The sequence below is a fragment of the Archocentrus centrarchus genome, chromosome 10 (genome assembly GCF_007364275.1).
Source record: "Archocentrus centrarchus isolate MPI-CPG fArcCen1 chromosome 10, fArcCen1, whole genome shotgun sequence".
In the NCBI taxonomy this organism is placed as follows: Eukaryota; Metazoa; Chordata; class Actinopteri; order Cichliformes; family Cichlidae; genus Archocentrus; species Archocentrus centrarchus.
Window position 1 is genome coordinate 29,950,819 of NC_044355.1, and position 72,089 is coordinate 30,022,907.

Sequence of the window (72,089 nt, forward strand, 5' to 3'; positions counted from 1 at the left end):
GAGTGGAGAGACCCAAGCCTCAGGTCTTGTTCTCTGAAAAAACTGGTTCTTTTGAACAAAAACATGATAAAAGTGTATTTTTAAGTGCTTGTTTCATAATTACTTTATATCTGAATTAATCATACTAACTCTCAACAACCATAATAATGTGTAAGAATGTAGCAACATGCAAACCGTGTAAGAAAACAACTGCTCATGTTTCAATGTTCTAAAGGCTGCAGTGCCCCATGTTAAGTCCATTAACTTCATGCTGGAATACATTTTTATCAAATATCCAGAAACGGATATTGTAATTACAATATACTGTTAATTACAGATCTTATCAAGTACTAATTAATAGATGAGATGTGACTCCACATAAAAATCATCCCTGAAAGCTGATTCTGTTCATGTGGATGCTGCGTTTTCAGTGGGAGAAATGTTCCATCACTCATCCAAGTGACTTCTTCAGTCTCAGCTGACTGCAGGTTTCCCCATGTATAATTTATGACAATCCTCTTGGCACTTAACCCCTTACACTATATCACTCTGTGTGTGCCAGGTGAACCAGTTTTTGGCGTGGTGCATTTAAAAAGCCACAGAAGCAAGCTATTTTGAGAAAATGCACCTCAGCGATTCTAATATTTCTGACACATATGGGATCACACACACACACACAAACACACACACACACACACACACACACACACACACACACACACACACATTAAAATAGTGATGATTTGCATGTTTGTGGTGGGAGTCCACATGTTCTTCCTATATTACAGTAACTTTAAATTATTACATTTTCAATGTTTAAAAATGAGTCATCTATACTGATGCATTTTTTGTCAAATAGTTTTTTGCAGTTGCAAAATAAATGCCAAAATCCAAACTTGTTCAGACAACAGGGCACACATAAGGAGAGGATTATAGATGATCCGAAAAAGACTAAAGAAAAAAAGGCTATAAATACACAGAAAGGAAACAGGCAAAGTGGACACAGCTAGGAAACAAGGCACTGGATTGAGCAACAATTATTTGAAAGAGAGAGATGCAGACACAAGAACTTTACTGATCCTTGCAGATATTATGTAATAATAAAAATATATAATTTTTTTCACCAATTTTTGCATTGAAAACATCCATAATTGTACAACATATCTGTCAATTAACAAACAAATCTATGTAAACTTAGAGAAAATAAACTTTTTTAAAAGTATATTTTTAGTGTCATTTTCACTCATTACATCAAATTGTAGAAATTTACAGCATTAAACCAGAATTTTTAATTTATTAAACACTGTATATTAGTAAAATCATGTTGACTTTGCAACTGCACTTTTACAGTTTTTATATGTGCCCTCCCCCTTAATTTTGCATTAAAAAAATCAATTTTTTATATTTATTCACAAGTACAGCTTTTCTCAGCTCTCCCTCTCAATTATGTGTGTTTTTGTTTCAGGGGCAGGCCTAACCTGTGTCCCGCCTTTCTAGTTACTCACCTGGTGGCCATCAGCTAATTATGGAAGCAGTATTTATTTTAGGACGAGAACTTCAGTTGATGTCGGGTTGTTGCATCTACAACAGTTGTGGTTTTCTCTTCAGTAACGTTCACCTGCTCCTGTGTTGGTTTTCCCTCATCCACTGTTCTCATCTGTGCAGGAAAACCCGAGAGAGCCGTGGAGAGTTCAGAGAAGAAGTGCTTTTGTTGGCAGAGTAGATTTCATTTAGAGCGTGGTCCAACCAGCACCCGAGCCTCTACTGCCTCTACGGCTGGATTTATTTTTGGCATTTGCTTACCTTGGTGTAAATAAAGTTGTGAACTTTTCCCTCAGTCTGCGCCTGAGTCTCCTCCACACCACTAGCCATGACCATATCACACTTTACTGAACGGAATGAATTGTAAGTTGTAGAAAAGCCAGAATGTAATGCCCCATATGATGGTCTCGTAGGGTACCAGGAAGTTAAGCATCTCAATATCATAATACCATAAGCCTCTCTTATAAGTGGAAATTATGAGATGACCTCAGAAGTGAAAGTATTCTTGTATTGCTATTGGCATACACAGTGTGATTTAATTCATCATCACTACAACGTTCAAGGAAACTGTGGGCACTTCAGTTTGCATAATGCAGTCAAGTATGTGAATATACATGTAAACTCTGCCCATCTACTTTACAGTCATCTCATGAGTTTTATAACAGATGTAACAGATACTTATTAAGTGTGTGGTGTATTTTGAGGACACAGCAGGGTGTTCTTACATGCTTAAATTATTTATATAGTTTGCAGAATAAAGGAAGTTCTCTGCTCTCAATTTGTGTAGCTGGCATAACGCAGAAGCTCCACCGAGTTATACTAACAAAACTTTCTTATGCTAATGGTACTTGTGTGTGCTGTGAAATGCTAGCATTAGAAGAGTACACAATGACTCAAATACAGTGTGTCATTGTTATACTAGTGTAAACCACTTTAAAATACCAAAACATCCTTTACTTTTTCAAATGGTGCAAATACAACAAATCTGCTCATTCAGTGGTTTTCCTTTGTTTCTACTGTTTTTCTTGTTGTTGTTGTCGATGACATAAAAGACATGGAAAACAACATGGAAACAACAACAAAATAATACTCACAAAATACCCACAATATTCACTAACAACTCGAGACATGAATGAAAGAAGGCAGAATACATATTTCCTACAAACACTAGCTCATCAGAATCGTAGCTGCCAGTTATTTCTAAAACAACTGGCAGAGAGTCCCAGATAATTAACACCTAGTGGGTTGTCCTCACTGGAAGTGGCCTTGAGGGGCCATTGACCCACTATTGATCTTGTGAGTCGTCACATAAGTCAGTGTCTCAAAGAAGTTTCTGTTGTTGACCCCACTGACGGTTGCGCTTGGTGATGTTAGGCTTGGATGCAGCTGCTCAGCTATGGAAATCCATTCCACCAAGGTCTCTAGGCACTGTTCTTGAGCTCATCTGAAGGCCACATGAAGTTCGAAGCTCTGTAGCGATGAATAGAAAGTTTGTTAACCTCTGCGTTAACCTCAGCCTCAGCATCCATTGGCCTTCCACTTTGTGGCTGAGTTGCTGTCGCTCCCAATCATTTCCACTTTTTTATAATACCACAAACAGTTGACTGTTGAACGTTTAGTAGTAAGGAAATTTCATTACTGGACTTATTTTGCAGATGGCATCCTATCACTGTACTATGCTGGAATTCATTGAAGTCCTGACCCATTTGTTCACGAATGTTTGTAGAAGCAGTCCTCATACCTAGGTGCTTGGTTTATACACCTGTGGCCATGGAAGTGATTGGAACACCTGAATTCAGTGATTTGGATCGGTGAGTGAATACTTTTGGCAATATAATGTATTTAAACTTACTTTTTGTGGCCTACTTTTCATGCCACCTTACATAACTTAATTGGACCCTTAATTCAAAAAATTCAGCCTCACAGATTCATACAGTATTTTACATCTTAATTCAGAGCAGGAAATCGCATTGCAAGCTTTATTACTATTACTTTTTTAATTTAAAAACCAAAGCCCCTATCAGCTCCCTGCAGTGGTTCTTATTATGTGTGTGCTGCAACTGAATACATAAGCAGCATCCGTTCTTTTTGCACTCGGTGTGACCACCGTGTCTGCTTCTCCTGCTAAATGCAAAAACCTTCAATCTCTCTGTTCGATTCACATCTTGCAGCTCTGGGTAGAAACTTTGTACTTGCCGGGGGAAGCTGGACACATCATCATTTAGAGCCCGAGGTTGCTGACCCATGCAGTTCAGCCTGCATGCGTAAACAACACAGCGCTTCCAAATGTTTAATTCACTATCAGGATCTATTAAAGCAGTGAACCCTGTTGTTCAGTGCACACACATACACACTTCTAAGTGTCTATGTTTTTCATGACATCTCTCACTGCACCCTCCACTCTCATTACCTTTCCTTACACACTCTCCTTCCCTCTCATTCACAAACAACAACACACATTTTTCTCCTCGGCTCCCTGCAAGTGTGGCTTGGGTTAGATAGGACTTAATTTGTCCTGCCTCTAGATGAAAACATATGCTACACCTCCTCTTTGTAAACAGACTGGGCAATAGAGTAGAAAGAGGAACTTAAGCTCTCAGAGAGACAGACTACAGAGACAAGTATAGAATACCAACTCAGATTACAGAGCTGCAATACAAGAACTGAATATAAAATATTACTGTATACAGCAGCTCTGAAACAGAGCAGCTCTTTAGAGGAAGGGGGCATACATCAACAAGAAAGAGTGAAGTTTCAGACAAGGTGAATAAATTGATGCAGGGGTAGTGGAGATTACAGAATTTCCATTTATTATTCCAGAGACAGAGAAGTGGATCATTTGGACATGGTTATGCCTTGTTTATCTCAAGATTTTGTCAAAATACCAAGAGAAACTGTGATAAAGTGGAAGGAAAAACGCATGAAGTCACTCATTGGAAACTTAAGAGTGAAAGTTTTACTGACTCAGTATATAATAAGATTTGTAGGTTAGCAGCAATGTACTGAAAGAGATCAAAACCAAGTACTTAAATAGTACTTAAAGTCTTTATTTTTTAACCACTATTCAATGTAGGTTTGCTGGGGGGCTGAAATCTATCTCAGCTGTCATTGGGCAAGAGGCGAGATACACTCTGTCTGTCCATAACAGGACAAACTCAGAAACACACAAACATACTCTCACATCCACACCAAGGCCATCTTAGAATCACCAACTGACCTGACATGCATGTCTTTGGACTATGGGAGGAAAGCAGTTATTTTGATGATGCTATGAGGCATCATCACAATAACTTGAGTTACAGCCGTATATACATTAAAAAAAAGTGCTTGACTTATTAAGGGTGCACCACATCTAAAAATGAGACCTACAAAGATGGATGACATTGTATCTAACTCTGAGTATCATTATGATGGAGCATTATAAGTTGACTTTAAAGGGTCAAATGACCATGTGGCATATGTTGCTGGTCAAAACAACATTTTGAAAGGTTTCACATTTACCTATATTTTGATACCAAGCTCATCTTCTGTGTGAAAATAATTTTCTAATCTAGTCAGATTAGCTTATGGCTGTGAAATGAGGAAACAACACAGGTGATCACACGTTTGGTTTCTTTGGTTTGAGGCTGCTCTGCTGCTTCAGGACCTGGCCGACTTGCCATAATTGATGGTATCATGAATTCTGTTCTCTACCAGAAAATCATGAAGGAGAATGTCTGACTATCAATTTGTGCCCCGAAGCTCAAGCCCACTTGGGTTATGCAGCAGGAAAATAATCGGAAACACACCAGCAAGTCCAGCTTTGAAAGTTTTTTCTGCTATTCAGCTATCCCCATCTCTTCTGGTATCCTCTGGTTATCATTATTGGCAGGTTTACTGGCCAGGTTGCTTTTGTGATGGTCCTTGTACTTCCAACTTCTCCATCTTTGACTTAAGTTGGTGACATTAGTGCTTGTCCATTCAGGTCACAGTAGGTCTCCAGAGAAGAGCACTATTCTGCAGCCTTGGTGAGCCTGGTACAGCAGCACGTGAAGAGAAGATTACTATCAGCAGCTGTAGTCAAAAGCCTTGGATTTCTACCTCAGAATCTCTTACAGCAGTTTGTTCTGTTATTTGTTTGTCACAAATTACAGGGCAAACCATTTATGCAGGAAAAATTATTTTTTGATAATTCAGGAAGCATGTGTGTTTCTTTTAACAGCACACATCCACATGCATACATGCATCACCACCACAGAAAGAATATAAATGCTTTGAGAAACACTGACTTGTACTTGTGCACTCAAAAGAGAGAGTAAGTATGGAGGTACTCTGTATGAGACACAGCAAATGCTAACTTCTTTGTACAAGAGGCACGACTTGTTTGAGTTATATCCTTTCACTGGCACAATGTTCAGATGACGCTCAGATGGATCGACTCACCAGAGGCTGGTTCAGATGCATCAGCACTGACAGAAAGTATTTGAAGTCAAATCATGTTTTGACTGAAGGTTTTTAAAGGCGGAAGTGCATGGCACACTCAAACTGCATGTGTGGAACCGTGTTAGTTAAATCCACAGCTTGATCAGACAGACCAAAGGAAAGTATGCCATCTGAAGCTCGATAAATTAAGCTGAGAGATAGAAAGGCAACTTCATCAAAGACATCTTGGCAAAATAAGGCTGAAGGAGTGGATTCAGAGAATGAATGGTATCTTTAGAACACTTCTCAGGAAGGGAAATGAGGACAATGTGACAAAAGAGAACCAGAACTTCATTCTTCAGGAATGCGCACTATGCTCTCGCTGGTTTGCCTCATTGTGGAGAAGGAGTCATACTGTGACCTCAACCTCATCAAACATTTATGACTAATGAATAATCCTTGACATTACAAGAAGTGCTGTGAAACACATCATTAACATGGATTAATCACTCGTTGACCGTGCCTAAGAGGACCAAAGAAACTTATAGCATGTTGATGTATTGCAGTACCCTTAAACCAACATTTTAAATATACAATTAAATAAGTACAAAAAATGGTATTTGCAACATTTATATACACTTCAGAATTCTGACTTCCTTCATAGGATATGTGTTGATGCAATCATTAATAGCGAGAATGTGTCTGAAATATTTGTACATTAATAATGATAATATAAAACCATGCTGACACAGAGACAAATTATTTTTGACTCATTGATATGTGTTTTGGAGGCATTCATTAGAGACCACCAGTTTGCAAACACACACAATATGATAGCAGGAAGCTTGGCCTTGTGTATTTGACCAAAGATCAAAACGTAAGCGCTTCTTTCTGTTTGTTACAGCGTGTGAGTCTGTGTGAACTCAGGAAACAGAGGAATAGTCCTTAAAATGTCCCAATAAAAAATAGATTCAAACCCAGAACACGATTACTGTGTGTATCCAGCTTGCTTTCCTTCTCAGTGGGTGTAATGGGATTATATAATGTACTCTTGGATTAAGTAAAACTCCTTCTAAACTTATAAATTCAAGCTTCAAAATAGACATGTTTTTATAGCCACAGTCTACACTGTTTCAATAGCTCCTTTAATATTTATGATTTTATTAATTTTGTTTAAATGAATTCATATAAATTAGAGTTCAAAGCTATCCTTCCCCACTCACTGTATTCACACAAATTTGAACACTAATGGTTTTTGTAGGTCATATTAAGGTAGCTAGGCCTATATGATCATGGAATGAATTTGCATAAAGCCTCGGGATAGTTTTTGCAACTGAATTTGATTTTATGTTTTATAGCCATTTATCCATAATTGGGAAAAGTAATTTCAGCTCCAGAATACGTTGACATTTAAACACTTGTCCAAGAATATTCAGGCGATTGGATACATTTGAGTGCAGGCAGTGTCCTGTAGGGTACAAAAAAATATTAACCCCCACCTCTGATGGCCTGCAGGTCTGTAGCACTGTGAGTCAGAGCTTTTCCAAATGCCTCAGGGGTCTATCCTTAAAGCCTTGAGGGTGTGATTACCAAAGAAACACATCAAACCACTTCAGAGAGAGCAACTCTGGCAGTAACCAGCAGGAGAAGGAGCTGTAACAGTACTGATATCATAATGCAAGAAATAAACACCACCGCCTTGGTTGTTGTGAGCAAAGCAGTTCTCTTTGTATGCATTTCTTAAGTGCAAGAGTCAGAGGATCATGGTGGCATCCTTTATTTCTTACAAAGTTCTGAACATCAACATCACAATGATGTTTTTTAGGCTTTAGACCTGATTCATATCTCACCTGTTTTATTCAAATTTCTTTTGTAGAATTTTTGCTTGTTTTGACCTCATTGAGAAATTCTACCTCCAGTCTGAGTCACTGAGTCACAGACCAAAGAAGGAATATGCTCATACTACATAAACCCTGTTTCAAACGACAGCACTGAACACTGACAGTAATGTAATCACAGGTTATTTAAAGGTTACTGCTTCAAAATTAGTTGTGCACTTGCAGTTCCAGTGGGGCTCAATTCAACACTGGCATTAGACCTAATTTTGGAATTATCAACTGTTTATGTTGGCAATTAGGGATGCGGTGCTGTTTATTTATCTTTTAACAAAGTTGTGTTAGTGATATTATTATATCTTTACATTAGTGCCTCACTTTAATATATACATATATATATATATATATATATATATATATATATATATATATATATATTAGGGGTGGGATGCGATTAAAAAAATTAATCGAATTAATTACAAGCTTTGTAATTAATTAATCGAAATTAATCGCATTTTAATCGCATTTCAATATTTGACATGAGAAAAATTAATTTAAGTTTAGTTGAATGAATAAATCAAATATTGATGAATAAATCAATATACATAAGCTTAAACTTCAAACTGTTGTTTATTTTCCCACCAGTCTGCTACACAGACCAATGAAGGGTGGAAGTGCTCCTGTGATAAGCAAACTCCTGAAATTAAAGTTAAGCATCATAACTGGATAGTTTTATTCAACATTAATGTCTCACTTGTTATAGTTGGAAATTAATCATTAGCTCAGCTGTATTCCTTGATGTTGAAATGTGTCATGTGTCATGCTTGTTTTAACAGCTTATTTTGAATTAAAGACTTAAAATTAAACCACAAAAAGGAGAAAAAGTTCGTTCTCCATTTAACAGCTGCTTTTACACAGCTGTGCTTCGCACTCACGTTGCTAGGCGACATGAGCTACGCAGAGGTGACGGCAGCTGATATGAAGGCTAGCTGCTCACTTTCAGCCTTTGCGGTCTACGTGGGCTGCAAACGATGCGGCCCCTGAATTTGGACATTGTGCGTCGATATAATCTGTATGCCTGGAACTCGCGCACTGAGAAACGTTCACAGTGCAAAGTGCGATTAAAATGCGTTAAAATTTTTAACGCGTTATTTTCCCCATAATTAATTAATCGAAATTAACGCGTTAAAGTCCCACCCCTAATATATATATATATATATATATATATATATATATATATATATATATATATATATATATATATATATATATATATATATTCCTTTGTATGGAATTACCATTGCTAAAATGTACTTACCATCTTTAAGGTCTGTATTAAGTGCTAGGCCCATACTGGCACTAAAGGACTTTGTGATTGTTGACAAATCTAAAGGAGGGTGGGGTGTTCTAGGAAGGCTCTTTCCTTGTACTCTGTGATTGTGTTGGCTGCCAGCCATCCATGCTTAGCCTGAGTCATTGTTGGCAAACTGGCTCTTCACCCTGACAGCCCTGTTGAGCTGGGTTTTGACCAGGTAGCATTAAACTCTGTTTCCCTTCCCATGTGCCTGCATCTTGAATTTCCACAGGATTTTACCCTCCTCCATGGCTTAAAGTTCTTCAGCCCCACAGTTTTCTTTGTAAGGTGGGTAACACAGATAGACAGGTACCATAGGAACAGTAATAAGATGTAATAAGGAGGTATATAAAAAAATGCAGAGGTTAATTTCCAGTTTTTGCAGCTGTCCCAGGGTTTCACTTACAGATAGTGTGACTTTAAAAGATGCAGTTTTATAAAACCGATACATGATTGTTTATTTCATATTCTGTTTGTCCCAAGTTGTGCTTAGACAGACCCAGCATTTTGAAAACCGAGGCAAGGGCCTCAACTGTAGAAATAGATCTTACCAGACTCAATTTGATCTATTTTTATTTAGTTGAGAAATTAAAGATAAAGCTGTTAAACTTAGCTGTTTGGAGAATTACAGGCCCATAGCCTAGCCCAGCATTTTCTGCTGGAGATAATTTTAATTCATCTTTACCTCTGATAATCAGTTTGGCTTTAAATATCAATACCGCGTGGACATGTTTTTGTTGTCTTGTTTTTGCCTTATAAAGAATTTTATATGAATTATAATAGGCAAAATGTCATGATTTGATGAGGATTTATACATGTTATGGAGCCTTTGAAGGGTTTTATTCACATAAATTAAGGAAAATGGTTCATTAAATTGTTTCAAAGAGCACAACTTGGGACTATTCTTTTTTGCTCCCTTTTATGTGAGTAATGGAGTTCAACAGTGTGGCATTTTATCTTTTATGTAATATTCAGATGAGTGTTCTAGTGATCTGCTGATGTTTTGGACATCTAAATTATTTCTTAGTCTGTCTGCAATATGATATGAATTTAGAATTTTCCCCATCCATCCATCCATCCATCCATCCATCCATCCATCCATCCATCCATCCATCCATCCATCCATCCATCCATCCATCCATCCATTTCCACTTATCCAGGGCCAGGTCATGGTGGAAGCAGCCTAAGCAGAGAAACCCAGACCTCCCTCTCCCCGGCTGCCTCCTCCAGCTCACCCAGGGGAACTCTTAGGCATTCCCAGGCAAGCCAAGAGATATAATCTCTCCAGGGTGTCCTGGGTCAATCCCTGGGCCTCCTCCCAGTAGAACATGCCCGGAACACCTCACCCAGCAGGCATCCTAATCAGAAGCCCTCAACTAGCTCATTTTGATGTGGAGGAGTAGCGGCTCTACTTTGAGGCCCTCTCGAATGACTGCACTCTTCACCCTATCTGTAAAGGAGAGGCCAGGTGCCCTTTGGAGAAACTCATTTCCTCCACTTGTATCCACGATTACCCAAAGCTCGTGACCAAAGGTGGGGGATGTAGGTTTACCAGTAAATTGACAGCTTTACTTTTATGCTCGGCTCTCTAATGCCAGGTTTCCATTAGTATCTACTCAGCGCGGGTCGACTCAATTTGCCACGACTCTCCACGACTCGCCAAGGTCTTGGTTTGTTTCCATTGCATTGAGTACCAGCTCGATGTGGGTGGAGTCGATATTGTAGCACGGGCAGTAGTCTCTCGACGTAATTTGTATGCACCTCAAAACACAACACAACAATGGATGAGACAGAGGCAAGCTAACATAGCTAATGCCAGTTTAATATCATCACCATGCATAAGTCCCCTGTACAATGTTTTAATGGATGAAGGTTATCATTGTTAAGTACCTATACCACCAAACATGTCATAATCAACTCTGTGTACTTCAAAAGTGCATACTTCCGGCAACAATTACCATAATACCCCTATGTTGTTTGTGAAGTGCAGTTTCTCAGCTTTCAGAAACTGTTTGAATTTTTCCGATAGGACAAACGATTGCGGAATTACAGTAATCCAAAGTTTGTTTGATCAGCTGCCTCAGCGCTCGGTGTTAACCAGCTGTTCACAGCTATTAGGAGCAGGTAATGGGTGCTCGTCCGGCAGTATAGGGTTATAATATGTATGCTGTGTGCATGTTTCAGATGGATCTCTTGTTGCAAAACTACCGCTGCAAACTGTCGGTCTGGGCATTCAACCAGTGCTTTGCGTGCCTCCATTTTCTTGCTGTTGGGTTTTAATAATTGCACACTTGATTCTGGTGAAAGAGTGGCTCTCATGACTCCACTAGTGGCGACACTCCTTGGCCAATCAGTGGCATGTTGTTCTTCTGCATCACATTTTCAGATCTCCTCGGTTCGCTTGGAACCCGAGCTGAGTGAGTGCTAAAAAAGTACCTGGTACCTGGTAGCAGGTACTAATGGAAACACCTTCAAGCCACGCTGAGTCGAGACGAGTCGTGCTGAGTAGATACTAATGGAAATGTGGCATAATATGAATGTCTTAAGTAAGCAAGACAAAAAATAAAAGCAAAAACAAAAAAACTGTATTTCCTATTTTTTTCCTGTCTGATTCGACTGATAAGGTGTGTAATGACACTGAGAATATCTGGGCTATTACATAAGCAGTGTTCATTCAGATATTAATCATCTTTATAGAGTGTTAAAAGTTATACAGAAAAGACAGTGAAGCTCTTTCTTTTTAAAGCTTTCTGTGTCCCCCTACCTGTATGCTACTCACATGTAGTGTTGTTGCAAAATAGGCAGCTTTCAGAGACCCACACTGGCTTAAAATGACAGTAATATAGATACTGAGAGGTTTTAGAAGCAGCAGTGGAACTATGCCTCTGTGCCAATTTGAAAATTTCTAGGAACTATTAGTCTGGATGTTGTCTCTCTTATGGTTTGAAGGCTATTCCTTGTTTTTTTTTTGTTTTTTTTTTGTGCAACTTATTCTTGCCTTAAGTTTACAAGTAAAAGGCCTCCCCTTATCCATATTTCTCCATTACTGTCTATTATTATTTTTGCTGCATCTGTTTTGGTGTTTATAAAGTGTTTTTGCAGCTATCTTTCTTTCCTTCTCTTATCTGCTTCTTTTCCACAATATGGAGTTATTTCAGTGCCAGTCATTCAGTCTGAGGGGCAACAAAGGAGCCTCGAAACCTGAAATCGATTACTCTCTCAGGTGGAGGGTACAGATGCCTTCTCTGCTGGTATCACTCTTTTCCATTACTGACAATCCTCTTTCACTTTTTTCTGTCTCTAAACCTGTTAATCTATCCACATCTCTCCTTTTTTTTATCACTCCCCAAAATGTTCTAACCTCCTCTCCCCTTCTATTACTTTTTCTTTAAGAGAATACTTGAGCTTTATTGGATATGTGGCTATTTCTTGCCCTAGCAAGAACTTTGGAAGATCAATATGAATTTTCTGTCTTCAGTCCAGTAGTATCCAGTAGTATCTTTAGGAAGCCTTTAGCATAGCCCAGTGAATGGTGTGTAAAAGGTGCACTTAACTAGAAATATTTACCTCCAGTTACATCTTGGCTATTTCAGCAAGACCAAAAAGAGTAATATGAAATTCTTATGAAAGAAATATCTCAAATGAAAAGATAATATCACAAGCTTACATTGGCTAATGATAACAACCTAAAAGAAGCAATACTGTACTGCAACTATGTTGTAGTTGTCACAAACAGGGCCACACAGCCATGACAAAAATGGAGATGCACGGGACAGCCAAATAACCCTTTGACACCAAGCATATTGCCACTGACAGGTTTGCACAAGCGCACTTTGTATTACTGTAATTACACGAGTTTGTCTAAAGGAAAAGTCCACATAGTTTCTGAAAGTTGAGAAATTGTGCTTCACAGTCATTACGTGATATATAGTTATTTCACTTGCACTGTTGCAGGAAGTCTGCAAATGCCAACACGTTTGAAGCATGTCTCGGTGACAATGTGCTTGGGTTAAAAGATTATCTCCATGCTGACACTGCTGAGGCCATTACAAATAGCAGAAATGACAATAAAGGTGTTGACAAGTGGGGGGGGGGCTGTTTGCTGCAGTTGATTGCATCCTCACACTAGTCAGTTAAAGCAGATATGCCTTTAACTTTAAATCTTAACAAAAGTTTTTGCACTCCAGTGTAAACATGATTTACAATTATATTAAATGTTTAGCATTTTAATACGGGACTCAATGAGAGCTCACGTTTGGGGATTACCCCAGGTGGCAACTCCAGGCCACTGATTTTTGTTTTAATCACATCTACATTCATTTTTCAACCCTAGAAATTGCTGCTTGTGCAGAGGTTATGGGTCAAATGGGAACCTGAGGGTATGACTAGTGAGGGAAACACTAGTGTGGATGCCTAACAGACCGTTCAACATGCAGAAAAGTTAGGAAAAAATTGACTTGTGTCAGATGCGGTCCTTGAGTCAGCAATCTCAAGATGGCGCCGGTGAGGTCAGCAGCCGTCGTACCTGCTCCTACGCTTTGTTTGTATATATTAGGTTTAGCTCTAATTTTGGACTTTATAATTCCGCCTGCTCTGTGTCATATCACGTGTGACAGACAGACTCTTTTTAATATCAGAATACAGCACTCTGGCTGTATTCTGACACCTTTTTCTCCCGACCCGACTTGGCCTCGGGAGATACTGCGTTTCCAGTGGGCCAGCTCAAACAAAGGACCCAGGTCACGGACAAGGCCCCGAGGGAAAAGAGCCGGCGTAAGAGAGAGGCTGAGGCGCAGAGCGCACCAAACGCCACTGCCGAGCATCCTGTTGGCTAATGTCCAGTCACTGGATAACAAGCTGGACGAACTCAGGGCCAGGATACAGTTTCAGAGGGACATAAGGGACTGCAACATCATCTGTCTCACGGAGACATGGCTGACTCCCCTCATACCGGACCACGCCGTACAGCCGTCGGAGTTCTTCAGTGTTCATCGCACGGACAGAACGAGTGAGTCTGGAAAATCAAGAGGAGGAGGTGTGTGCCTAATGATTAATAACAACTGGTGTGACAGTAGGAATGTTGTCCTTCTGAAACAATCATGTTCACCTAACCTGGAGCTCCTAACCCTGAAATGCCGTCCCCACTACCTGCCCCGCGAGTTTACGTCGGTCATCTTCAGTGCCGTCTATATTCCACCTCAGGCGGACACAAACACTGCACTATCCGAGCTACATGAGGCGATTTCCACCTATCAGGCTAAGCAGCGTGATGCGGCTCTCATCGTAGCCGGGGACTTTAACAGTGCAAACTTGAAAAAGGTGATACCGGAGTTGATTCAACACATCGACTGCCCCACCAGAGGAGAGAGGACCCTAGACCACTGCTATTCTCCATTCAAAGATGGCTACAAAGCAAAGCCTCTTCCGCCTTTTGGGAAGTCTGACCACACCTCTGTACTTCTCATGCCGAAATACAAACAACGGCTCAGGCAGGAACCCCCTGCTGTGAGAGAAGTGACACGGTGGTCTGATCAAACAGAGGCCGCTCTGCAGGGTGCGTTGGATTCAACCGACTGGGACATGTTTCGCAGCAGCGCGGGCGGAGACATCGAGGAGTTTACGGAAACTGTTGTGGGATTTATTGGGAAAGTTGTTGAAGACACTTCACTTAGGAGGACCATCAGGACTTTTCCCAACCAGAAGCCGTGGGTGGATAAATCTGTCCGCGACGCCCTGAGGTCCCGCACCGTTGCCTACAACTCCGGCCTCGCCTCTGGGAACATGGAGGACTACAAGGTTGCATCATACAACGTCCGCAGAGCGGTGAAAGAGGCAAAACATCGCTACGGCCGCAGACTGGAACAGCAACTACAACAGTCTGACTCCAGGGGACTGTGGCAGGGACTACGCATCATCACGGACTACAAAGCACCACACACACACCCGGTGAGTGCCGACGCTTCTCTGGCTGATGAACTCAACATCTTCTTTGCGCGCTTTGAGTCGGGAAGCCGACAGCCCGCTGCGCTCCCGGCCGGAGGGGCGGAGACACTCACTGTGACGGAGCGCGACGTGAGGAGGGCGTTTAGACGTGTAAACACCAGGAAAGCGGCTGGACCAGACGGTATTAGTGGACGTGTCCTTAAGACCTGCGCTGACCAGCTGGCACCTGTGTTTACTCTGATATTCAACCTCTCACTGAAACTGTGTGTGATTCCCACCTGCTTTAAAAAGTCCATCATAGTCCCTGTCCCAAAGAAACCACACCCCAGCAGCCCCAATGACTTCAGGCCCATAGCACTCACCTCTGTGGTGATGAAGTGTTTTGAGAGACTCATCAAGACATTCATCACCTCCTCACTGCCCACCACCCTCGACCCACTACAGTTTGCATACCGGCCAGACAGATCCACAGACGACGCCATATCCTTCCTCCTCCACAAGACCCTTTCACACATAGACACTGGTAAGGGGAACTATGTGAGAGTGCTGTTTGTAGATTACAGCTCAGCATTCAACACCATAGTTCCCTCCAGGCTGGTCTCTAAGCTGCTGGACCTGGGCCTGGGCCCATCCCTGTGCAGGTGGGTTCACAGCTTCCTGACCAGCAGACCACAGGTGGTACGAGTGGGTCACCTCACCTCATCCTCCCTCACCCTCAACACTGGATCCCCCCAAGGCTGTGTGCTCAGCCCTCTGCTGTACTCACTGTACACCCATGACTGCGAGGCCACGTCAGAGTCCAACGTCATCATCAAGTTTGCTGACGACACTGCTGTTGTGGGACTAATCTCCCACAATGAGGAGACAGCCTACAGGAGAGAGGTCTCCCGCCTGGAGAACTGGTGCCAGGAGAACCACCTCCTGCTCAACGTCAGCAAAACAAAGGAACTGATCGTGGACTTCAGCAGGAAGCAGCAGAGGGACTACCATCCACTTGTCATCAGTGGTGCTGAGGTGGAAAGAGTGGACACCTTCAAATACCTGGGAGTGACCATCTCACAGGACCTGTCCTGGACTCATCACATAAACATCACTGTGAAGAAGGCCAGACAGCGTCTCTACCTCCTCAGGTGGCTGAGAGACTTCAAGCTCCCACTCAAGGTGCTCAGGAACTTTTACACCTGCACCATCGAGAGCATCATGCGTGGGAGCATCACCACCTGGATGGGAAACTGCACCAAGCAGGACTTCATGGCCCTAAAAAGGGTGGTTCGTTCAGCTGAACGGACCATCAGAACCACCCTCCCCAACCTGCAGGACATTTACACCAAGCAGTGCAGGCTGAGGGCCATGAAGATCCTAAAACAGCCCAGCCACCCCGGACACTCTCTCTTCTCCCTGCTCCCATCAGGCCGGCGTTACCGCTGCCTGAGGGCTAAGACTGAAAGGTTGAAGAAGAGTTTTTACCCACAAGCCATCCGTCTGCTCAACTCTGAGCCCTAACTGGACCATTATTGCACAATGTAAATATTATAATTTAAAAAGTGTGTATAGTGTATAGTATATAGAGTATAGTGTATAGTGTGAATTACTTTTTTTTTTATTTTTATTCTTCTTATTTATATGTGTGTGTATATAAGGTTGCAGGTACAAAATACATTTCACTGTGCATTGTACTGTGTATAACTGTGCATGTGACAAATAAACACTATCTTATCTTATCTTATCTTATCCTCAGTCTGAGCTAGCTGACTTCCTGTTACCAGCCTTTTTATAGTTTCAATATCTGTTTTTAAGCCATTACTCCAGCAATGTATATAGGACATGACTTTTTATTATTTCATTTCTACCAACTTGTGCTTAAAAAACATTGCTTAGATTCTCCACAGCCAAAGTTAGTCTAACGTTGGCTGTGGAAACTACAGTGCTGTCCTTTCAGACCATACCAATAAGAGTATTCAGCAGATACTAATGTTAACATGGTACTAGCCGTTGTGTATTAAAAAGGGCTAAGTGAGACATGAAGACTACTTCTGTCAAGCTCATGAAATTACACACTTCACAAACACAGAAAAGTCACTTGCAGAAAAGGCCACAGCACACACTGTTTCCATCAGCTGTTGGGATCTATAGGTTGTGGTTGGCTGTCAGACACTATTTGTCAGCCTGCCACCTGTCTGTTGCCTACAGGTGTGAAATTGCAGCTGGCACTTTTCTTCGTCACATCTCTGAGATATTGCACACTCCAGCACAATGGCCTTGCTTCAGTACACACACTTGTTTTTGTCACTGTCTTCCAGACCATATAACTGCAAGAGTATTTTTTTTTTTTGGAGAACATTAACCCTACAATACAGTACACACTTGGCCCATTACACACTCGACAAATGGCACACTTTCGCAACTCTTCCGCTTGCAGTTGGAATGGTGTGTGTGTATATATATATATATATATATATATATATATATTTCTCTCAGATGTAAACTTTTTTTTTAATCCATTCAAAACTAATAAAACAGCATCGCAAAATCGCAAAAGCAACTGACTATACAGTAGAGCTCATTCATTGTTTTTGTTATCTTTGCTGTAACAATGCTTCTTGACAACAAATCTTATACCATCAGACAGCCTGTTTATTTCCCCTTAAATGGAGCCACATTTGTGAGGAAAATTTGTGGGTTGAGCAGCAGAGTTCAGTATGTGGTTTGCACCCATGAAAAAGTCAGATCATCTCTGCCAATGCCAAACAGCTTAGTCTGCTATTGACTCGTGTTTGGTGTCGTTATTTTATTTTATTTTTTTGGATGATTTTAATCTGATGAAACAAGACACATTTGCAATTTAACTGTTTATTCATGTAACAAACAGGGGCCTCAATAGAATGCAGAAGAACCATACACAGCCATAACAGCTCAAACAATAGCAGAATAAGCTGCTTGGCTTTGGCAGAGGAGATTTGGCAAGTTTTTCATGGGTGCAACCAACATACTCAACTCTGCTGCTCCACCAAGACATGCATTTTCCTTGCAAATGTGGGTCCATTTAAGGGGAAATAAATAGCCTTTCCAGTGATATGCGATATAATTTCCATGACGCATTGAAAGAAAAATGAAATATCACTGTTGCTAGACCAGGAAAAAAAAAAACAAAAAAAAACTTGCAATAAGTTATTTACAGTACATTTGCACTTTTCAGCTTTTATACATCTTTTTTCTGCTTCCCTTAATCCCACCCTTGTAATATACTAAACATACCATTTATTACATGGTATGTTTGGTACTACTACTAACTTTATCAGTCAGCATGGTGCTGGTACAGGACTCTGGTCTGGACTTGCTGGCATGCTATAAAGCTGTTTTCGGCTGTCAGTTGCTCGGTAGAGGAGTGTAGTTTGGTTGTGGGTGAGCTGTCGGGTATAGCCGTGTGAAATCAGCTTCTCAAATGAATAATCTTTCTGAACAATATTCAATTCAATTCAATTCAATTTTATTTATATAGCACCAAATCACAACAAACAGTCGCCTCAAGGGGCTTTATATTGTAAGGTAAAGACCCTATAATAATTACAGAGAAAACCCAACAGTCAAAACGACCCCCAGTGTGCAACCACTTTGTGACAGTGGGAAGAAAAAACTCCCTTTTAACTGGAAGTAACCTCTCAGGAACCAGGTTCAAGGAGGGACCATCTACCCCGACTGGTTGGGCTGAGGTGAGAGACGGGACAAAAAACACATTGTGGAAGAGAGACATTAATATTGTTAATTACAGTTGATAATAAATAATGATTAAATTGAGAGTGATTTATAACCAGAGTAAAAAGAGGTGAATGAAAAGAAACACTCAGTACATCATAGGAACCCCCCAGCAGCCTAGGCATACTGCAGCATAACTAAGGGATGGTTCAGGGTCACCTGATCCAGCCCTAACTATAAGCTTAATCAAAAAGGAAAGTTTTAAACCTATTCTTAAAAATAGAGAGGGTGTCTGTCTCCCGAATCCAAGCTGGGAGCTGGTTCCACAGAAGAGGGGCCTGAAAGCTGAAGGCTCTGCCTCCTATTCTACTCTTAAGTATCCGAGGAACCACAAGTAAGCCAGCAGTCTCAGAGCAAAGTGCTCTGTTGGGGTGATATGGTACTATGAGGCCTTTAAGATATGATGGGGCCTGATTATTAAATACCTTGTATTTGAGAAGAAGAATTTTAAATTCTATTCTAGATTTAACAGGGAGCCAATGAAGAGAAGCCAATATGGGAGAAATCTGCTCTCTCTTTCTAGTCCCTGTCAGTACTCTAGCTGCAGTATTTTGGATCAGCTGAAGGCTTTTCAGGAGCTTTTAGGACAGCCTGATAATAATGAATTACAATAATCCAGCCTAGAAGTAATAAATGAATGAATTAGGTTTCAGCATCCCTCTGAGACAGGATGTTTCTAATTTAAGAAATATTGCGCAAATGCAAAAAAAAGCGGTCCTACATATTTGTTTAATATGTGCATTGAAGGACATGTCCTGGTCAAAAATGACTCCAAGATTTCTCACAGTGTTACTGGAGGCCCAAGTAATGCCATCCAGAGTAAGTATCTGGTTAGACACCATGTTTCTAAGCTTTGTGGGACCGATTAAAAGAACTTCAGTTTTATCTAAATTTAGAAGCAGGAAATTAGAGGTCATCCAGGCCTTTATGTCTTTAAGACATTCCTGCAGTTTAACTAATTGATGTGTGTCATCTGGCTTCATTGATAGGTAAAGCTGAGTATCATCTGCATAACAATGAAAATTGATGCAGTGCTTTCTAATAATACTGCCTAAGGGAAGCATGTATAATGTAAATAAAATTGGTCCTAGCACAGAACCCTGTGGAACTCCATAATTAACCTTAGTGTGTGAAGAAGACTTTACATGAACAAATTGGAGTCTATTAGATAAATATGATTCAAACCACTGCAGGGCAATAACTTTAATACCTATAGCATGCTCTAATCTCTGTAATAAAATGTTATGGTCAACAGTATCTAAAGCTGCACTGAGGTCCAACAGGACAAGCACAGAGATGAGTCCACTGTCAGAGGCTCTAAAAAGATCATTTATAACCTTCACTAATGCTGTTTCTGTACTGTGATGAATTCTGAAACCTGACTGAAACTCTTCAAATAAACCGTTCCTCTGCAGATGATCAGTTAGCTGTTTTAAACCACTCCTTCAAGAATCTCTGAGAGAAAAGGAAGGTTGGAGATTGGCCTATAATATAATAATAAGACAGCTGGGTCAAGTGATGGCAATATAAACAAACTACATTAGGTTATTGAGAGCTGTGTAGTGATTAAAGAGACTCACTCCTGTTTTCACTCTGGCTAATCCAGCCAAGAAAGTCACCATCTCTAATTTTTCACCATTCATCAGGAATGAAGTGTTAGAGGTGGAGCTATCCAGACATAGGAAGCTCCTGTCTCCTATTAAACTGACCTCTTCCCTTTAAATCTCCTCATTAAAACTTGGCTCCTTTAGTAGACAGGTTTTTTTGTAGTGCTTAATGGGAAAGAGTAAACTTTAAATCTTGTTTCCAAATTTAGGATCAGTAACTTTGATGTTGTTTTCCATCTTCACTTTGTTCAGACTGCTGAGAATCCCTGGAAACCTAGTGTGGAGGCCTTTTGCCTGGCCTCTCCTAGCTTAGTGTATGGGCAGATTGGCATTTGTGTAGGGTTCCTAGAGAATCTGTTCCCTCTCTGTGGGGAGATTTTTTTTCTTTTTTTTTTTTCTCTCTTTTTCTCCCCATCATCCTGGGCTTTAAATACAGGCAAAAAACCAGAATCAAATGTGCACTTCTGAATTTCACCCTGGGCAGTCTAAGTTGACTGTTTACATTAGCAGGAAACAAACAAAAAAAAAATTAAGTGAGCAAAACCACTTTGAAAAATGGTTCTGCAAAAGGTTCTGCTTAAAAATAAGTAAATAAATAAATCATAGTTACTGGATTTAACTTCAGTAGCATGGATAAATGCATGGCCTCCAAAATTCGTCAGTGCTGTCAGAATTCAGAGCAGTATTATTTAGAGCATGAAGGGCCAATGAAGACATGGCGATGAAGACAACAATGTTAACCGCTTGATGACAAAGCTCCCTGTCACTATTGATACAGATGAATGGTTGATCAATTAAGTAGTAAAATTAGGAAAGATGAAAAATTTTAAACTAGTTTTTAAATAGAAAATGTGTGATTCTCCACTGTGACTCTATATTTTCAAATTTAAAATGTTCAGCTGATCTAAGAGCCATGCACACAAAAAAAATAAAAGCAACAAAAAACAGCCCAGCAAACATTTTGACACTGAATAACCATTTGTTGATGGTTTATGACATCTAGAAATAATTGAAAAATAGTTCCAAAATGAAAGCTGAACTCAATTCGAGTTAAACCTTCAACTTTGCCTTGATTTCATTGTTAGACTTTCTAGTAAAAGAAAGTTTGTGTTCAAGGCTTATTTTCTACAATTTATTGATTAGAATAAACCTTTATTTTATATATTTAAGGCTCTCTATGGGAAGAAAGAAGAAGCATAGAAGCTCCTTATCTGAAGTGTGACTTGAATGCACAACCTCTTGCTTTTAAGTCAGAAATTTGTCTCAGTGACTTCTCATAAATATTTTCTCTCTGGTCTCAGGTGCCTTGAGGCGACTGTTTGTTGTGATTTGGCACTATATAAGTAAAACTGAATTAAATTGGATTGAATTGAATTGAACTGGTTAATCCCACCAAGGAACTGCTGTCTTCTCGTTCCTGAATTTATGATACTGACATCACAGACAGGAAGGAGATAAATCTAAGAGTCTGATGCCACAGATAAAATAGAATTTACATGTACAAAACCTTAAATGTGCTGTTTGTTTATATATATATATATATATATATATATATATATATATATATATATATATATTGTTGCAGACTTGGACAGAAGACACTTCGCAGTTCACTTTACTTGTTGTCTGTGCTGTGAATACAGAAACACAAGCACTTCAGTTCAGCGGGACGCTGCTTTCTACAGGCCATTTGTGCACTAAACGACACCAGACCCCTGCAACTTACTCAAGGGACCCCTGAGCTGGCCCACCCAGTCCCTGTGTAAGCTCCACTATTTGGAATCATAATTAACCTACTAAAATATTACAGTTGGATTGTCAGCGAGCATAATATATGTCAGTGTGAGGATAAATGAACACAGTAACAATAAGCAATAACATAAAATGATAATGGAAGCGGGAGGGGGCTGCCCAGTATTCCTTTAAGTCTATTCATGTGTCCAACCATACTGTGGGTCCCACTATATATATATATATATATATATATACACACACATTTATGTCATATCCTTCCTCAACACCTGATGCGGACCTTGTTATTCCTGGCCAAATCTGAGCTGGTATGCCTTCAGTCGTGTATCTCTTGCTCATATTCTGAAGTAGGCTTGGATAGCATGGGGGGTCTAGCCGGAGGACCCTTACTGCGTGCACGCCCTTCCGCTTAGTGTACAATCTTGGGGTGTTGGATTTAGGGTGAAAGCTTTCATGCATGTTAACGAGCTTTCTTGTCTTGATGTCAGTTTCTATTGTCTCCTACTTAGGCAAGCTTATTATCACAGCAGGGTATCTGACGATTGGCAGGGTGTAGGTGTTGGTTGCCTAGATTTTATTTATGTATTTTATCTAGTGATAATTAGCAATTAAGGGAAAAAAAAAGGTCTTGGAAGGTATTTCAGATCAAAATCCTTATAAAATAGTATAAAGTGTGAATAAGCAGTGTGAATTGATGTTTTGTACCTACAAATCAATTTTATCCTCTATGGGCATGAAAAGGTGGAAGAAAAGACAAAGAGTGTACCAAGAGTTTGTATCATGGGGGAGTCTGGGATGTAGGCCTCCTGGAAAAAGAAAGGAAAGAACTAAGTGTGAGGAAAAATCAGACAACCACAAAGAAAGGTAAGAACACTGACACTGCAATGATAATCAGTCATTCAGGGTCCAAAATGAATTGAAAGGGACATTATTGGATGTTAACAATCTTCTGAGACACACAGCCATCTAATCTGTCCATGGCACTTTGTGCAGCTCACTTAATTTACTATAATGATTTCCCACAGCTAGCCGAGGGCTTGCAGTTGAGAATCAACTTGGAATTTAATCTGTTTCTGGTCACTGTTGCACCACTCAAAGACCTGTGAGTCTATCAAATTATTTTTGTCACATGCTCTATTTTCTGTCCAAGTTGAGCTTTTTTAAATCCTGAAATAATTTGATAATTAATAATTTAATGTAGTTCAACATCATGGCTTGAAATGGAAAGTGAATTTCAAACTACAGCATACATAAAAGGGATGACAGAAAAATGTAAACCTAGTATATACAGAAGCCATTTTAAAAAGGATTGGGAAATACTGTTGAGAGCCTGTAGCTTTCAACAATGAATGAATGAATGAAGGTTTTATTGACATGTGGGTGAAAAAATTCACACATTGGAAATTGCAGTTAACAGAGCATCCATCCAAGAATACAACAAACACAAACAGGGGGGGCAGGTGTCCTGAGGTCATGCAGCCGACTTGCACCACTACCTTTAGCAGGAGGTACAGAAAGAGATACACTGGGATAGGTAGGTTCAAAAAAATCATCTCGTACTGTATTCATTAAAAACACCGTACAAGGTTCCAAAAAACACCTCAGCAGAAGCATATTTGCACATTTAAAGCCAGGATAGCAATATGGTGGGTAAGGTCAGGTCAGGAGGGGATGCAGATGGAGATGAGAGGGTGGGGGCATTGTGGAGCCCAGATGCCAGCTCCTAGCCAAAACAGTTCGCTGATAGTGGTGGAAGTTCATCAGCGGCCGTGGTACACCAGATCCAGCTTCACAAATCACAGAGAGGGCCGAGGGGGGAGAGCAACCATCACACATAGTCCTGGAGAGATATGATTGCCAGCCCAAGGCCGGCTAGGGAGCTGAATTCCTGATAATGCAGATGTTGTTTTGGAACAGGCTGTTTTTTTTTTCCCCAACAGCCTTCAGTCTCACTGGGGAACCCATTCAGTAATCCAATATTCCAAATTCATTAGTTACCATCCTCACCGTGCAGAACCGAACCTTATCTCCAGATTGAACCCCTCTCGCCTGCGAGCACGCTTTACGGCTCAGGACCAACAGGCTTTGAGTCTGAGTTTGTACGGCCTGCACAGCCCATCCACCTGGGTCGGCAGCCTCTGCAGATGTCGAACTGCTGCCCAGATTTTCTTAATTTCCGGTAAATCAGGTATCCTCCGAGTCCAAACCCCTACCACATAGCCAAATATGTAGGCGTCTTCCACGTCCTCGACCTCCAGGGCTGAGAAGCACACAGGTCTCCACGAGCTCCAAGAATCGATGACGTATCCAACCGGGTCTGTTCCACTCGGACACGCAGGCTCCCCTTCCCCCGATCTCATAGTGGAAAAAAAAAATTCGATCAATGGTGGTTAGGGCCCAGTTTGCCAGATCCATGTTGCTCTCAATCTTATTCTTATTCGGACAGTGTGTAAGAGACGCTCTCACAGCAAGCAGCGAGCGCAGAGATGGGGAGGGCAGGGAGAGAGGAAGAATGCGACCGTCTCTGTCAAGAGCAGGAAGAGAAGGGCTGCGAAAGGTGTTTGCTGGGGTTAACAACTAGCATGTCATTTGAGTTGCAGAGCTTGTTGGTAAAAGACACAGAAATAACTTCCTAATATTTTGGGTTTTTTACCTTCATGCATAGAGAGATTACTTTATTTCTGAAATAAGACATGCTTCCAATGTTGCACTGCTCAAAAGAATAAAGGGAACACTCAAATAACACATCCTAGATCTGAATGAATGAAATATTCTCATTGAATACTTTGTTCTGTACAAAGTTGAATGTGCTGACAACAAAATCACACAAAAATCATCAATGGAAATCAAATTTATTAACCAATGGAGGCCTGGATTTGGAGTCACAAACAAAATTAAAGTGGAAAAACACACTACAGGCTGATCCAACTTTGATGTAATGTTGTTAAAACAAGTCAAAATGAGGCTCAGTATTGTGTGTGGCCTCCATGTGCCTGTATGACCTCCCTACAAAGCCTGGGCATGCTCCTGATGAGGTGGCAGATGTCTCCTGAGGGATCTCCTTCCAGACCTGGACTAAAGCATCCACCAACTCCTGGACAGTCTGTGGTGCAACGTGATGTTGGTGGATGGAGCGAGACATGATGTCCCAGATGTGCTCAGTCGGATTCAGGTCTGGGAAACTGGTGGGCCAGTCCATAGCTTCAATGCCTTCATCTTGCAGGAACTGCTGATACACTCTACCCACATGAGGTCTAGCATTGTCCTGCATTAGGAACCCAGGGCCAACCGCACCAGCATATGGTCTCACAAGGGGTCTGAGGATCTCATCTTGGTACCTAATAGCAGTCATGCTACCTCTGGCGAGCACATAGAGGGCTGTGCTGCCCTCCAAAGAAATGCCATCCCACACCATTACTGACCCACTGCCAAACTGGTCATGCTGAAAAATGTTTCAGGCAGCAGTTCCCTCTCCACGGCATCTCAAGACTCTGTCACGTCTGTCACATGTGCTCAGTATGAACCTGCTTTCATCTGTGAAGAGCACAGGGCGCCAATGGTGAATTTGCTAATCCTGGTGTTCTCTGGCAAATGCCAAGCTTCCTGCACGGTGTTGGGCTGTGAGCACAACCCCCATCTATGGACGTCAGGCCCTCATACCATCCTCATGGAGTCGGTTTCTAACCGTTTGAGCAGACACATGCACATTTATGGCCTGCTGGAGGTCATTTTGCAGGGCTCTGGCAGTGCTCCTCCTGTTCCTCCTCGCACAAAGGCAGAGGTAGCGGTCCTGCTGCTGCGTTGTTGCCCTCCTACAGCCTCCTCCACATCTCCTGGTGTACTGGCCTGTCTCTTGGTAGCGCCTCCAGCCTCTGGACACTATGCTGACTGACACAGCAAACCTTCATGCCACAGCTCGCATTGATGTGCCATCCTGGATGAGCTGCACTACCTGAGCCACTTGTGTGGGTTGTAGAGTCCGTCTCATGCTACCACGAGTGTGAAAGCACCACCAACATTCAAAAGTGACCAAAACATCAGCCAGAAAGCATCGGTACTGAGAAGTGGTCTGTGGTCTCCACCTGCAGAGCCACTCCTTTATTGAGTGTGTCTTACTAATTGCCAATAATTTCCACCTGTTGTCTATTCCATTTGCACAACAGCATGTGAAATTGATTGTCAATCAGTGTTGCTTCCTAAGTGGACAGTTTGATTTCACAGAAGTTTGATTTACTTGGAGTTATATTGTGTCGTTTAAGTGTTCCCTTTTGAGCAGTGTTGTAAACATACACTCACCAGCCAATTTGTTAGGTGCATGTCTTCAAATGTGTGTTAACAAAAATATCTGATTAGCCAGTCACATGGCAGCAACTAAGTGCATTTAGGCAAGATGGGTGACTTTTAGTGGCGTGGCTGTTGGTAACAGGCAATCTGGTCTGAGTATTTCAGAAAATGGTGATACGCTGGAATTTTCCCACACAGCCATCTTTAGGGTTTACAGAGGACGGGTCAAAAAAAAAAAAAAAAAAAAAGAGAGAGAGAGAGGTCCGCTTCAAGTTGATATGAAACGCAACAGTAACAAGAAAACTAAATAAAACAAAAAAGCACTTGTTGCAACTAAGGTATGCAGAAGAGCATCTCTGAATGCACAAAATATCCAACCTTGAAACAGATGTGCTGCAGCTGTCATGATTAAATAATCTGCAGACCCAATGAACAGACAGCACCTGTAATTAACGATCCTCAGTGCTTTATTTGCTGAGAAGTGAAGAGTGTGGAACAATTGGGGAAAGGGGAGACTGGGCCTGACCTCAAACGGGGAGCTGGAGTGGTGTCTGTGGAGACGGAGAGAGTCAATTAAACAGAGCCAGGTTCGATCAAGAAGGTGTGGGTGTGTATGGGTGGATGTAATGGGCTTATTTATGGGTGCAAGTGAGTAGAGCTTGATGGGAGACTCAAGGAGGCAAAAAGGGATCCGAGGCGAGCTGCTGGAAATCGGTAGAGGGTGGGCAGGCAGGTGAATGGTGTAGTGGACAAGAAATTTGATTCTGTTTAGTTTTATAATTTTGTTCCATTTATCTCACAACATTTTATTATTGTTTTGACTGTGTTGCTGTGTAGAAATGCAGAGCTGAGGAGTAAGTGTTTTGCTTGAATTGATTGTGCACTGATCCACTGGAAATGCCTGAGGATTTCAGTAGGGGAAACCGCGCGTCCCTTTCCCTCACTCAATACAGACGAGTGAAGGCAAGAGCGGCGTGCCGACCTCTTCATTTATCTGTCACTATTCCCCTTGTTTAAGGTAATCACTGCACACGAAACTCCCTAAACTCAGCAACACATGTCATCGTTGATTGTTTACTTATTGTTGTTTGTTTTGAGAGAATGTGTTAATTTTTGAATGCTTATTTTGATGAGTTTCCAGCGAACTTTGTTGCTGTGTTAGCTTGTGCTACTGTCTCGCCATATTGCATGGTTGTTATTCAGCTTCTGTTCACATTTGTAAGTTACTCAATACAGACGAGTGAAGGCAAGAGCGGCGTGCCGACCTCTTCATTTATCTGTCACTATTCCCCTTGTTTAAGGGCACAACAATGGCACTGGGGAATAAATATCCTCCTTGAGCACCAGCTGGGATTAGAGACAAAAACTTGAAACCAGTGAGGGGAAATGGTGGTAGATCCTCGGGGAAGGCAGACCGAGCTCCTCCGACAGAGTTCAAAGTTGACATACAAACTGGCAGTGGATAACTGCCACGACTGGTCCTTAAATACCCAGCCACAAATGAACTGATTCCCCACAGGTGCGAACCTGACTGACCAGGAGGACACCAAGCTAGCCCATCTTGCCACCTGAAAATACAACACACAAATAAAACCCCACACAAGCCCAAAACTCTGACAACAGCAGCAGAAGACCAGCTGACACTCCTGTCAGAACTGGAAACTAAGACTACAACTTGCATGGGCTCACCAAAATTGAAATATATGAAAAAATTGAAAGCTGAAAACATTGTCTGGTCTGATGAGTCTTGATTTCTGATATTAAGGGTTAGAATTTGGCATAATTTGGCCAAATTCTAACCCTCTGGCCTTGTATCAATGGCTCAGGCTGCTGCTGGTGGTGTAATGATATGGGGGTTATTTTCTTGGCACACTCTGGGCACCTGAGTACTAAGTGAGCATCATTTCAATGCCACAGCCTACCTGAATATTGTTGCTCACCATGTCCATTCTTTTATGATCACAGTGGCCATTTTCTGATGGCTGCTTCCAGCAGGATGTCATTATCAATCAACTTTAGTGTCATGGCCGGGGAGGAAATTTATTTGCATAGGGAAAAACAAATACAAAAACCTTGGAAGGGGGACGAAGGGAGACGACGGGCAGACGCAGGGAGCACAGGAACACACGGGCACACAACGTCAACGACGCGACAAGGAACACATGGAAACTGAGGGCTTAAATACACACTGGGTAATCAGGGCAAGAGGAAACAGCAGGGAACAACAGGTGAGGCAAATGAAACTAATTACACAGGGGAAGCAAAGCTGAACACAAAGCACAGGAAAACCAGACTGTCAAAATAAACAGGAAGTGACAAACCAAGGAACATACTGGCTAAACACGGGGAACAGGCACAGACTCAGGACAGAGACGCAGACATATCACAACACTAGGAAACACAAGACATCAACCTACTGGGAGGACACACTCAGGAAATAAACTAACACAAAACACTGGGCCAACGGCCCAGGACATGACAGTACTCCCCCCTCAAAGGCCGGCACCCGACGGCCAAAACAAGAAACAAAACCAGACCAGGGCGGGAGGCGGGGGACCAGGAAGGAGGGCCCGAAACAAAAACAGACAGGGAGCAAACAAAGTCAGGAACAAACCCAAAAACACAAGGAAGCACTGGAGCAAGGGTAGAGCACGAGGGCAAAAAACAATAAGCAAAAGGAACAGAACAAAGAAAAGCAATGGCACAAGCTGAATACAGTCCAAAAACCAGAGCAAAAACACGGGGATGAGAAAACAAAAAAAAAACAGGATGAAACAAAAAGCGACGGCACAAGGCCGGAGAGCTCCAATGTCCACACCAAGGGTCAGAAACAACAGAACAGGAGCCAAGACAAAAACAAAACAGCAAACGGCAGGGGAAAAACAGTCCACAGTTCAGGGGAGTCCATGGGAAATCCAGAACAAAAAATACAGTTCAGGGGGCCGCACAGGCCAAGGGGCCACAAAGCAGAGTCTGGATGAGGGAGACCAACCACGCTTCCAGCGGCGGCGACGTGGAGGAGACAGGACCAGGGGCCGACCGCGCTCCCAGCGGTGGCGGCGATGTGGAGGAGACACTGGAGGCCGGCCGCGCTCCCAGCGGCGGCGGCGACGACGTGGAGGAGACACTGGAGGCCGGCCGCGCTCCCAGCGGCGGCGGCGACGTGGAGGAGGAGGAGTCACTGGAGGCCGGCCGCGCTCCCAGCGGCGGCGGCGACGTGGAGGAGGAGGAGTCACTGGAGGCCGACCACGCTCCCAGCGGCGGCAACGTGGAGGAGACACTGGAGGCCGACCGCGCTCCCAGCGGCGGCGGCGACATGGAGGAGGAGGAGTCACTGGAGGCCGACCGCGCTCCCAGCGGCGGCGACGTGGAGGAGACACTGGAGGCCGACCGCGCTCCCAGCGGCGGCGACGTGGAGGAGACACTGGAGGCCGACCGCGCTCCCAGCGGCGGCGGCGACGTGGAGGAGGAGGAGTCACTGGAGGCCGACCGCGCTCCCAGCGGCGGCGACGTGGAGGAGACACTGGAGGCCGACCGCGCTCCCAGCGGCGGCGGCGACGAGGAGCAGACACTGGAGGCCGACCGCGCTCCCAGCGGCGGCGACGACGAGGAGCAGACACTGGAGGCCGACCGCGCTCCCAGCGGCGGCGACGTGGAGGAGACAGGACTGGGGGCCGACCGCGCTCCCAGCGGCGGCGACGTGGAGGAGACAGGACTGGGGGCCGACCGTGCTCCCAGCGGCGGCGGTGACGAGGAGCAGACACTGGAGGCCAACCGCAGGGCATGCGGCGGCGGAGACGGGCGACCCCGGGCTCTGGTGGGGAACCCTCGGGCGGCGTGGAGCGCTCGGACTGAGCGGGGCCCTCTGGCGCGGAGCGCTCGGACTGAGCGAGACCCTCTGGCGCGGAGCGCTCGGACTGAGTGGGGCCCTCTGGCGCGGAGCACTCGGACTGAGCGGGGCCCTCTGGCGCGGAGCGCTCGGACTGAGCGGAGACCCCCACCGGCTCGGACTGAGCGGGGCCCTCTGGCGCGGAGCGCTCGGACTGAGCGGGACCCTCTGGCTCGGAGCGCTCGGACTGAGCGGAGACCCCCCCCGGCTCGGACTGAGCGGGACCCTCTGGCTCGGAGCGCTCGGACTGAGCGGAGACCCCCACCGGCTCGGACTGAGCGGGACCCACTGGCTCGGAGCGCTCGGACTGAGCGGAGACCCCCACCGGCTCGGACTGAGCGGGACCCTCTGGCTCGGAGCGCTCGGACTGAGCGGAGACCCCCACCGGCTCGGACTGAGCGGGACCCTCTGGCTCGGAGCACTCGGACTGAGCGGAGACCCCCACCGGCTCGGACTGAGCGGGACCCTCTGGCTCGGAGCGCTCAGACTGAGCGGGACCCTCTGGCTCGGAGCGCTCGGACTGAGCGGAGACCCCAAACGGATCGGACTGAGCGGAGGCTAGAGCGGAAGCTGACTGAGGACGAGGGAGAGCGGGCAGCGGCACTGCTGAAGGCCAAGATGCTGTAGAGGACCGGAGTGCCGGCTGGGTGGTCGTCATCCTGGGCAGCAGGGGCTGCTCAGGGGACTGTTTGGGTGTGTCAAACGACGGCTGCGTGGAAGCAGGCCGGGAGACGACTGGCTGCGTGGAAGCAGGCCGGGAGACGACTGGCTTCGTGGAAGCAGGCCGGGAGCCAGAGAGAGCGGGCTGTGAGCCAGAGAGAGCAGACTGCGAGGAAGCAGACTGTGAGCCAGAGAGAGCAGACTGCGTGGAAGCAGACCGAGAGCTAGGGAGATCTGGCTGCGTGGAAACAGACCGAGAGCTAGGGAGAGCTGGCTGCGTGGGAGCAGGCTGAGAGCTAGCTGACACTGGGGCCTGAGAGAGAGCTGACACTACTGGAGCTACAGAGGGAGCAGGAGCTGAGGGAACTTTTTCCCTGTCAAAAAGCATTTACATGTACTTAACTGGTAATTATGGTGTCTCCACCATGACAAGAATGTGGAGCTATGAAAAATAAATATGTTTGTGTAGTATTTCTGGGTTGTGGAAGAAAATGATTTCCTTATAGTCCTTTGCATGTTTTGCATGTAGTCCTTTTTTATGTAATGATTGTTGGTCTTTAATTGTACCCTAAAGAAGGGGTGGGGTGGGATCTGCATTCTTCAGTAGTGACTTTGGTTTTAATTGTTTTCTCTTTGTATGACAATTTTAAAAAATGCTGTCAATGTATGTTATTATTCTTGGTCTATATAATGGACTTAACTCCCAGGTAGATCAAAATCTATGAAACAATAAACAGTAGTTGAAAAATGACTTTCCAGGGAATTAAAAATAGTCTGGTATTAAGACTGTGCTGATGAGCTACAGAGGGAGCAGGAGCTGAGGGAACTGGGACCAAAACCGAAGGAACTAAGACAGGGGCTGAGGGAACTGACTGAGAGGGCACTGAAACAGCTGACACTGGGGACCGAGGAAGAGCTACTGGAACTGACTGAGAGGGCACAGAAACCGCTGACACTGGGGACCGAGGAAGAGCTACTGGAGCTGACTGAAGGCGAGGGAGAGCGACTGGAGCTAGAGCTGACTGAGACCCTGCTGCTGCAGCTAACACAGAAAACCGATGCGAAGGCTTGGACCTGGCTGCCCCCACCCGCGGAACAGGTGCGAGTGCCGAGGTCAGCCCGTCCGTGGCTGCCCCCACCCGCGGAACAGGTGCGAGTGCCGAGGTCAGCCCGTCCGTGGCTGCCCCCACCCGCGGAACAGGTGCGAGTGCCGAGGTCAGCCCGTCCGTGGCTGCCCCCACCCGCCGAACAGGTGCGAGTGCCGAGGTCAGCCCGTCCGTGGCTGCCCCCACCCGCCGAACAGGTGCGAGTGCCGAGGTCAGCCCGTCCGTGGCTGCCCCCACCCGCGGAACAGGTGCGAGTGCAGAGGTCAGCCCGTCCATGGCTGCCCCCACCCGCCGAACAGGTACAGGTGCAGGGGAAGCTGGAGCTAAGGGAGCTGGAGCAGGGTAAACAGAGGGAGCTGGAGCTAACTGAGGGGTCTGGGACTGCGACTGAGGAGGAGCTGGAGCTACAGCTGACATGGAACGCTGCGACTGAGGGGGAGCTGGAGCTACAGCTGACTGGGAAGACTGCAACTGAGCAGGCGCTACAGCTGACTGAGGCGAGAGTGGCTGGGGAGGAGCACGGCGACGCCGGGAGCGCTGCTTCCTTCGCGTTCTGTTGGAGTGGGAAGCACGATTCTCAGCATCCAGGATGTCCACCAGCAGAGGTGAATCAACAATCTCCACGTCATCTGGCAGCCAAGAGAGGTCTGGGGAGGCGGTGGGCTGTGGGTGAAAGGATGAAAATGACGAGGACGAGGTGGGAGAGGTGAGTTGAAGGGATGACGGCGGATCCGGAAAGCGAGGCAGCGCCTGTGGTGCTGAGCTGCAGTGGTGTGGAGGAGACGACGGAGGTGAGATGACCGGCTGCAGGAGAGGTGAAGTAGCGATGGCTTGGAGGAAAAAGGTTGTGTCCTTGCCCTGGACAGGGCGACCAATATTATACAGTTTAGCTTGTAAGTTTTTCCGGAGCATGATTATGGAATGGGCAAGTGAGGCAGTGTCAGGATGGGTGAGGAGCCAAGTGGAGGAAGAAAAAAGTCTGCAGCAGAAAATTGCCTGAATAATCTGACGGGGTTCATCAGTGGCATGAATGATGTTCCTGGAGAGATCTATGAGCTCCAAAATCACTTCCTCTTGCTCGGAGGGGCTCCTGGTATCCGCGGGGTCCATAGTCTGGTCGCGTCGTTCTGTCATGGCCGGGGAGGAAACAGGCGAGGAAGGGCAACCGCGCAGGACACCAGAGGTAAACATCACTCAAAAGGGTATTTATTTACATAGTGAAAAACAAATACAAAAACCTTGGAAGGGGGACGAAGGGAGACGACGGGCAGACACAGGGAGCACAGGAACACACGGGCACACAACGTCAACGACGCGACAAGGAACACATGGAAACTGAGGGCTTAAATACACACTGGGTAATCAGGGCAAGAGGAAACAGCAGGGAACAACAGGTGAGGCAAATGAAACTAATTACACAGGGGAAGCAAAGCTGAACACAAAGCACAGGAAAACCAGACTGTCAAAATAAACAGGAAGTGACAAACCAAGGAACATACTGGCTAAACACGGGGAACAGGCACAGACTCAGGACAGAGACGCAGACAGATCAGATCAGAATCTTTATTGTCATTGTACACAGAAGTTGCACAACGAAATTTAAAATGCATTCCTTTCTAGGTGCCTCAGACAATAAATAATAAAATAATAAAAATATGAGTGATAAAAATGATTACTAAAATACAGTGCACAATAGTAAATTAAGATGAATCTAGCCCCAATACACACACCAACGCACGCACACAGTCAGCACTACCACCCCACATCACTGTCCAAACCACACAGAGTTCAGTTCAATGATAGCCCTGGCATAAAAGCTGTTCCTCAGTCTGTTTGTTCTGGCCTTCATTGTCCTGAAACGTCTGCCTGATGGCAGTAGCTGAAACAAGGAGTGTCCAGGGTGTGAGGGGTCCTGGAGGATGTTCTGTGCCCTCCTCTGGCAGCGGGCATTGAACAGTTCCTGGAGGGAGGGCAGGGGACAGCCTATGATCTTTTGAGCCGTGTTGATGATTCGCTGGAGTGTTTTCCTGTCTGCTGCTGTGCAGCTGTTGAACCACACGCACAGACAGTAGGTCAGGATGCTCTCTACACAGCAACGGTAGAAGGACACCAGCAGATTCTGGGTCAGATAGTTGCTCCTAAGAACCTTCAGGAAATGCAGTCTCTGTTGGGCCTTCCTGTAAATGCTGGTCGTATTGATACTCCAGGTCAAATCATCCTGCAGATGTACTCCCAGGAACCTAAAATCTGAAACCAGCTCCACTTCATCCCCCTCGATGAACAGAGGTTGAATGACATGTGTTGTCCTCCTAAAGTCTACTACCATCTCCTTTGTCTTAGTGGTGTTCAGGATCAAGTTATTCTCACTGCACCACCTTGACAGCCGCTGCACCTCGTCCCGGTATGCTGACTCATCCCCGCCTGATATGAGCCCCACCACAGTGGTGTCATCCGCAAACTTAATGATGCAGTTACTGGCATGTATGGAGGTGCAGTCATGTGTGTAGAGGGTGAAGAGTAGGGGACTCAGCACACAGCCCTGTGGAGAGCCGGTGCTGAGGCTGATGGCTGAAGAGAGGTGGGGACCTACTCTTACCCTCTGGGAACGGTCTGTCAGGAAGTCCTTGATCCAAAGACAGGTGGAGCGTGGTATCCCCAGATCTGACAGTTTAGTCACCAGTCTGCCAGGAAGGATGGTGTTAAACGCCGAGCTGAAGTCCACAAAGAGCAGCTGAGCGTAGTTCCCCCCCTGCTCCAGGTGAGAGAAGGCAGAGTGGAGGGCCGTGGCAATGGCGTCCTCTGTGGACCGGTTGGCTCTGTAGGCAAACTGGTGGGGGTCTAGTCTGGGAGAGAGACTGGAGATGGGAGCACATATCACAACACTAGGAAACACAAGACATCAACCTACTGGGAGGACACACTCAGGAAATAAACTAACACATAACGCTGGGCCAACGGCCCAGGACATGACATTTAGCTAGATTTGTTCAAGGAACATTGTGCACCTGTTATAAAAACGTACAAATGTCTACTATTCAACTTTGCCATTTGTGTCACTGTGTTTTGTCAGGTAAATTGATAGTTGTCTTACCACAGGGCTGGACATACAAGTGAAAAACATGGTGGTTGCTTGATATTGCTCTGGATCCATTATGTTTCAGCACTGCAGTCCCTATAACAGCTTGCCCTCAGCTGATGGGAGACACACACTTTGCCCACACTTCCTTTTTCCCTTTCAGAATAAAAATAGACTCTCCCTGTCAAAAAGCATTTACATGTACTTAACTGGTAATTATGGTGTCTCCACCATGACAAGACTGTGGAGCTATGAAAAATAAATATGTTTGTGTAGTATTTCTGGGTTGTGGAAGAAAATGATTTCCTTATAGTCCTTTGCATGTTTTGCATGTAGTCCTTTTTTATGTAATGATTGTTGGTCTTTAATTGTACCCTAAAGAAGGGGTGGGGTGGGATCTGCATTCTTCAGTAGTGACTTTGGTTTTAATTGTTTTCTCTTTGTATGACAATTTTAAAAAATGCTGTCAATGTATGTTATTATTCTTGGTCTATATAATGGACTTAACTCCCAGGTAGATCAAAATCTATGAAACAATAAACAGTAGTTGAAAAATGACTTTCCAGGGAATTAAAAATAGTCTGGTATTAAGACTGTGCTGATGAGTTAGTTTTTCATAACTCATCAGCTGTATAAGATGTAAATAAAAATAGAATGCAATGAAACCCATATTTTATTCACAATGGAACATGGAAAACATGTCAAATATGGGACAAAGTGGGACATTTTATGATTTCAGGAAAACTATTAGTTCATTTTGAATTTGATGACAGCGACATCTTTCAAAAAAAGCTGTGACAGGGGCAACAACAGACTGGAAAAGGAATGGGAACTAATCAGCTGGAACAACATTTTGTAGCTAATTAGCATAATTGCCAACAGGTCAGAAACATGATTGATGAAAAAAAAAACAGCATCTTAGAGAAGCAGAGTTTCTCACATGTAATGCTAGGCAGAGGATCACCAATCTGTGAAACAGTGTTTCAAAATTGTGGAAGAATTCTGGAATTATGTTCCTCAGTGTAAAAGTACAAATAGTTTGACTCTACAGTCTATAATGCCATCAAATGATTTAGTCAGATTGTTTTCATCGCACTGAATGGGACTGCAAATAATCTTGTTGTGCTTTTGGCATAATGACAAAGATTCTGATTCTGAGGTTGGATCAACTCTGCTTCACTACGATCCCATTGAAGTCTGCAGGGGGCCAGTATTTTGATGTCGTGCTCATGTCCCATTTAAAATTCCTGGCGTTTGTCAAGCTGAGTGGCCCGCAGCTTTTCCTGGTTGTTTGTGTATGTGCGCTGTGGATAAACCTCTGGTCTTTGACAGGTAATTAATGGGAGTCTAGTGTGCTAGACAATCTGATGCTGGCCCTGCTTTCACTGCACACATCAGTTACTATCTGTGCAATGTGTGGAAACAGAGCTAGCACTGGCAAGCAAATGAGCCATCTGTGATTTATCATCATAATAGATAAGTTTCCTCTTACTAAGCACCTTGGCAAACTTGTGATGTGAATAAGTTTTTAATAACTCCTTTAGCACATTAGCAAAGAAAGCCTTGATGACACACAGGGATGCCAGCTCCTGCAATGGTCTGGTTTAATAAAACAGGCAAGTTAAACAGGCACAGACTCCACTAGAGTTTTAAGATTAACATCTATGAGAAATCACTTGGTTGACTGAATGCACCATGTTTAATGAGATGTTTTGCTAAGATAATGCCTCATATCTGCTTTGCAGTGCTCATATGCCACTGATTTGGAGTATCATGAAACAGGATTGGGACAACATTCTTCTCCCAGAAGTCCAGTGACTGGTCTCCTAAGTTCCCAGATGTTCATGGACTGTTGCTCAAAGAAGAGGGGATGCTACACAGTGGTAAGTATGGCCTGTCCCAACATTTTTGAGAGGTGTTGCTGCAATCAAATTCAAAATCACAGTTTTATGTTTTTTAAAATTGTACTTTTTCTCACAGCAAACATTAGATTAGGTTTTCTACATTCTGTTGAAATATGGCTTTATGGGTTTTGCAAATCATTCTGTTTTTATTTACATTTCACAGTGTCTCACTTTTTTTAAAATTGGGGTTGTGTATTTTTTTTATTCCTTTTTGTTTATCCTTTATAATCTGTAGGCTTCATGGATTACACGAGTTGTTCAAAGACAGTTCAGGACAAATTCTACTGTTTCATATTACTTGAAATCCTTTTTTTGGGATACTTGTACACCTTGTTACAAGCTGCTTTTCTTGAGAAAACCAGATCACACTAACAGAAATCCTGTATCACATTCATCCAGTGTCATTTACCTTTGATTGGTGTCTCTCATATTTCAACTCTCACATTCTCTCCCTCTCCCATTCAGATCTATGCTTACAGCATACTGTCTCACATTTAAAAAATTTGCAGCCTTTTTACAAAAGCTTGATAAGTGCTAAAGTGTGAAAAGCAATGGAATGCGTAAATGAATAAATGTGTATTCTTTTGACTACCATTTCCATAAAATCTGCATATTATTGATGTTTATTCATAAAAAGTTTGTCCTGTCAGAAGAAAATACAAAATCATGTGATGAAGAAAATGTCTGACTGTTTTTTCTTATTTATACATTACAGAGAAGCCAATAAACAAGTAATCACAGGAAGATGCATTTTTATTTTCCTCTGATTCCCTATAAAATTAGTGTGTAGGACATTTTGAAACATTTTACTCTGAATAACTGGATCTGCCTTTCCTTTTCCTGCTTAAACCAAGTACATTTACCAAGATTTCCTAAAGGGATCCTGTGCCACAGACGTTCTTTACTCTTGTTTAACTTGGATCATCTGACTGAAACTGTATCCAAATCCCCTCAAACCGCTCATGTTTTGTAATTTCCCATGTATGGGTATTTTTATTAATCAGCTCAAGGTTACTTTGAGTTGCAGTGCTTTGTCAGCTTGCACTCAAAGGAGAAAAAAAAAAGAAAAAAAAAACCTGCAATGCTTTTCTTTTTTATGCTGAGTTTGAAAAATTGCAGAAACAGAGATGGGTTTCTTCAGGCAACCTGATGGCTGCTGGAATGTAAAAGGCACCACTGGGCTTACATAAAGGCTTATTACCTCACAAAACCTTCCTAGCCAGACAGAATAAGGAATATGCAATAGTACTTTTTCTAACTTATTTTATTTATTTAAGGAAACAAGGCAAGCAAAAGTGAATGTGTCATGCAGTGAGGAAAAGGCATCTGTAAGGCTACATGTGATTTAAGCAGGCCTAATTTAAAAACACAAAAGGGATATGCATGAGCACCAGTTAATAATTGTGTCAATTTGATTCCCACGAAATGAATTTAATAACGTAATGCATAACTTTAAATATTTACTGTAAAGGTTAATATTTTCTGTAGGTAGGACTAATTATTTCATGAAACAAGGAAGGATAAAACAAAAGAAGCTGTTTTATTTTGTTAGAGAACAGTTGCTATAAGATACAATAATGTGCAAAAGTCTTGAGTCACCTCTGGTTTTTTTTGTTTTGTTTTTTTTTTACAATTTTTCTAGGAAACAGAAAATAGTTGCAGTAATTTATTGAAATCAAAGTACAGGCAAAAAGGCAAAAACAGATTTTGTACAATTCTAACAAATTTGAAGTATTTGGTAATGAACTTTGGTATGAACACCTTTATTCTTTTACACAGTCTGAACTCTCTTGGGCAAGCTTTCTTGTAATTTAAGTACTGTTAAATAAATTACTCCTGCCAACCACCAAACCCAGACTCGTCCATCGGATTGCCAGACAGAGGCGTATCTGACTGCATCTGATACTTTGCATTGCGCTTGGTGATGTAGGGCTTGGATGCAGATGCTCTGTCAAGCAAACCTATTACATGAAGCTCTTTGCGCACTGTTCTTGAGCTAATCTGAAGGCCACATGAAATTTGGAGGTCCGTAGTGACTAACTCTGCAGAAAGTTGGTGACCTCTGCACACTACGCCCTATTTGCCCTTTTCTGATTTTTTTAGTTTTTGGATCATTTTCACGCTTAAATGTTTCAGATCGTCAGACAAATTTCAATACTAGACAAAAGTAACCAAATTAAATACAAAATGCAGTACACTTACAATGTGAATTAACTGTGATTAACCACATATTTTATGAAAGCTGAGTTCAGATTCAATAGCCACACGCAGGCCTGAACTCTGCCAGATGTGTTGAATCAAGAAATTACTTCAATAGAACTTCTCTGACAAAGTGAAGTTGGTTGAAAGAGCTCAAAATGCAAGACATCGTGCCACAATCTAAAGAAACACCTAAGAAAGTTATTAACATCTATCTGGAAAGGATAGCGAACCACAATGAGAGCCATTATCCATAAATGGAGAAAACTTGGAAGAATGGTAAACCTTTCCAGGAGTGCATTGATGACTTATCCGGGAGGTCACCAACTGAGAGGAACATCTAAAGAACTGCAGGCCTCACTTGCATCAGTTAATGGCAATATTCATGATTCAACAACAGACTGGGAAAAAATTGCATCTATGGGAAGGCAAAACCCACTGCTGACCTAAAAGAACACAAAGGCTTGTCTCACATATGCATAAAAAAAAACCTTTTGAGAGAATATTCTGTGCACTGAAGAGACAAAACTTCAACTCCTTGCAAGGTTTGAATCCCGTAACGTGACGTAAAACTAATACAGCATTTTATAAAAACAACATCACAAAGTCAAGAGGTGAACAAGGACTGTGTGATGATCCTGGGCAGCTTTGCTGCTTCAGGACCTGGATGACTTGCTGTAACTGTTGGAACCATGAATTCATCTCTCTACATGAAAAAACCTGAAGATTCATGCTCAAAAACCCTCCACTGTGGCTGAAATAAATAAATTCTGCAAAGAAGGGTGGGCCAAAATAATTCCTCCACAGTGGTGTGAAAGACTCACTGACAGTTATCGCAAATGCTAGATTGCAGTTCTTGCGGTACGACCAGTTATTACTTCGTCACACAGGGTCAGGTAGGTTTGGTTTTAACCTTTGAGTCTTTACTTGCCAAAGCTGAATGCTGAGCCATGAGAGGAGTAGAGATAGCGGGAAAGTTTCTCAGACAGTAAGACAGGAACTCCAGGAAGGTAACGAGGAAGCAGACAAGACACAAGGGTTACTGATCGGAGCCTGCAAACAAGGTCGGTCGATTTACCACCATAGTGGAGACGATAATCTGGGAGAGAATCACTGCGGCAGCCGGTCCTTACATACACAGCACTGATGAAGGTAATGAGTTGCAGGGATGTGAAAGCAAGCCAGGAAAAGTGCAGCTCTGTCCATGGGTGAAGGCAGAGATAATCCACTCACCTCTCCACCTGAGAGAAAATACAAAGACAGAGAGAAAGAAAACAGGGAAAGAAAACCCAGCCTCCCCCAAATCCCAACATGTACAATAAAATCCTGAGTCCTAATCCCACATGCTGGTAGCTGGTCTTAGCTGCAGTAAACAGCTGTTTCTGGCCTGGCTGCAGTTTCCACAGTATTGTCCCTTTTATGTAATAAAAAAAAGATGAAGTTTATATCATCACTCCACTCCTACTATTTTCTCTCTCCGCCACATCAACTGAAGTCAGCTGATTTTAACACAAGTACACTATCTTCCCATCATTAAAAACCTTGCTGCTTACAATGTGCACATGTTGACTCAAAAATATCCGGTGTGTATTTTTTTCACATCTGACAGGTGTTTTTTTAAAAAGGAGAGCTGACACTGCTACAAACAAGCCCCAGTCTGAGCAGCAATGACCCTCCTGGGAGTGAGGAAAACTCCACCTGCTGATGTGACTGTCCACTCTACTTGGAAAAAGATGCTCCCAAAACACAGACACAAAGGTAACAACTGTTTGCTCCAGCATGCCCTGAGCATGGCATGAAGCAAACTATGTGACATAGCTGCATGCGGTGTGTATTTAGCTTTTTTACAGAATAGGAAAATTAATTGTAACTTTGCAATAATAATAACAAAAATTATGTTCCTATTATTTATTTTCTTTAGATGACATTAATTAGATAACTAAAAATGCTTTGGGAAGATAGCAAGTTTTGCTATCATTATTGTTTTGCTATTGTGATTATTTCTTACAGTAAATTATCCTCGTGGTCCCCGGGGGCCCACAGTTGGTAGTCCATGTATGTTAAATATGTCAGTGGGGTAAGGCTAATGGTTTCTTATGTTTATAAACTTTTAACATGTCACGTGCAGACTGCTGAGCTCTCGCATTATAACCACTGACAGATAAAGGTGATATTGCTGATTGCTCAAACAATGACTCATTTCATGGTCTAAGCAGTCTGTGCATTCTCCCCTGATCTCCTTTCCCCAGAGAACTGTTGCTCGCTGGATATTTTTAATTTTTTATTTACTTTTTCTGATCATTCTCAGTAAACTGCAGAGGTGTCGGAAAATCCCAGCAGAACAGAAGTTTCTGAAACAGACCAGCCCGTCTGGCACCAACAAGTATGACATGCTCAAAGTCACTTAAATCACCTTTCTTCCTCATTCTGACGCTCAGGGTTTTTTCTTTCTTTTTTTTGTTCATAAAGCTTATAGTTTGGGCTGAATCAAGTGAGCATGAAACTTATCCTCAAGGTTCTGTTTGGGAACCTGCCAAGACGCAATTCTCTTCCACTCTCACTTTTTCGATCACTGTTCCTTTACATGCCATTATTACATGTTATTGAATTTTCTCTGCCTTCTCCTGTACTTTGTTTTTTGTCCTGTGTTTGTTTCTCTTTTCTCTTCTCTTTCCCGTCACCCAAGCACTGCAAATTAGCTTAAGCTATGAATGCTGTGGTGTTCTTTTTGCAACCCAGCACATTAAAACCTGTTTAGTAGAATAAGTTGTATCAATTTTTACCCAACCCGATACAACCTGAGTCATTATATAAACTATTTTTGCATTCTTGTCCTTTTCCTGGACTTGGTACTTGTCATTATGTAGGATTTAGTTGCTCTTATGGCAGGTACATATGATTGGCACATGTCATGACTGAATCTATTCTTTGACTTTCTTTGGTTTCCTGTTGCCTCTCCCTCATGCTGGGTGCAACATTTTGATCTCTCGGTGGGAGGAACTGATGCTGAAGGATTATCTGTAGCTGTAGCAGCACTGGATTTTGTTTTAGCAGTGCCCCGTCTGCTCTCAGCACTTGTAGAGTTTGTTTGAGTCTGATCTCCTGCATAACTTACTCTAGGTGTACAGATGGAACCGAACAGCTGGGTGGACCAGTGGTGTCTTTAGCGACTGCTTGAAGTAGATTGTTGGACAACCAGTGTCTGCAAATTGTGTATTTGACAGTGTCTGAAGATGCTTTTGCACAAGTACACCAAATGCCAAATTAATTAAGTTGATACACATGTAAATTGCACATATGGTGTATTATATAAAATGTTACAATTAGTTTATACAACAGAATAACAGGACAAAGAACAAAAGGAAGAAAGAAAAGAAGACTTGATTGATTTCATGTAAAGTAAGATTTGCTTTCCTACTCAGTGTGCTTTAATTAAATGAATTACATTATTTAAAACTGTGAAAGTTGAAGAAGATCTTTATTTCTGCCTGTCACACTTCTGTAAATGTGAGCAGTGTGTGAATGTAATTCATGTAATTCAGGGGGAAAAGAACTTATGGATGACATGTCTAGGATTGCAGCTGCCTCAGTGTCTGAGGTCTCTTTGTATAATTACCGGTCAACTCCATGATGTTTGGTCATATTATATTATCTGCCACAGAGATAATATCTCGTCGTAGATAAACCTTTTTATTACATGAATGTTGGACTTATTCAGATGCCTCTCACGTGCTTTCATATGAGCAAATAAAAGTCTGCACACCTTGTATATAAAAATTTAGTATAGTGTGTTATTTATAAAACCATCCTCTTGAGTGAATGAACTGTTTGAATTTCATGTTTTTATGCCAGACCATTTTGTCCCATGTGGTTCCTCTGTTGCCTCTGTTGCTGCTCATTTCCAGCTCCTTAAACCTCAGGAAATTTACTGCAAAAACAATATTTTTGCGCAACTAGAATCAGTCTAGTATGACAGATATATATCCACAAATTACCAAATTACCCTAATTACAAAATTACTATTCTTTACCTTGTGAACCTGTAAACCTATGGCTGAAAATATGGAGAGAAGTGTACATTTCTAGACTTCTTTTTCTGTAGGTTCACAGCAGTTTAGTTAAGTTAGACTGACTCAGATGCTGTTGTGATGTTGTTGAGCGAAGCCGTTGGGATTGACTGTTTGCCATTTGTTTGTGTGCTTTTCCAGTGGTCGTGCTTGGACCTGTCAACACTTGTGTCAACAGTCTGTGAGCCTGACTGGCACAGAAGTTTGGTGCTCTGTTATAACTTTATGATAGTTTGTGTAAAACATTTAAACTGCTTATGATCATAAAGGTTTAGGAAGCCAGTTTTTTAAATGTTTGCTTTTTTATTGAGACAATATTATTACATTATTATATTGTGTTATTAAAGTTATGTGAAAGAAATAAATGAAATTAAGATGATTTGAGTGATGGAATTTTTTTCAGTACATATGAGACAATATTATCACTGTTTTTTGTTGTTCTTTGTTGCCACTATGGAAAATGTGTATTCCCTGACAGGTTGACAAGTGGTTGTGGGTGGTTGCTGGCCGTTGCCAGGTGAAACTGGTTGCAAAGAGGGTGCAACACAGAAAACTGAAAATCAGAATCAGAATCAGAATCAGAATCAGAAGGTTTTTATTGCCATATGGGTGAACAGGTTCACAGCATTAGGAAATTGCTGCGGTACTTCGTGCTTACAGAAAAAAACAAATAAGTATAAAAACTATAAGACAATATACAAGTATACAAATTGCAAATATACAGAGATATTAGAGCTATAACTATAGCACAATATTACAAAATTACAAAATATACAGTGCAGAGACTAATTAAAAGATAGAAGAATGTAGACTATATTCCACTAATATGTACATCAGTGCAGTCAGACAGGTGCATAGACATAGGGTCATCAGCGTTTGTGGAGGGTGGTGGTAAAAGTCTTATGGTAATTGTTCATGAGTCCAACAGCAGAGGGGAAGAAACTGTTCTTATGGCGGGAGGTTCTGGTCCGTATGGACCGTAGCCTCCTGCCTGAGGGGAGAGGGTCAAAAAGTCTGTGCCCAGGGTGAGAGTGGTCGGCTGTGATCCGACCTGCACGCCCCAGTGTCCTGGAGGTGTACAGGTCCTGGAGAGATGGGAGGTTACAGCCAATCACCTTCTCAGCAGAGTGCACAGCGCGCTGTAGTCTCTGTTTGTCCCTAGTGGTGGCTCCAGCGTACCACACAGTGATGGAGGAGGTGAGGATGGACTCAATGATGGCAGTATAGAACTGCACCATGGTCCTTGCTGGCAAGTTGAATTTCTTCAACTGCCGCAGGAAGTACATCCTCTGCTGGGCCTTTTTGATGACAGAGGTGATGGTGGGCTCCCACTTGAGGTCCTGGGTGATGGTAGTTCCCAGGAAGCGAGAAGAGTCCACTGTGGTGATGGGGGTGTCAGTCAGGATGATGGAGGGTAGAGGGGCTGTGTGCTTCCTAAAGTCCACTATAATCTCCACTGTCTTCTGGGCGTTCAGTACCAGGTTATTGTGGCTGCACCAGGACGCCAGACGTTTGACCTCCATCCTGTAGGCCGACTCGTCCCCGTCTGAGATGAGTCCGATGAGAGTCATGTCGTCTGCAAACTTAATAAGCTTGACAGACTGGTGGTCAGAGGTGCAGCAGTTGGTATACAGGGAGAAGAGCAGAGGAGAGAGGACACAGCCCTGAGGAGTGCCAGTGCTGATGGTCCGGGAGTCCGAGACATTCTTCCCCAGCCTCACGTGCTGCTTCCTGTTCGTCAGGAAGTCAGTGATCCACCTGCAGATGGGATCAGGCACGTTCATCTGGGACAGCTTTTCTTGGAGGAGATCAGGGATGATGGTGTTGAAGGCAGAGCTGAAGTCCACAAACAGGATCCTGGCGTAGGTTCCCTGGGAGTCCAGATGCTGTAGGATGAAGTGCAGAGTCAGGTTGATGGCGTCGTCCACAGACCTGTTGGCTCTGTAGGCAAACTGCAGGGGGTCCAGAAGGGGGGCTGTGAGGGACTTGAGGTGGGACAGCACCAGACGCTCAAATGACTTCATGACCACAGAAGTCAGTGCCACAGGTCTGTAGTCATTTAGTCCAGTGATCCTTGGCTTCTTGGGGACAGGAACAATGGTAGCGGTTTTAAAGCAGACAGGCACGTGGCAAGCCTCCAGTGAGGAGTTGAAGATGTTCGTGAACAATGGGGCAAGCTCGTTAGCACAGTGTCTCAGTGTGGCAGGTGAGACACCATCTGGACCTGGAGCTTTGCGAGCTTTGACACTCCTGAACTGCTTTAGCACCTGGTCCTCCTGAATACAAAAGACTGTGGGGGTGGGGGGAGGAGGGGGACTCTGGGGTGGGAGTCCTTGATGATGTGGGCTTCTCTGAGGTGTGGGGAGTGGGGGAGGTTGGGGGGTGAATATTTGTGTTGGCTGTATTGTAGTTGGGACTGGTGGAGGTGTGAAGGCTGCTGAACTGACCATCAAAACGACAATAGAACTCGTTCAGTCTATTTGCAGTTTGTAGGTCGTCTGTGGAGTGGGGGGTTTTAGGCTTGTAGTTGGTAATCTGCCTAAAACCTTTCCATACAGAGGCCGCGTCGTTCTCTGAGATCTGCTGCTGTATATTCTCAGAGTGATGTGATCTAGCAGTGGCCACTTCCTTGCTAAACCTGTACTTGGCCTCTTTGTAGCAGTCTTTGTCCCCACTTTTAAAAGCCTCCCTCTTCTCTATCCACAGCTGCTTCAGTTTGGGAGTAAACCAGGGTTTGTCACTGTTATAACTCACCCTGGTGCGTGATGGCACAATGCTGTCCTCGCAGAAGTGGATATACGAGGTTACAGTGTCCGTGTAGTCATCCAGACTGTCACAGGCAGCCCTCATTGAGTCCCAGTCTGTAGTTTCGAAGCATGTGCGGAGCTCCTCCACAGCCTCACGGGTCCACTGCTTTGTTGTCCTCACCACAGGTTTTGAGAGCTTCAGCCTCTGTCTGTACGCGAGGATCAGGTGGATCATGTCGTGGTCAGAGAGGCCGAGTGCAGCGCGGGGCACTGCGTGATAAGCCCCGCTTATCGTGCTGTAGCAGTGGTCTAGTGTCTTCTCCTCTCTGGTCGGACATGTGATATATTGTTTATATTTGGGAAGTTCCTGTCTCAGGCTGGCTTTATTAAAGTCCCCAAGTACGATGATAAGAGAGTCCGGGTATGTCCGCTCCATGCACAGAATCTGCTCTGTGAGCGCGCACTGGGCCTCGTGCACGTCCGCGTCCGGCGGGATGTAAACAGCAGCCAGTATGAATGAAGCGAACTCCCGCGGAGAGTAAAACGGTTTACAGTGAATGAAAAGATATTCCAGTGAGGGAGAGCAGTGCTTAGCAATCTCTGTCACATCCGTACACCAGCCACTGTTTATGTAGAAGCAGACTCCTCCACCTGTAGCCTTGCCGGAAAGCGCAGCTTGCCGGTCTGCGCGGAGGAGATGAAATCCCTCCAACTGGAGCGCGCAGTCCGGTATCTCCTCACACAGCCATGACTCCGTGAAGCATAACACACAGGATTTGGAAAAGTCTCTATTCATGCTCCTCATCAGTATCAGTTCGTCCATTTTGTTCCTAAGTGAACGCACGTTGGAGAGGAAAATCCCAGGTAAGGCTGTGCGTAATCCACGTCTCCTTAGCCTCACAAGCACGCCAGCGCGCTTCCCTCTCTTTCGGCGTCTCACTTTCTGGGCCAGAGTGTGTAATAAATCCGCCGCAGATGCGACAAAAACAGGAAATAAATCCGAAGGTGTTGTGGACCTAATGTTGAAAAGCTCTTCTCTGGTGTAAGAATACCCAGAAGAGTGTCCAGACACAGAAATAACGCACAAAAACAAACAAAACAGAGCGCACCGAAGTACCAGGGCATCCATTCGCGGCGCCATCTTGGATCAGATCCAAATGGAGCAAATGTTCCGTCTTACCGCTAAAACCAACACAAAGGCACAATTTCACTTTAAAAACAAGCGGTCACCAATTCCGGTTAGAGTTGCATTTTTCAGTTTCACTACAGCTCAGAGTAAGTGGTGAGTGTTTGAGAACAAATAGGCATCTTCCATGCAGATTACTATAATAATCTGATAGTTACCAAAGTAATCACACGGAGGTTTTTGGTACAACGCCCTCTTTACAACTGATTTCACTTGGCAGGAGTCAGCAACCTCCAGCAACAACCAGTCAGGGAATACACATTTCTCCCTGACAAGAGCTTCACTCTCTGACAATAAACCATATTTCATGATTTTTATTTTTTTTAAACAGTGATTGGACAACGCAGTGTTCATATTTGAAACAAATGGATGTATCCCCTTAAACAACAAAGCTTCAGCATTTTCAGTCTGCTCTGTTCCCTGTTGTACTTCAGGGGCTTTGTGTTCCCTCTGTTCCTGTCCTCATGACCTGTTTAGTTAAAGAGCTCAACAAGAGAAAAGGAGAGGCTGACATTGTGTTGCTTCATCATCACATCACATTTACCTCAATAGCCAAGAGAATAGAGGCCAGGAACTGCTTATCCCATGTGTGTTACTGCATAAAGAAAGAGAACAGAAGAAAGAAAGAGAACAGAGCCTGGGAAGTAACAGATGTAAGACAGAGAGCCTCTGTGTGTGTGTGTGTGTGTGTGTGTGTGTGGGGGGGGGGGGGGGGGGGGGGGGGGGGGGGGGGGGGGGTTAGGCTGTGAGTAAGTAAAGCAGATTGATGTAACCAAGGGTTTCTGTCCATCACTCATGGTGCCTGCTCCCTACTGGGATATTGCTCTTTCAAACACTCAGACACTGTGAACCTCAGCAGTTTTCCTATTGGCCACCCCCTATGGACTATACATCAACTTGCTATGGAAGTATCCCCAAGACCCCGCAAGTTATAGACCTAACACACACACACTCACATACTGGTCTCAATTTATCACTATGGCTACGGAACAATCCTAGACCATCCACGTTAGAGCTGGAGATATATCTGACAGAGACACACACACACACACACACACGTATACATCGTACTCAAAGCTATTTGTCAACTGAGCTGCCCCCACCCCTGGACTCCACTACAACTACCAGTGAAGATATACTGTAGTTAACGTGTGCATGTGTGAGTATGCCTCACAATTTATTGCCGCTACTAGTCTGCATTTCACAAGCGCCCATAGGATACTTTCTGCTGGGAAATAGCAATGTGGGTGCAACAAGAACTGGCACATAAACCTCAACTGGAAATTTAGTGGTTGATAGGTTCAGATCATTTTATAAAACATGGAACAAAGCACGCAACTCTTAATTTTACTTGCAAGGGGGATCGTCTTCTAAGCTCTCTCGGAATGAAGAGGAAAAGATCTCCGAACGACGGCCTCCTTCACAGCTGTTTTATTTCACTCGCTTACATGATTAAATCATGTATATTTACACAAAGCTCAGGTAACAACATCACTCACTTCACATGATGTAATCGTGTGTGTGTGTGTGTGTGTGTGTGTGTGTGTGTGTGTGTGTGTGTCCTCATCAAAAGGACAACAATATAACATAGAAAACAAATGATCAACTTATAGAAACAGAAGCTCTGTTAATTCATAACAACCAGAATAAAGTTACATACAACAATTCCAACAGTGGTAAAACATGTGCACACTTTCAGAGGCTAATAAAGGGTAAGTCCAGTAACCCCCACGCTTTCCCATCACCCTCATCTTTCTGCAGTGTTAGAATTTTCCCCTTAGTGCAACACAGAGACACAGACACACTGCTGTCAAGCCCTATTTCACACAGATTGCCATGGGATGTGAGAGTTATTACAGTGAAGCAGCTCAAGAGAGGCTTGACAGTGAATGTGTAATGAGAGGACCAGCAGATGCTACAGATGCTGCAGGTTGGTTTTACCCTCAGAGAGAATTCTTACTGAAGTTCTATCTTTAAATGTGTTGTTCTTATACATGCTTTTGTTGATGTACTTGGGAACTTGACCATTTTTCTGATACAATTAGCCTATTTTGTTTGGTGCATGTGCCATCTGGCTAGTTTCAGCTAAATTTTGGTGTGAAATTTATGTCTGTATAATGGCTAGAGAATGATGAATGATATCCCAGTACAGGAAAGCTACAGTGTCTGGTATTAGAGTATTTCACAATCGCTAAAACACGAAACCCTTTCCCTAAATCAAATCCACAGAAGCCTAAACGAATTTCTCAAATCACACACTCTTCTGGCCAAACTGTGAACACACTTCAGGCACTGAGCTACATTCGGTGCAACTCAACCGCTCTCTTTTGCGCGACAGCAAACACATTCTCATTCATGAAACACACTTCACACGTGTGTTGCTGAACCTTAAACACAGTTGGTCACTGAACACATTGTTGCAAAAACCATAAACACTGGCAGCAGAATGCGAACGCAACTCCAACACTGCTGTTATACACAGCAGCTCACAGTTGAACACACATTTGTCAAATGATGTGAGCAGACCAACTGAGCAGGATAAAAGTCAGGCCCCGTTTACACAACGTTTTCAGACAACGTTATGAGAATGGAGTGAAAACGATACTTTTTGGAAAAGGCCTCCAGAGTGGCGCGGGGGCTCTCGCACATGCACACTATGGTTGAGGAGGGCACTCACACTATGGTTGCAACCATAGTGCGCATGTGTGAGTGCCCCCGTTTCCAAAAAGCATCATATTTGTCCGAGACGGAGGCTGAAAGATTTCAGAAACACTTCACTCTGGAAGCCGTTTCCAAAAAGTATAATTTTCACTCCGGTCTTGTGTAAACGGGAGGCCATAACACATCAAAATGACACCATTTCCACTGGAAACGTTGTGTAAACGTTCATGCTAATCTCGTCACATTCCTGGGTGGTCTACAGGATCGCATGGCTGTGTGTGAACAACTGGATCAGCAACTCGTGCCTCCTGTATACGTCATAGTTTGGGACAATGTGAACTTTCACCGTACTGTCCAGATATGCGAGTGGTTCACAAACGACCAACTCTACATGAATGTGTTCCATTCACCTTACAGCCCCTTCTTCAATCTAATAGCAGAGTTTTGTCATAGGGGGAGAGGCAGGGTACACCCTCTGCAGGTCGCCAGACTGTCGCAGGGCTAACACAGAAAGACACACAACCAGTCACACCTATGGGCAATTTAGAGTGACCAATTAACCTAACCCCAGTAACTACATGTTTTTGGACTGTGGGAGGAAACCCACGCAGGCACAGGGAGAACATACAAACTCCACACAGAGAGGTGGATTTGAACCCAGACTTTCTAGATGTCCTTCTAGCTGTGAGGCAGGAGTGCTAACCACCACACCACCGTGCTGCCTACTACTAAAAATAATAATAATTATAATTAATGTTGTGACTAATTTTAACCATGCATTTAAAAATAACTGAAAATAAAAATCCTTATAAATTGAGTCTAGTCTTCTGGGTAAGAGTCCTTGCGTTTGAACTGCAGTTGTCCAAAATGTATTAAATACACATCAGAGACTCGCTGCAGATCATTTCTAACTCATGTACATTACCTTCCTGCTGGAATTACTCACTAGAATAACAAATGTGCATTAATCTGTAGCTGGAGAAGATTTCTGCCTTTATTAGATAGTGACAACACAAAGCAGCAAGGAAATGAGAGGAGACAAGGAAGGGAATGATATGAAAAACAACATCTCCAGCCAACTGGAACTGGCATCAGCAACTGAAACCCCTAGGCCACCAGGCTCAACTGTACTGTTAATTTAACTGGGGTTTGAACTTAGGACCTTTGAGTAGGCAGCTATTGTGACCACTGAGTCACACAGACATCGGAATTCTGCAGGAGTAAGTGGTCCTGGAATTGCTGCAATATGGAAAGACTTTCCATTAGATTTGTTGACAGTAAAAAAAAAAAAAAAAGCTATAGAAATCATTCTTCCTACAATTCGTCTTTTTAATGATGACTAGACAGTGGCATACACAAACATTTTATAGAAGATCTACAATCATATATATTTGTACATCAAACATTGAACGACAACCTTTAAATTCGGTTCACTGTGCACAAGATTGCTGATGTTTAGTGTGTCCATGCTGTTTGTTTAGTTTGTGTACGTTCTATGTTCATTAAACTGTGTATTTTAATGGTCAGTGCAAATTTTTAATCTCACCAGTGTAGGTGAGTGGCTGCTGATTATTGATCAAATTAGTGAAATAAGCCACTATAAAAATTCTTCTAGAAAGTCTGGAAAATATTATTGCAATGTGGGGATAGGAAGATGAAGTTTGGGTGAAGATCATAATATCATGATGCACTTTATGAAGAAACCCATTGTGTATTAAATCTTCTATTTCTATAATTCATCATTAATGTTACAATATACTTTTATATTATTTTCACATGTTTCACATGTTTCAGAATATGACATCTAACAAATTTGTTATACTATAAGAATCAGTATTGTTCTGGTAAATTTAACTGTATATGCACAATATTGCCAAAAATATTCGCTCATCTGCCTTCATATGATTACTTGCCATCCCATTCTTAATCCAAAGGGTTTTATAGGATGTCAGCCAAGCCTTTGCAGTTTCAACTCTTCTGGGATCACTTTCCACAAGGTTTAGGAGTGTGTTTATGTCCAGGCCTACTTGTCCAACATCAGTGCATGGTTCACAGTCTTTGTTCTATTTTATCCCAAAGGTGTTCTATCAGGTTGAGGTCAGGACTCTGTGCATGCCAGTCAAGTTCTTCCACACCAAACTCGCTCATCCATGTCTTTATGGACCTGCTTTGTGCACTGTGTGCAGTCATTTTGGAACAGGAAGAGGCCATCCCCAAACTGTTCCCACAAAGTTGAGAGCATGAAATTGTCCAAAATGTCTTGGTATGCTGAAGCATTAAGAGTTCCTTTCACTGAAACTAAGGGGCTGAGCCCAACTCCTGAAAAACAACCCCTCACCATCCATCCATTTTCTTTATTCGTGGCCAGGTCATGGGGGGCAGCAGTTTAACCAGAGAAGCCCAGACCTCCCTCTCCCGAGCCACCTCCTCCAGCTCATCTGTGACGACTCCAAGGCATTTCCAGGCCAGCCAAGAGATATAATCTCTCCAGTGTGTCCTGTGTCTGCCCTGGGGCCTCCTCCAAGTAGGAAATGCCCAGAACACCTCACCCAAGAGGCACCAAGGAGGCATCTTAATCAGCTGCCTGAACCACCTCAACTGGCTCCTTTTCAATGCGGAGGAGCAGCAGCTCTACTTTGAGTCCCTCCCAAATGGCCGCACTCCTCATCCTATCTCTAAGGTAGAGGCAAACCACCCTTTGGAGTAAGCTCATATCTGCCACTTGTATTCGTGATCTCATTCTTTTGGTCACTACCCAAAGCTCATGACCATAGGTAAGGGTAGGTCGCTTTGACACTCAGCTCCCTCTTTACCACAACAGACCAGTGCATCATCTGCATTACTGCAGTAGCAGCCCCAATCCATCTGTCAATCTCCCACTGCCTTCTCCCATCACTTGTGAACAAGACCCCAAGATACTGAAACTCCTCCACCTGGGGCAGCAGCTCGTCCCTGAGCCAGAGTGGGCACTCCACCCTTCTCTGGCTGGGGACCATGGCCTCAGATTTAGAGGTGCTAATTCTCATGCCAGCTGCGTCACACTCGGCTGCGAACCATTCCACTGTGAGATGGAGGCCACCACCTGATGAAGCCAAAAAGCAGAGATGAGATTCTGAAGCCACCAAGGTGGAGGCCTACCGTTACTTGGCTATGCCTAGAAATTCTTTTCATTAAAATTATGAATCGAATCCACGACAATGGACAGTCCTGGTGAAGTCCAACATCCACAGGAAACGAGCAATACGGTCCAAGCTCTCACTGGACTGAATGGCCTGCAACAACAGGCCAGACACCCATACGAGGGACCCCATAGGATACCCTGAGGGACGCAGTCCAATGTCTTTTTCAAGTCCACAAAACACATTTAGACTGGATGGGCATACTCCCACGCACATTCGAACATCCTCGAGAAGATGAAGAGCTGGTCCAGCGTTCCGCAACCAGGACAAAAATCTCATTGTTCCTCTTGAATCCGAGGTTCAACTAATAGACGGACCCTCCTTTCCAACACCCTGGCATAGACCTTACCGGGGTGGCTGAAGAGTGTGATCCCCGATAGTTGGAGCACACCCTCTGGTCTCCCTTCTTAAAGATGGGGACCACCACCCCAGTCTGCCAATCCAGTGGCACTGCTCCAGATCTCCACATGATGTTGCTGAGGCATGTCAACCAAGACAGCCCTACATCCAGAGCCTTCAGGAACTCAGGGCGAATCTCATCCACCCCAGGGGCCCTGCCAACAAGGAGTTGTTTAACCACCTCAGTGACCTCACCCCAGTGATGGGTGAGTCATCCCCCTCATCCCAAGTCTCTGCTTCCACTACCACCTGGGTATAGCCTCAGTTGAAGTCAGCAGCACCCCACCCGCACTCTAGACCATGTGAGTAGAGCACTGCTTTCCTCTCCTGAGTCGCCTGACAGTTTGCCAGAATCACTTTGAGGCCATCCAAAAGTCTTTTTCCTGGCCTCACCGAATTCCTCCAACACCCGTACTTGGCCACCACCCAAGCCACATTCCACTTGGCCTGCTGGTATCCGTCAGCTGACACTGGAGTCCGACAGGCTAACCAAACCCAATAGGACTCCTTCTTCAGCTTGATGGCTCCCTTCCCCTCAGGTAATCACCATCTGGTTTGGGGATTACCACCACGACAGGCACCAACCACCTTGCAACCCAATCTGTGAGCAGCAGCTGAAGATCTTGCAGACTGGGGCCTCTGCCAGGCATGGCCAGTGCACCCTCACAATACATTTAGGAGCACAGGGTCTATCCAGCACCCTCCCCTGGCACCTGATCCAACTCACCACCAGGTGGTGATCAACTGACAGCTCAGCTCCTCTTTTTTACCCGAGTGTCCAGAACTGACGTCCACAGATCTGATGATACGATTACAAAATCGATTATCGACCTGCAACCTAGGGTGTCCTGGTGCCACATGTACTTATGGACATCCTTATGTTCAAACATGGTGTTCATTATGGACAAACTGGCTTGAACAAAAGTCCAATTACAAAACACCATTCAGGTTCAGATCGGGCAGGCCGTTCCTCCCAATCACGCCCCTCCAGGCCTCACTGTCATTGCCCATGTGAGTATCCCAGTAGAACGATGGAGTCACCAGATGGAGCACCCTCTAGCACTCCACCCAGTGACTTCAAAAAGGGCGGGTACCCTGAACTGTGATTTGGCACATAAGCTCAAACAGCAGTCAGGACCCATTCCCTGAACCAAAGGCACAGGGAAGCAACCCTCTCGTCCACTGGTGAGAACTCCAAAGTGCAGGCAGCAAGCTGAGGGGATACAAGAAAACCCACCTCAGCTCGCCACCTCTCACTGAGGGCAATGCCAGACTGGAACAGAGTCCAGCCCCTCTCCAGGAGACTGGTTCTGGAGCCCAGGCCATGCGTTCAGGTGAGCCCTACTATATTTAGCTGGAATCTCTCAACCTCACGCACCAGCTCAGGCTCCTTCCCCACCAGAGAGGTGACATTCCATGTCCCAATAGCCAGTCTCGATAGCCAGGGATCAGTCTGCCAGGGCCTCCGCCCTTGGCCACTGCCCGACACATAATGCATCCAAACCCTATGACGCCTTCTGTGGGTGGTGGGCCTACAGGAGGACAGGCTCATGTCTCCTCTTGGGGCTGCACCCAGCCGGGCACCATGGGCTAATATCCAGCCATCAGATGCTCTCCCTTGAGCTCCCTCCACAGGCCAGGCTCCAAGGTGGGGCCCCTGATAACCCTATCCCGGACAGGGTAAACAGTTTCCTTGATGACTCTTCCATAGGGGTCTTTGAATCGCTCTTTTTCTGACCCCTCACCCAGGACCAATTTGCCATGGGAGGCCCTACCAAGGGGACAAGCCCCCCCCCCCCCCCCCCCCCCCCCCCCCGACAACATAGCTCCTGGAGCATTTTGCGTCAAAGACAGCAGTAAAATATAAAAGAACTAAAACAGCAGAACAACCTGAGTCAACTGTTAATAGAAGATCATTAAAAATTCTTAAAAGTGCTACCTCAGTGCTGTGTCAGACTTTAAAACCAGAAAAACTCTTCACAAACAAAGTTGACCAAGAAGAAAGAGTAAAAGATTAGACCTAATAATGTGAAGAATTTCCTTAAGAAGATGAGAGGGGAGGGTATCTTTTGGGGAATTAGAGGGCCTTAAATAATAGAAAACTTCCTTCAAAAAGCAAAAGTCACAGGCTCAAGCTGCTGAAAAACAGTATGTGACTGTGTAGACCTTGAAATTCTATCACCAAAGTATTTCAAAAAATATTGCAAAGTACAAAAGAAGCTTCCATAGGACTCAGGGCTTGTGACTATTACTAGAAATCATGTTAGGCAGAAAATCAGATTTTGAAGCTTTAACAGTCCTCTGATATTCTGATGAACAGTCATGCAGAACCCCAAAAGACACCTGGACTTTGTCCTTCTTCCACTTTCTCTCGGCGCAGCAACACTTGTCTCTGAGAGCGCAGTGGTTTCATTCAGACAGGGATGATGTGATGATTTGTTGTGTTTAGTTCTGTGGAGCGATAGAATCAAGGCTATCAGAGCAAGTTGAGTTGAAAAGATTATCTAGCTCTTCAGTGCAAAGGTTGGCATCTCTGAGGGCAGAGTTAGTGAAAGCAGAGGAAAAGTGAGCAGTGGTCCAGGGATTTATCATGCACAAATGCCACAGAGGTCTCTTGCTGTTCAGGGACAGAGAAATGGTCCTATATCCTACAGTCTTTGATTTCAGACATAACATAATTCTAGACCATATAACAGCACTAGACTGAGCTTTTGTCCTTTTTTGTGAGTTAGATTACTCACCACTGAGTGAGATTAAAAAAGTCAAAAAGAGCAAGGAAGTCTTTTACTAGTAGTCCAGACTCACAACAAACATGGATGTTGAAATCACCAGCAATAAAAACATGGTCATATCTCCGTCAAGACTCCCCAGTAAGTCACCAAAATTGAGGTTAAAATCCGTAACACATTTTGCTGGACAATACACCACATCTCAGAGAACTGAGGAAGAGGAAGAGAGTTTGGTTCCAAAAGTTTGACTTCAGTACTGAAAGACAAGTCACCCTAACCCGACAATGAAATTTGGATTTAAATACTGAAGCTATTCCTCCACCTTTGCCAGTGGAGAGCTGAGAAATTAACAATCATGGGGGAAGAAGTAAGTGAAAAAGAAGAAGCCTTAGCAGGTCAAAGCCAAGTTTCCATTAAGAATATAAAATCCAGCTCTAAGGAGATGGAAAAGTCATTTAAGATGAAAGTCTTGTTTGCAGTGATCTGGTGTTCAACAGAGCCGAAGTGTGATGATTCTAGTGCAAACTGGAGCAGGTGACAGTAGGTGAAGGTTTCTGTGATTAGCGCCGCCTCTGCAGGACCCCACCCAGCACCAGACAGGTGGAGGTGGATTTGGACATGTGCCAGAGAGCAGGGAAAGATGGCAAGACATCTGCAGTGGTACAATGATCAGTCAGTCTAACAGATTTCAGGTAAGTTGTGATATGTACCAGAATGCTTCCCCATTTTCCTTGCCTTTTTGAGTGCTTCCTCCAGGGAAAGGAGTGATAGGTGATGTAGCCATTCAGGTATGTACTTCAGTAGTGGTGGACGACTTCCTGGCTTACTTCTCAAATCAAAAGTTTGTTATTTTTCTGTGTTCATGTTGCCCTGATGGTATAGCTCTACTTGTTTACGACTGCCAAACACTTCTGAGTCTTCATAAACTGCAAACAGCAGAGAGGAACCGAACGAGATGGCTCGCAATGCTCACTGGCGCCATCTTGGATAGAAATGAATTTTATACAGACCAGCATTTTGAACTCTGAATGCTACAGGAGTAAAAATAAGAGGCTATACACTTATTGATGGTTTAAACCACTTTGCACTATGGAAAAAATGTCAACACAAGGTTGCTGCCAGCTTCTTACAAACAACAATACTACTACAGCAAAATAGACTGCATGGCCTTAAAGAGTCTTGGTTGCTAATCAATACAGCAGCCTTCTTAAAATGCAGGACTCACCCTTTAATGCGAACAGCAAAGTCAATATTTGATGGATGAAACAGATTTATTTGGACACTGGTATTTCACCTGCAGTGCTGGAGTGCCAAGGGAGGTCCAAACCTCAACACTCAAAGGGAAATTGCTTTAAAGTTAGACTGATGAAAAAAGGACAATTAGTCTTTTAAATTCCCAGCAGGATGATTAATGTGAATGTTTTCAGCACATCAGGAAACTCCCACAATAACAGTACACTTTGAAAGTACAATAAAATGAAACATCTATACAGATATACAGCTATGAACAATCTGCATAATCATGTGTTTATTTGTTTTTCTCACTTTCTTACCACTCTCTTCTCTGACTTTTAAGTTGAGACTTCCAGTCAGAGCAATAATTTTTTCTCTGCCTTTCTAAGGCTCACTGAGGGCGCATGTGAGGGTAAAATTCATACTCAAAAGTCAGGTATAACAATTTTCATGTAGGCTTTTTTTTTCTCTTGCAATGCAGAAAAAGATACTCAATAAACGTCCAGAGCGTAACATTTATCATCAATTTCTGAAGTCTACATATTCCAGAGGTCTTTAGGTTGAAATAGTTCTGGGGAAACTAAAGTCATGTGAAAAAAGATTTCATAGGAACCTCTGCAGTGCTGTTAAAAACTAAGTACACGGAGTCACGGGTCACGGAGTCACGGAGACTATGCTGTAGTCACGCGAGACCTTGTGAATCTCGGCAGTATCGTTAATGGCGGCGTAACTCTATCAGCAAACATTTGCGTGATTAGCCTTTTTTTTTTCGCCAATTTATAACTAGACAGGCTTAAAACCAAAAAATATAGGTAGTTTCTTAGCCTAACTTAAATTATTTTCAACAATCTGGAGGACGGTGAAGAGGACCTGGATAGTTTGCTGCGGTACATCGACGGGTGTTTTGAGCGAGTCGTCATGGGGAAAACAGACAAGACGCCGACTCCCTCCACCAGCAAAGCAACGCCGTCCACAAAAAGAAGCCGCCCAGAAGATTCCCCAGAGGCAACTTCGCCACCCACCACCAATATTGTGGACATTCTGGAGTCCATTAATAACAAATTGTCCAGCTTTGACGCCCGCTTGGCCCTGGTTGAAATCCTTCACAAGGAGTTTCAGGCCCTGCGGGAGTCAGTCGAGTTCAGCCAGCATCAGGTGGAAACACTGGCTGCTGAAAACGCTGTCCTCAGAGAGTCGGTGAATTCCCTCACCGAGGAAACGACCCGGCTCTCAGAAGAAAATAAGAAAATTAAAGAATCGATTATCGAGCTTCAGGCCCACAGCATGAGAGAAAATCTTGTGTTTTCAGGTATCCCGGAGAAGGCAGAGGAGGACCCGGAGGCTACAGTGAAGGAATTTATCCAAACTCACCTGAAGCTCCCGGAGGACGCCGTGAAGACCATCGCCTTCCATAGAGTCCACCGCCTGGGAGGGAAGCGACCCGGAGCACGCAGACCCAGACCGATCGTGGCCAAATTCGAACACTTCAAAGAAAAAGAGCTGGTGAAGAGCCGCGGCCGGGAGCTGAGAGGGACGGACTTCAGCGTCAACGACCAGTTTCCAAAGGAGATTCTGGAGCGACGCAAGGCTCTATTCCCCATCCGGAAGAAGCTCATGCAGGAAGGCTCCCGGGCTGTCATCGCCGTGGACAAACTGTATGTAAACGGACAGCTTTACCGAGACAAAAACACCACGCCATGGCTCTGCTGATCGATCAGGTGATCTGTGTCCATATTAACGTTCTTTTCTGAGTTTTTTTTTTCAACCATCTAAACAGTACCATTAAATAGTCTAAATCTGTCTAAGTAGTACCATTAACGCCGACGAGTCAGCATAGTACCATGATCGTTTGTTTGTTTGTTTGTTCTGTTTTGTTTTCCCCTCATCTAATTTCATTCTTATGTCACTTAGGTCACTTTTTACACATCTTTTTTCTTTCTGCACTCAGCAATATGTTTACGTCACTTACAATGCTACAGTTTACTACACTAACATACAGCGCAGATGCACACACACCAACATACAGCGCACATACACACGCACACATCAATATAAAGGGCACACGCCAACATACAGAACATATGTACACACACACACACATCCTTAGTGAGCACACAACAGTCCATCAGTTAGTTTAAATATGAGCACACTCAGATTTGTCTCATGGAATGTGCACGGGGCTGGTTCGAGGGAAAAGAGACTAAAAATTTTTAATCGGTTAAAAGACTTAAAAGCAGATGTTGTTTTTCTACAGGAGACACATGTGTCCAAAACATCTGTGCTCACTCTTTCCTCTCCACAGTTCCCTCACACGTACTCAGCCTGCTATAACTCCAAACAAAGAGGTGTAGCTATATTGATTAACAAGAAGATAAACTTTAACATTAGCAACAGTACAATAGACCCTGAAGGTAGATTTATAATACTTAATTTATCTATACAGAATACAGATTTATGTATTGCTAGTATATATGGACCAAATGTTGATGACCCCTCCTTCTTTCATGCTTTGTTCACTTCACTCTCAGATCACTCTGACACCACACTTGTAATAGGAGGAGACTTCAACCTGGTACTTAATGCAGATATTGACAGGCTCAGTACAGCAGTGAGTCAGAGGAACTGGCAGTCTGCAGACATTCTTAAACAGTACATGAAGGATTTTGGTCTTTGCGATGCTTGGCGTTCACATCACCCTACTTTGAGAGATTATAGTTTTTTCTCACCAGTACACAAATCTCATTCCCGCTTAGATTACTTTTTAGTTAGCAGCTCCATAATGATGGATATCACAGACACTCAGATTCACCCTATCACTATTAGCGATCATGCACCGGTGTCTATGTCTCTGACACAGAAAAGAGTCACACCACCAATCAGGAACTGGAGATTTAATACATCATTACTTAAAGAAGAAGATTTTATTAATTATTTCAAAAAGGAATGGTCAGCATACTTAGAATATAATGATATTCCAGGAATATCACCATGTGTTCTTTGGGAAGCAGGAAAGGCAGTAATGCGGGGCAAAATAATATCTTACTGCTCGCATAGGAAAAATAAAGAAAAAGCACTTGTGTTAGAATTAGAACAAAAAATTAAATCTTTAGAAACTGCCTATGCCGCTTCACCACAAGAACATACAATTATCAGCCTGAGGAAACTGAAACTGGAGCTAAATGAAATAATTGATAAAAGGACACAATTTATGTTGCAGAGGCTGCGTTTGGAAAACTTTGAGCATGGAAATAAATCTGGAAAATTCCTGGCCAAGCAATTAAAACTGAATAAAGAAAAAACAGCTATTTTTTCTATTAAAGACTCAACTGGTATTATTACTCATGACCCACAACAAATAAATAACTCTTTCAAAGACTTCTATGAAGCCTTATATTCACCACAGATTAACCCATCTGATACTGAAATTGAAGAATTTCTTAATAATATAAATCTACCAAAACTAAATGACAGCCAGGCTGCAGCTCTGGATTTACCTCTTTCATTGTCTGAACTTAGTGAAGCCCTACAGCATCTCCCAAATAATAAAGCCCCAGGCCCAGGTGGTTTTCCAGCCGAGTTTTATAAAGAATTTTGGTCTGAGCTAGCTCCCATTTTTTTCAGAATGGTAACTCAGATTCAGAATGACCACATCTTATCTCCAACCTTAAACTCTGCTAACATTAGCCTGCTTCTTAAACCAGGCAAAGACCCCACACTCCCATCCAGCTACAGGCCAATCTCTCTCATTAATGTAGATCTTAAAATAATTTGCAAAGCCCTTGCCAAAAGATTAGAAAGTATTACTCCATTTATTGTACATCCAGATCAAACAGGCTTTATCAAGGGTCGGCACTCAGCCAATAATACACGTCGACTGATAAATATAATAGACTATTGTTCTATTAACAAATTAGAGACGACAATCGTGTCTTTAGATGCAGAGAAGGCATTTGATCGGGTAAATTGGAAATTCTTACTAGCAGTTCTGCAAAAATTTGGATTCGGTTCATCCTTTATAAACTGGATCAGAACACTACACAGCTCTCCGAATGCGCGTGTTAGGACAAATGATCTCATTTCACAAAGTTTCAGTCTGCAGAGGGGCACTAGACAGGGCTGCCCACTCTCTCCCTCTCTTTTTGTAATTTTCATTGAGCCGCTAGCAGCAGCAATCCGTCAAAATGTAAATATTAAAGGGATTCAAACTGAAAATATGGACCATAAACTTAGCCTTTATGCTGATGATGTATTACTTTTCCTTGGGAATTCACAAGGCTCTCTTTTGAAGACTATCACACTGATAGATAAGTTCTCATCTATATCTGATTACTCTATCAATTGGAGTAAATCAACAGTTTTGCCTCTGAATTGTAATTTCCAGAGAACCTCTAGGACCCCACTAAAGTCAGGAAATATTAGATATTTAGGCATAAATTTTTCCGCCAGGCTCTCAGACTTGGTACGATTAAATCATATCCCCTTATTAAAAACAATAGAGGATGATCTCACACGTTGGAACAGTTTACCTATATCACTCATGGGGAGAGTTGCTGCCATTAAAATGATGGTTTTACCAAAAATTAATTATCTATTTTCATTGATCCCTAATAAACCTACTCTTCCTTGGTTTAAGTCACTAGATTCAAACATCTCAAAATTTTTATGGAAAAACAAACCGTCAAGAATAAGCTTAAAAACTTTACAAAAGCCAAAACACAGTGGAGGTCTAGAATTACCAAACTTTTATTACTATTTCTTAAGCAGTAGATTGCAGTATATTTCAAAGTGGATCAAATCCAATTCATTAGACAACCCATGGCTGGATCTAGAACAGGCGTTTTGTGGAAAAATAAAAATCTCAGATTTACCTTTCATTAGTTCCAGTATTAAACATCATAACTGCTATAAAGTCCTTAGTATAAATACCTCTCTGACAGCCTGGTGGGAATTTTTAAAAATAACTAAGTCTTCACTCATCCCCTGTAAACTAACACCCATTTGGAACAATCCAGATATTTGTCAGAAAAAGAAAATGCTGAATTTTCTGTTATGGCGTGATAAGGGTATAAATAACTTAGAACATATTATCCAAGATGGAAATTTTATCACGTTCCAAGAACTTATATCAAAATATAGAATTGGCAACGGTAGATTTCTGGAATATCAACAAGTTAAGTCCATCCTACAGGGAAGATTTAACCTTAATCAATTGAATCTAGAAATGCCTACTTGGGTAACAGAATTTCTTAACCTCTGTACCCCAAAATTGTTATCAAAATTATATAAATTATTAATAAAAACTGATGATTCAGTTTCCCTCCCAATTACAAAATGGGAGCGTGATCTTTCTGTCAACCTGGATCAAAATTTATGGACAGAAATATGTTTAAATATCTTCAAAATGACTAAAAGACCCCAAATACAACTTGTACAATATAAGATTCTCCATAGAACATACTACACTGGACAAAGGATGTTCCAAATGGGCCTTACACACTCAAACATATGCACCCACTGTACAAGCAATTCAGAGGATAATCATCTACACGCTCTGTGGTCTTGTGTACCAGTTCAGAGATTTTGGCAGAGGATTTGTGAAGATCTATCCACATGGTTTAGCTGTCGTATCCCAACTTCCCCCAGACTATGCATCTTAGGTGATGTCAGTGAATTAATTATGGAGTTAAATATATCACACATAGTTCTTACTGCCTTGTGCATCGCTAAGAAGATGATCCTCATGAACTGGAAGACAAAAAATAAACTATGTATTACTCAGTACAGAAATTTATTAGTAGATCATGTTAGTTTAGAGAGAATGTCTGCTTCTTCTAAAAACAAATTGGAGGAATTTGACTCTCTTTGGTTCCCACTGCTCAGCTCCATTACTTAGTGGGGGTGGTGGGCCCCGTGCTCACCTCCCCCTGCCCTGTGCTGGGGTGTGGGAGGTCGGGGTGCCTATTGAGCCAGCGGACAGCTGGCTCTCTTCTTCCAGGATTCTTCCTGGTCATATGCCCCCCCCCCCCCCCCCCCCCCCCCCCTCCCCCTCCCCATACACAAACACACACACACACACACACAGAATACACATCACTCACAGATGTAGGATGGAGAGGCCACGTGGAGAGCTGCACCACCACTTGCCTCTCCATTTTAATTGCACTTTAGTCATTATAACTCACAACACATACACACTTACACCCTGATACACATAGGACCTTTGGGGCAGGCATGTTACTCAGAGGTTGATGAGATGGGCCGCTGAGGTGGCCCCACTCGGATCCTCGTCACTGTCTGTCTCCAAATTTTATTTGCACTTTAGACATGGAGGGTTTTGGGGGGGCAGTGTGGGCAAGCACTGACGACCAACAGTTGGTGCTTGTGGCATAACTGTCCCCTCAATTTTAACTGCACCCTATACACCTCATTCACTCACAAACATTAACACATAGACCTACAAGTTGGGGAGGAGGAGGGGTGGATGGGTCATCTTACACCCCGATTTCTTGCGTCTCGCCCGGGGTAGGGGTCGGGTGGTTCCTTGGGGACCGGGCTGGTGGCGTCCTGGGGTCGCTGTTGGCCCTGGGGTGGTTTCCACTTGCCCCGCCTTCAGAGGGTGGGTAGCTATGGATGAATGTGTGTCTTTGTGTATTTGTCACCGTCTCCGTGAGTATGGGTGGGTGAGTGAATGTGTATGTATGGCATATCTGTGTGTGGGTAAGTATGTATGGGCATGTATGAGTATCTGTGTATAAATGTGTACACGGGTGTCTGGGTGTGTTTGTATGTATGGCTGGACCTGGGTCTGGGCCTTGTGCCTTGCCTCCTGGCCGCTCCTTGCTGGTTGCCTCCTCCCCCTCCCCCTGGGATGGGGGTGCCTCGGGGTTCCTGGGTGGGGCTGGGTGTTCTGGCGTGGGTACTGGCCTGCCCCCCTTGGGGGTGCGGTGCGGGGCTGCGTTGGCTTCTTCGGCGTGGGGGGGGGCTCTGTGGAGGGTCGGGCGGTCCTTGGGTGCCGTGGGCCCGGGAGCCCTGCCGCCGGCCAGTGCAGGGGGCTGGCCGCTGGGGGGGGCTGGCTTCTCATCGCCTTGGGTTCCCTGGAGCCCTCGCTCCTCGACTGGGGGGGCTCCGTCTGAGACCACCCTCTCCCGTCTGCTGGGGTAGGTGTGCGGTTGTCTTTGGACTGAGTGGCCGGGGGTCTTCTTGGCTCTTGGTGGGCTGCTGGTGGCCTGGGGTTCCGGGGGCTTTCCGTACCTGCCTCTGGCTTCTGATGGGTGGAGCTGCAGCGTTTTGCCCTCATTGGTAAGTACGTTCCATGACACAGACACAAACATGACACAGACACAAACGCCCACTCAATCACAACTCAACAAAATTGTTGGTGTGCGTAACATGCTTTGTTAGTTTTGTTTTTCACACACAAATTTATTTTTGCAAGTATTGATAGTATTTTTTTATATGTTAAAGTGATGAAGTATCTGATTAATAGACTTGTGCTCTTTCCCCTTTTTTTTTTTTGCTCCCTTTCTCTCTCCCTTTTTCTTCTCTTTATTTTCCTCTTCTTCAGCCTGTCAGCTCTGGCTGTTACATAGTATGTGGAAAAATAACTCAGATAAATAAAATAAAGGGTTAAAACATCAACAAGAAGAGCCTATTGAGAACCTATAGAGCTCATCTTGAAATAGCAAATATGTTTGGCACAACAACGCATTCAGATCACAGTTCTGCTTGCAAGATCTACCAGACATGACAGGCTTTAAAAAAAAAAAAAAAAAACTAAGTACACACCACAGTTTGGGAGCTTGAAGAATCCTCTTTAGCAGTAGTAACCTGAAGTAGTCATTTTTGGAATGACAAATACAATCATTCATAAAACAATTACTTAATTGCTTTCTGTATGACTATATCAATCTCTCACATTATTTGGAGGAAATTTGGCCTGCTATTCTTTACAGCATTGATTTTGTCCATTGAGGTTTACAAGTATTTGCCTATGTACAGCTCTCTCAAGGTCCCACCACAGTATTTCAATCAGGTTGAGGTTGGTTTTGAGTGGGCCATTGCAAAACCATGTTTCTTCTTCAGTCTTTCTGTTTTAGATTTGCTAATGTGCTTGCAATCATTGTCCTGTTGTGTGACCTAGCTTCAGCCAAGCTTTAGTTGTCAAACCCTAGAATACTTTGATACACAGAGGAATTCATAGTCAACTCAATGACTACAAGATGCAACAAGATGTGGCTGCAAATCATCACCCCTTCACCACTGTGCTTGAAGCTGGTGTGAGGTGTTTTGTCAGTGTGGCAGTGTTTGCCAAACATTTTTGTGTCATCTGTGCAAAAGACATTTTACCAGAAATCCTGATTCAATTCAGTTTCAATTCAAATTTATTTATATAGCACCAAATCACAACAGTCACCTCAAGGTGCTTTATGTTGTAAGGTAAAGACAGTATTTACAGAGAAAACCCAACAATCAAAATGGCCCTCTGTGAGCAGCACTTGGCGACAGTGGGAAGGAAAAACTCCCTTTTAACAGGAAGAAACCTCCAGCAGAACCAGGCTCAGGGAGGGGCAGCCATCTGCTGCGACCGGTTTGGGGATGAGGGGAGAGAGACAGGACAAAAGACATGCTGTGGAAGAGAGCCAGATTAATAATAACTAATAATTATGCAGAGTATGCAGAGTGGGGTAAACAGTTTAAAAAGAGGGGAATGAAAATAAATACTTGGTGGATCATGGGAACCCCCCAGCAGTCTAGTTCTATTGCAGATACAGTATGCTGCTTAGGACAAATCTGCCACCTTCTTTTTAGAGAGTAGAGGCTTTCTCCTGGTGACCCCTCCAAGCAAGTCATAATTGTCCTGTTTTTCTAATAGCACTGTCATGAACTTTAACACGGTTCTTAGCATGCTATGTGAGACCTGTGAATCTTTCTTTTTCACATGAGTGTAGATGCACTCTAGGGTTCAAATATATGACGTACACAGTTTACACATTTTAACTGGGTCAGGTACTGCCACGAGCCTGTTTGAGAGTATATCTAATTCCCATCTGGATCCATGTGGAATCAAGCAATGGTCAAAATATTTTATACTTTTTGTAATTAGATTTTTGTATCGGCTTAATTATATTAGATTTTTACTTATTGAAAAATTATTGTTGATTTATTGCTTTTTTTCATACACAATGTTTTATTTTTAGATTAATTTTTTACCTCCTTTTGTTAATTAGAAATTTATTATTTTTAACATCAGTTTCAATGGTTACATTCATTTTAGGACATCATTATTTTTCTGCTTGACTGCACCTGCTTGTTGATGGATGCCACAACATCCTGCTTCCTGCTGGACTTGGACATTCAGTTCTTACTGTGTCTGGGCCTTTTTGTTTTTTTCTTTTTCTCTTCTTTTAAATAAAACCAATTTACAAATGTTGGGTTTTTTAGGTTTTTCACGGCTCCATCTCAGATCAGGTCCAATATTTTTGATCTGGATGGAATTCTACTGGTTTACGGGCCTACTTGATGTGCAGATAAAAGGAATGTTAACCCCTTGTGGCACAAACTCAAGATTATTTGAGTAAAACGTTAGTAACCCAGATAGTAGCCCAGAGCAATACACAAATACATTACATCTTCAGAAAAACAAAACAAACGAACAAACAAAAAAAAAAATATATATATATTCAAATATCCTACACTGTCACAATGAACCACGGGGGAAGAAGGAGTCATAATTTGCTTAAAAAATAAAATCAGATGAAATAAATGACAGCCTGTATTTCTTTAGAGCTATTTTTGATAAAAGTAAACCTTCACCTTACTGGTACCGTCTGGAACTTTGCATGAAAAGGATGCTGAGGGTCCATAATGATGGTCTGTGCCTTTCAGAGCTCTGTTACTTCCACCTTTTGGATCTCTCAGCTGCCTTTTATACTATTGATCATGGTATCCTGATTGAGAGACTTAGAACTTGTGTGTGTGTCTCTGAGTTAGCCCTTGGACTGGTTTTCTTCTTATCTCTGTCAGAGGAGCTTTTTTAGTTGCTTCTGCTAATTTTATTTCCTCCTCTGCTACCCTATCTTGTGGTGTGCCCCAAGGCTTGGTCCTTGGACCAATCCTGTTTGCTCTATATGCTCCCGCTTGGACACATCCTGAACAACTTTGAAGGCATCTCATACCATTGCTACGCAGATGATATTCAGTTGTACTTGTCTTTCAAACCCCAGAATGAAGCTAAATTATCGGTTCTTCAACACTGCATTCATGTTATAAAGAAATGGATGGCAGCAAATTATCTATTTCTGAATCCACAAAAATCATGTTCTGACTTGTGCCCCTGACAATTTTGTTCCCACAGTGATCCAAAATCTTGGACCCCTTTCATCTTCTGTTTGTCCCACTGTGAGAAATCTGGGTGTTACTTTTGATCGGGCATTCAACTTGGAGAAGCATGTTAGTTGTGAGACTGCATTTCCTGAGGGTTCTTAGGAGCAACTATCTGACCCAGAATCTGCTGGTGTCCTTCTACCGTTGCTGTGTAGAGAGCATCCTGACCTACTGTCTGTGCGTGTGGTTCAACAGCTGCACAGCAGCAGACAGGAAAACACTCCAGCGAATCATCAACACGGCTCAAAAGATCATAGGCTGTCCCCTGCCCTCCCTCCAGGAACTGTTCAATGCCCGCTGCCAGAGGAGGGCACAGAACATCCTCCAGGACCCCTCACACCCTGGACACTCCTTGTTTCAGCTACTGCCATCAGGCAGACGTTTCAGGACAATGAAGGCCAGAACAAACAGACTGAGGAACAGCTTTTATGCCAGGGCTATCATTGAACTGAACTCTGTGTGGTTTGGACAGTGATGTGGGGTGGTAGTGCTGACTGTGTGCGTGCGTTGGTGTGTGTATTGGGGCTAGATTCGTCTTAATTTACTATTGTGCACTGTATTTTAGTAATCATTTTTATCACTCATATTTTTATTATTTTATTATTTATTGTCTGAGGCACCTAGAAAGGAATGCATTTTAAATTTCGTTGTGCAACTTCTGTGTACAATGACAATAAAGATTCTGATTCTTGTACAGTCTTGTTTTTATCATCTGTGCAGCATAGCTCGTATTAAATGTATTGTCTCCCAAAGTGAAATGGAAATGGTTATACATGCATTTATTTCACCTCGTCTCGACTATTGTAATTGATTATTCCTCTGCCTGAACAAAACATCTCTTTCAAATTACTCAGAATGCAGCCGCAAGGCTTCTCACCAGGTCCCCTAAAAGGTCCCACGTGACACCAATTCTGGCTTCTTTACACTGGCTCCTCATAAAATTTAGGATTTTAAATCTTTGGTGATCACTTTCAGAGCTCTCTACGGTCAGATGCCTCCATACATCAGTGAGCTACTTACAGCCTTACCAATCATCTAGAGTATATCTCTGAGATCTGCTGATCAGTGCTCGTTGGCTGTACCTAGATCCAGGTTAAGGACAAAAGGTGATTCTGCTTTTGAGGTTGTGGCCCCCAAATTGTGGAACTCACTTCCATTGGATTTAAGATGTGTGGACTGTGCTGATACTGAAGACCCACAGGTGCAGGTTAGCGTTTATGTCATTCTACTTATACCATTTTAAATGTTACATTTTATTCTCTATTGTAAAGCACTTTGTGAACTTTGTTCTTGTAAAGTGCTGTATAAATAAACTTTAATTACCGTATTTTTCGGACTATAAGCCGCTACTTTTTTCCCACGTTTTGAACCATGCGGCTTATAGCCCGGTGCGGCGTTTCTGTGGATTTTTCTTTAACCACCAGGGGGCTCTTTAGCAGGATATGAATCATGGGACGTCAAAGTTGGAAATCAAAGAAGAAAGCGCCAACAAGTGCTAGCAGCAGGCACAAAAGAGATTTTTTTCAAACTCCCTCATCATGGAAACCACAAAAAGAACTTCCTATGATGCCGCTTTTAAGTTGAGGGCTATCGACCTGGCACTACAGGAGGGAAATAGAGCCGCTGCACGTAAGCTCGGCGTGAACGAATCAATGGTGAATTGACTTGTTATAACTCAAATTTGGGGTTGTCTGTCCCCCTCTGCTGAGTGCCGAGTAATTGTGGAAAACCGAGAGCGGCGGAGATACCAGCGGCTTATAGCCCGGTGCGGCTTATATATGTACGTTTCCAGTTTTTTCCAAAAAATTTGTAGGTGCGGCTTATAGTATGGTGCGCTCTATAGTCCGGAAAATACGGTACTTACTTACCTGATGCTGAAGGGCTTTAAGGGTGGCACCAGTAATCTTCTGAGAAAGCTTACAAGTATTTCCAGTTTGGTCCTGTTTTTAAGAAAGAAAATGAACAGAGAGCATCAGTAAAGGAACAATCTCACCAGTGTTATGTCACATTAAAACTTCTCAGCTTTCTTGTATCTTTATTTAAATCAAAATGTACCATCTCATGCAGAATTTAGCTTCTTGTCCTGAGTAAACTGACTGGGTAATTGTAGACTAGGTTCTTTATCCCTTTATAGGGCAAGTAACTATTTTTGGTAATGTCCACACACTATATGACGCCCATCCTGTGTGCCAGTGAAATTAAGAAGCATGTGGTCTTGAAGAAATGACCAAATGTTGTATAACATAATTATGTGTATCTTTTAATGTTCTAAAAAGTGATGTTCTAGTGAATCTGTTGCAGTGTTCTAAAATAAATCTTCAGGATATATATATTTTTCTTATATTTTGTACACTTGTTCAATTGTTTGGTTTTTTTGTTTGTTTGTTTGTTTGTTTTACCACTTACGGGCAAGGAATCAAATATGATAACGCTATTGAACTTGATATTCTACATGAAAATGTCACAAAAGTTGTGATGTCCTCCAATAACACTCTAAGATGGAAATTTTGAATTTCAAAGTATTTCAATGAGTGCCCTATAAAGATCTACACACTTACAAGCTCAAAATAGCAAGTGCAAATATTGAAGGACACAGTTTGAGACAAAGCACGAGACAAAGTTTCCACGGAAAGTGGCCGTTGTTATTAGACAAGAGGTTCAGTGGTGGATTCAATGCAGATTGAAAATACTGCAGCAGTCACCACTTGTCATCACTGTTTATATATAATTTCTATCTGGTCTAGTTGGCAAGAATGTGTCTAAAAGACTAAGAGAAAAGTGGGCAGTTCCTCCCCTTCCCTTTTCCAATTTTAAATTGATTTTACCTTAAATGTACTGAGGTGAAAACAAAATAAGTTTTGTCACCATGTTTCTCAGAGCAATTTAAAGAACAGAGCTGTGGTGTTAAAGGTTCAGAGGGAAAATTTGCTTGAAAATGTTTGGTAGCTAATTTAGCACTGTCACGCCACATGCAGCAGTCAATCAAAATGTGTCTGTATTTGGCAAAGGGTGGAAATAAATAATAAGATTATCTAAATTGCCATATGCATCAAACACGTATTTGTTGGTGTCTACAGAGCAGCCTCCATTTAATTTTATTAACACCCTCACTTATCATCTACACATATGCCATCATGTTTTCTCTTCTACTCAGGCCATGAATAGACTCACAAAACTATTTTAAAGTGAAGCTGGATCAAAAATGTTTTTTTTTTTTTTTTAATTTTTTTTTTTTAGAGATTATTGTCTTTATCATATGGATACACTGTGTAAAATTTGGGAGTGGGATCTGGTTTAAAGGACTCAACAAAAATAGCATGTAATAACAAAAATAGTAATACAAATTATCAGTTATCCAACATTTGTGAGGAAAAAAACAAAGGTTATACATTTGACATAACTACAGAATATGTGAGAAAGGTAGGCTAGAGATAAGATGAGGTTGTGGTTCAGAAGGACAAGTCAACTGCTTGGGATTAGAAATAAGATTGAGCTCAATTTTGGAATGAGAATAATAAAAGAAGATTGAAGAACATTATCATTTTGACAGTGAAACTAACCCCCCCAAATCTACTCCCAAGTCCCAAACCAACACTTTGTATCTTAACGTTCACCAAAGACCAAGACCAGTGCAGATTTACTCCAGTGGATATGTTGATTTCTATCATTCTATTCAAAATTGTTATTTCTGTCACAAAATTTTGCTTTTTTTTGTGCATAGACGGATTGGTGAAATATGTGTTTAATTAGAGCAATTAACTAAACAGACACTGGACTTTTTTCATTCAGCTGGTTGGGAGGACTTCTGGTTTTCTGCTAAAGGTGTTGGTAATTATGGGAGTCCTAAAGTAGTCAACTGGAGCTCTTTTGCATACAGAACAAAAGCAGTCCAAGACCAACCTACTTCTGCCAAGGCTGAAAATTCTGTCCAACATTACTGCAATGACTCATCTAGGACATCAAAAAGAACAACATCTAAAAGAACTAGAGGTCTCACTTGAGGCATGATTCAACAATAACAAAGAGACTGGGCCAAAATGGCATCCATGGGAGAGCTCCAAGGCAAAAACCAAAGGATTGTCTCACATTTGCCAAAAAACATCTTGATGATCCCCAAGATTTTTGGGAAAATATTCTCTGTACTGACGAGACAAAACTTGAACTCTTTGGAAGGTTTGCATCCCGTTACATCTGGTGTAAAACGAATACATTTCATAAAAAG